The following is a 72089-nucleotide window of genomic DNA, read 5'->3' on the forward strand; positions in this document are numbered from 1 at the left end:
TTGGACCTCCTTGGAGGTGTTGTTTGAATGTTTAGGTTACTTATGTTACTCTCCAATTTCTTTCTAAGAAAAGTAGATTTACTAGCAGAGCAGTTTTTAAATAACTTTCTTTCTTTCTTTTTTTCTGTTATGTCTCAAAAATAGAAGATGTATTATTTTCTGAAACATGGATGACAACTAAATTAACACTTATGCAGGAAGCAAATAGGATTATTATGGTGAGAAATCTAGGTCAGGAAAAGTCATCCTGTTGGAAGGGCATCCTAACCGAGAGGACCACTTTCAGGCTAAAGATATCAGTTAGTCACACTCATAAATTCCTTACCTTCAGATGTCTGACATTTTATCTTGGTCTGCTTGAGGCCTATGTTAGACTTTTATTTGAAGTGCAAAGAAATCACTCTCTTCAAAATTGCAGGCTTCTTGATAAATTCACCACTGGTCTTCCTACCCTAGGAGAATTTAATAATAAATCTGAGTCTCTTGATGGCAGTATCAAAGCACAGATGCTGTTCCCTCCTGCGTAAGGTCTGTATACTGACACAAGATATTGTGTCACGTCCTAATCCGGTAGGCTGAGTGTTGTCTTGGTTTGTACAGCAGGCTGAATGCATCACTTTATCAGCCTTTACAGTCATGGATATGAGCATATTTGCTTATGGGAGTTTCAGCGTTCAGTCATTCTGTACAAAATGATTTAAACTGGAGTCAGAGGGCAGAATTTCAGGACTGGTATGAGCAATGTTGAAGCATCCTCTACATTCCTCAAGTTGTCTTTTTCTACTTTTGCTCAGGGAACTTGCTAGAACCTGGTAGGCCAGGTATGAGGATAAAGACATAAGTTGATGAGCCATTTGACTCCTTGGGAGCTCCATTTCCTCAGTAAAATTAAGATGTTGGGTGGGATTGTCAGTTCCTGGTTCAGGCAATGGGTTGGTTGCTTGAGTGTGTTGTGTTGTGTTGTGTTTTGTGTTGGTTGCAAGATGTGTCATAGATTGTTTGTTACAGATTATAATGAAAATAGTGAGGTTTGGGAAATACTTTTTTAAAGATGTGAATTCAAGGCTATTCCTATAAGATTGTCCTCTCATTTGCTTGCATTAAGGTGTGCTTTCATGAGTAAAAAACTACAGAGGTGGATTGATTTCGCAGGGCTGCTGTAACAAAATATCACACACTGGGTGACTTAAAACAACAGAAATTTATTGTCTCACAGTTCTAGAGGCCAATAGTCCAAAATCAAGGTGTTGGCAGGGTCATGGTCCCTCCAGAGCCTCTAAGCTATAGTCTGGTGAATCATGAATCTTAAATAACATCAGAAACAGCAACAGCCAGTGGGGAATTGTCCAGGCACTTGAGAAAAATCAGCCAATGTGAGTGTTTACTTTTATGGAGACACAGATTATCTCTTGGAAAATCAGTAAAATATTCAAGGTAGTTGAGGATATTATTTCCTCTGGCTTCTGGATTGTTTTTTGGGAGTCTTTCATTTGGATTTTTGGTCCCATCTCTCATATAGCTGTTTAGATGACCTTATGGAAATGATCCCAGGGAACTGGTATCTAACCCATCCTAAAATTTCCCAGAGAGGGCTTTTTTTTTTTTTTTCAAGATGCATGCCAGTGTTGAGTGCTCCCATTCTCAATAATTTTTATTCTGAACTTAATGTCTAATATGGGAGGCTAAATAAGTTTGCTTCCATTTGTGCTTAGAAGAGATGGTAAACTATATTCCAAACTTCTTAAGAAATTTGGAAGAATTACCTAATTTTATTTACAATGCTCAATAAAATTCAGTGTGGACTTCTTGGCAAAGGTAGCTGTGGGGCCTGTCAAAATTGTGCACTGATAACCAGGTGAGCCCGGGCCCAAGCAGTGCTGCGCCAGGGAGCAGAGCCTGCAGTCTGGTAGAAGAGCAGACAGGGTCCATCAGCCAGTGGAAACCAAAGGATTGCCCAGCCAGTGGGAATTGTGGCTCCAAAGTCATGACCAGTCTTCTCTTTCTTGGACACTTTCCTAAGACTTCTTGGTGTGACTACTTCTTAAAGGAGCCCACCTGCCAAAGGTTGAGTTTTCAATGGACTTGACTCAGAAGAAAAATGCAGCTTTAGATCCTTGCCGGCCACTGCCCCTCTGCTTTGATGACCGCACCCCTGCTGTCCTCCTGGTTTGTTTCCTGCTGTCCTCTGCTGCTTGTAGATCACCAGCAGCCTATACATCAGCAACGGTGTGACTGCTAGCAATAAGCTCTTGCTGTCCAGCAACCAGATCACAGTGGTCATCAACATTGTGGTGTAGGCAGAGAACACCTTATACTAGGACATCCAGTAGGTGCAGGTGCTTGTGGCCTATGCATCCATCTCGAGCCTCTGTGACTTTCTGGGCCCCATCTCTGAGCACACCCATGATCCAGAGATGAAGCAGGGCTGCCCCCTGCTGCTCTGAGTCACTGTTTCTACTCCAATGCTCTGCGGCCTCTGAAAGTACCAGCTCCTGCCCCATTGGATTCCCTGTCTGGGAGTAAGCCATGCCAGCTGTCATCCTGCCCAACAATAGTTTTTGGGAGTAGTTTGTCCACTACGAATTCCAGCTGTTTGGTAAGAGCGCTGTGGACAGGGTCAACTCCCAACTGGACATGATCACAGGTGTCTATGAGAAGTAGGTCGGTTTTATGACAGGCAAACAGTGAGCCATCCTGGCGAGCCCCTACCCCAGGGATCAGAGGTGTGGATCTGCTGTTGATCCTATACCAAGATCTGAACTTGAACATTCTACTTTAGTTGATACAGAAAACCAGATGATAGCTTTTATAAGGCCAAGGCAAAAGGGAGGGTGACAGCAGTTTTTAACCTTATAATTTGTATATTTGAAGAATAAAAGTACTAACTAAATGGCAGGTAGTAAAAATAAGTTTTCTATCTTTTGAGTGCCAGGGCATGACCACTGGGTCCAGGTCGGAGAGGAGGAGAGGCAGGTGGTGCCCATTCAGATGGACCTGCCAGCAGTGCTCAGAGCAAGTGGCAGGCCTGGAATCCCACAGCTCTCCCTGAGGCCCACTTCTCAGGAGCAAGTCAGCCAGAATCCCACTTCATTCATTGGAACACAAAGCCAGGGCCTTGGGAATCATGGCTTCTGCATCTCTCATAGTGTCAGTTTAGTAGATAAGTCGTCATCAAGTGATGCTCTGGGAGCCCTGGGAGACTCAGGCCACCCTTGCCCCCACCTTCAACCACAGAGCTCAACTCTGGCTTTATAGATTGGACTTGAGTGTAAGACAGTTTTTGAAGAAATCATTTCTTTATATTAAATTTAAAAATAATTTTTGAGTTCTGTTGCAGAACACAAGGTCTCAAGGTGCCTTTGGTGACTTCTCAACAGCTTTGATGGAAGCTAGGCATTTGTCCCTTTCTCTAGGACACATGATGAGAGAGCAAGCCTTAATAACAGTTCTCCAGGTTTCCTCTCAACTTGGAAGGTTGGAGATGTGGGCCTGGCTCTGTCATCATGTGACCTGGAGCTTCTCAGAGATTCAGTTTCCTTACCAGTCTCCTTTTCTCCAAGGGGTTGCTGTGAAGATTGAAGGATGGCTAGCAGTGTAACTGGCACAAGGTACTTGCTTAAGAGTAAAGGGGAGCTCTTATGATTAATGCTACTCTCAGGCTCTGCTGGTTCTTGGTCAGTGCCTTCATCCTCATAGCAGCATTTCCCCTGTCTGTTGCAGCCCTTTATTGTTTAGTGAGTGCTTTTCCCCAAAATCATCCATCTTGTGTGGGGACAGGTAAGCTTAAGATCCTTTCAGACTATATGTCAGGGGAAGCCTAGACTTATCAGCCTTTTCAGAATCTCATTGTATATCCAAATGTTGTGAAGCAAGGAGCATGATTCGAGCTCTTCTCAAACATCTTGTTTAGAATCACTGATAAGTTAAACAGGTGCCACAGTCTGGCTTATCACTGAGATCCATGTGGGCAATTTTTCAAGGGATAATTGAGTTGCTCCCACCACTAAGCCCCAGAATCTTAGATTGTTCAAACTCCACAGTTCAGTTCAGTTCAGTTCAGTTCAGTTCAGTAACTCAGTCGTGTCCGACTCTTTGTGACCCCATGAATCGCAGCAAGCCAGGCCTCCCTGTCCATCACCAACTCCCGGAGTTCACTCAGATTCATGACCATCGAGTCAGTGATGCCATCCAGCCATCTCACCCTCTGTCATCACCTTCTCCTCCTGCCCCCAATCCCTCCCAGCATCAGAGTCTTTTCTCATGAGTCAACTCTTTGCATGAGGTGGCCAAAGTACTGGAGTTTCAGCTTTAGCATCATTCCTTCCAAAGAAATCCCGGGGCTGATCTCCTTCAAACTCCTCGGGTACCTAATAATGTGGTTTTAGACCAACTATTTTAAGTGAAAGTTCTGCAGATAAATAATATAAGAAATAAATGAAAGTACAACTGTTTTGATTGCTGCAGAGCTGGGGGTCTGGAGCCTGGTGGAGTCTAAATAGTATTTCTCTCTGAATGTGCCCCTGCCCTGCTTCTGCAAAGAATTGCCCACAGATGAAACTAGAAAGAAAAATGAATGAAAAATCATTTCTCTGGGCTGGTCTTGTTTTACAAATGGAAAAACAATCCCATAGAATACCAGGGCTGATGTAGCAGAGCCCCCCAAGCAGGCTTTCTGGCAGAAACTCAGATGGAAAATTTACTTTAAAGTACTTTTTAAGATAAATTTATTTGGATATATATAGCCAATTTGTTTTTTTATTTAAAAATTTTCCTGAGTTCACATGCCATAAAATAAACTTGCTTTTGAATGTACAGTTCTAAGGGTTTGACATATGTATGGTTTTATGTTACCATCACCATAATCGGAAACACAGAGCGGTTGCCTTACTCCTTAATATTCTTTTATGCTTCTCCTTTGTAGTCAAGCCCTTGTCCCACTCCAGCCTCTGACAAACAGTGATCTGTTCTCCAACACTGTGGATTTGCCTTTTTTAAGGTATCATATGTGACCTGTGGAGGCTGACTTCTTTCACTGATCATAATGTCTTGACAATTCATCAGTGTTGTTGCTTTTTGGTGGTATTCCTTTGTATGGATATACCAGTTTGTTTTACTTTCAAATGAAAGATGTGATATTTTGACCTGGGCCCTACAAATTATATAGTCAGAGTAATAATCACAATCAATGGTAAAAGTTTAAATCTACTGTTGTTTTCAAGGTCTTTTGGATGTTTACATATCACAGTTATTTTTCCTTTACCTTTTTCTTTCCCAGTTAATAGAACTAGAGTATTCTGTAAAACAGAAGCAAGCTCTCTGGAGGTAAAAAAAGAAAGCTATGGCTGAGAAATTTAAGAACATTTGTTTTCCCCAGATAGATAGTAAATAACTTTGGCTATTAGTATTTCTGAGGCTGAGTCTGGGTCACCAAGGAGTCTAGCCATGCCTGACATAAAAGGGGTATTTAGATATGAGATGATATTTTATGACAGAGAATGCCAGTAATAAGCTGTCTTTCCCTTTAAACTTTGCCTCTTCTAGATTCTACATGATCACAGTGTTGCATAATGTCCCAAGTTATTAATTTATTGCTTTTTAAATCTGAAAAACCTATTTGTTTGAATCCAGTTTGACCAAGAATAATTGTCATGGGGTAGTATATATGTTTCTTAAGTGTGTCATAGTAAGTTACCATAAACTTGGTGGCTTAAACAAACAGAAATTAATTTTCTCACAGTTCTGAGGCCAGCCATCCAAAATCAAGATGTCAGCAGGGTTGGTCCCTTCTAGAGTCTAAGAAGGAGAGTTGTTCCATGTCTTTCTCTTAGCTTCATGTGGCTGCTGGCAGTGTTTGGCATTCCTTGGCTTGTAGATGGATCACTCCAATTTTTGCTTCCTTATTTAAAAAACAGTATTTAACCTCCAATTAAAATAAATAAATTTATATTAAAAAGTATTTATTTATTTATTTGGCTGTGTCAGGTATTATTTGCAGCATGTGGAATATTTCATTGTGACTTGTGGGTTTCTCTCTAGTTGTGGTATGCAGGCCTAGTTGCCCTGCAGCATGTGGGATTTTAGTTCCCTTGACTGGGAACCAAACCTGTGTCCCCTGAATTGGAAGGCAGACTCCCAATCACTGGACACTGGACTACTTCCTTTGCTTTCTTATTTATTTGGTCTTCCTCCCTCTGTCTCTGTGTGTTCTCTTCTTCTGTCTGTCTGCTCTCATTAGGACATTGGGTTTCAGTTCAGTTCAGTTCAGTCACTCAGTTGTGTCTGACTCTTTGCAGCCCCATGAATAGCAGCACACCAGGCCTCCCTGTCCATCACCATCTCCCGGAGTTCACTCAGATTCACATCCATCGAGTCAGTGATGCCATCCAGCCATCTCATCCTCTGTCGTCCCCTTCTCCACCTGCCCCCAATCCCTCCCAGCATCAAAGTCTTTTCCAATGAGTCAACTCTTCGCATGAGGTGGCCAAAGTACTGGAGTTTCAGCTTTAGCATCATTCCTTCCAAAGAACACCTAGGGCTGATCTCCTTCAGAATGGACTGGTTGGATCTCCTTGCAGTCCAAGGGACTCTCAAGAGTCTTCTCCAACACCACAGTTCAAAAGCATCAATTCTTCGGTGCTCAGCTTTCTTCACAGTCCAACTCTCGCATCCATACATGACCACTGGAAACACCATAGCCTTGACTAGATGGACATTTGTTGGCAAAGTAATGTCTCTGCTTTTCAATATGCTATCTAGGTTGGTCAAAACTTTTCTTCCAAGGAGCAAGTGTCTTTTAATTTCATGGCTGCAAATCACCATCTGCAATGATTTTGGAGCCCCCCAAATAAAGTCTGACACTGCTTCCACTGTTTCGCCATCTATTTCCCATGAAGTGATGGGACAAGATGCCATGATCTTTGTTTTCTGAATGTTGAGTTTTAAGCCAACTTTTTCACTCTCCACTTTCATCAAGAGGCTTTTTATTTCATCTTCACTTTCTGCCATAAGGGTGGGGTCATCTGCATATCAGAGGTTATTGATATTTCTCCCAGCAATTTTGATTCCATTGAGTTTAGGGCCAACCCAGATTATGCAGGATGATCTCATCCTGTGTTACTTAATTCCATCAGCAGGGGGCGGTCCTAAGATGGCAAAGGAATAGGACAGGGAGACCAATTTCTCCCCCACAAATTCATCAAAAGAACATTTGAATGCTGAGTAAATTCCACAAAACAACTTCTGAATGCCTGCAGAGGACATCAGGCACCCAGAAAAGCAGCCATTGTCTTCAAAAGGAGATAGGAAAAATATAAAAGATAAAAAGAGAGACAAAAGAGGTAGGGATGGAGGTTCATCCCAGGAAGGGAGTCTTAAAAAAGAGAGAAGTTTCCAAACACCAGGAAACACTCTCACTGCTGAGTTTGTGGTGAACCTCAGATGGCAACATAAATGGGAGGAAAAATAAGTAAATAATTAAAACCCACAGATTATGTGCCCAATGGTAACTCCCAGTGGAGAAACAGCTCAGACGCCTGCATCTGCCACTAGTGAGCAGGGGCTGGGCACAGAATTGAGGGCTACATTGCTTAGAGTAAGGGCCTGAATGCCCTGAGGGCAATCTGAGGGAACTAACTTGAAATAGCAAACCAGACTGTGGGATAGCTACCCCGTGAAAAACCCAAGATGCTGCCAGGTCCGCTTACAGAACAAAGGACTGACTAGAGCTAGCTGGCTGTAGACAGGCCCATCCCCTGCCAGAGACAGGCTGGCGAGAGCAGCCAGAGCCAGAAGGGGGCAGTCACGGCCCCAGAGAGGCATCATCTACCAAACTGCAAGCAGGCTTCATTGCTAACGAAGACTTCTTGGGATTCTGGAAGGTTGACATCTGCCTGAGAAAGTGTGCCAGTGTACACCCAGAAAACCGAGAGGAAGGGATAGGAGAAGCGATAAGTCACAGTGACCACACTTGCCAAACAGCTGGTCACCTGACCTGCTCAGACCTGGGAAGTGCACAAACGCAGGCCCAACTAAGTCTGCGCCTTTGTGGAGTGCCCGAGTACCTGAACCTGAGCGGCTTAGACCTGGGAAGTGCATACAATCCAGGGCCAGCCTCAGACAGTTCCCGGCAGAGCAACCTAGAGCCTAAGCAGTGTAGACAGGGAAAGCACACATGCCGTGAGTGGGGGCAAACCCAGTATGGCTGAGACACTGGGAGCACACGGCAGTGTTATTTGTTTGCAGTGTTCCTCCCTCCCCACAGCAAGACTGAAAAAGTGAGCCTAAAAAAGTGGCCACCACCGCACCCTTGTGTCAGGGCAGAAATTCGACGCTGAAGAGATCAGCAAACAGAAGACGCTAAAACAGAAGGAACCGCCTTGCAAGTGACAGGTGCAATATGTTAAAACCCTGTAGTTAGAATGACTATATAGGAAGGGGCCTATAGATCTTGAGAAGTATAAGCCGGATCAAGGAACTATCTGAAAATGAATTGACCCCACACTGTCCACAACAACACCAGAGAAAGTCCTAGATATATTTTTACTATTATCATTCTTTAGGTTTTTTTTTTCTAAATTTATTGTTTCTAAGTCCTCTATTACTCCTTTAATTTTCATTTTTATAACCTAATATTACTTTGCAAAAAAAGACCATATTTTTTTTAAGTAAACTTCATATATATATATTCTATAATTTTTGTGACTTTTTTCCCTTTAATATTGTATTTTTGAGAATCCAACCTCTACTATAGATTTTAAATCTTTGTTTTTTGATATTTGTTATCAATTTTGTACCTTTAAGAACCCAATCTTCAGTACCCATTTTTACTTGGGAGTGAGATTACTGGCTTGACTGCTCTCTCCATCTTTGGACTCTCGTTTGCTCCACCAGGTCGCCTCTGTCTCCTCCCTCCCCCTCTCTTCTCTACCCAACTCTGTGAATCTCTTTGTGTGTTCTGGACTGTGGAGAACACTTAGGGAACTTATTACTGGCTGAATCTGTCTCTCTCCTTTTGATTCCCCCATTTATCCTTCTGGCAATCCACTCCAGTACTATTGCCCGGAAAATCCCATGGACAGAGGAGCCTGGTAGGCTATAGTCCATGGGGTCGCAAAGAGTCAGACACAACTGTGCAGATTCACGTTCACGTTCATGTTTATCCTCCTGGCCACCTCTGTCTCCTTCCTCCCTCTTCTCTTCTCTGTATAACTCTGTGAAAATCTCTGAGAAGTCCAGACTGCAGAGAGCACATCAGTTCAGTTCAGTTCAGTCGCTCAGTCATGACCGACATTTTGTGACCCCATGAATCACAGCACGCCAGGCCTTCCTGTCCATCACCATCTCCTGGAGTTCACTCAGACTCATATTCATTGAGTCCGTGATGCCATCCAGCCATCTCATCCTATGTCGTCCCCTTCTCCTCCTGCCCCCAATCCCTCCCAGCATCAGAGTCTTTTCTAATGAATCAACTCTTTGCATGAGGTGGCCAAGTACTGGAGTTTCATCTTTAGCATCATTCCTTCCAAAGAAATCCCAGGGCTGATCTCCTTCAGAATGGACTGGTAGGATCTCCTTGCACTCCACGGGACTCTCAAGAGTCTCCTCCAACACCACAGTTCAAAAGCATCAACTCTTCAGCACTCAGCTTTCTTCACAGTCCAAATCTCACATCCATACATGACTACTGGAAAAACCATAGCCTTGACTAGACGAAACTTAGTAGGCAAAGTAATGTCTCTACTTTGGCATATAGTATCTAGGGTCGTCATAACTTTTCCTCCAAGGAGTAAGCGTCTTTTAATTTCATGGCTGCAGTCACCATGTGCAGTGATTCTGGAGCCCAAAAATATAAAGTCTGACACTCTTTCCACTGTTTCTCCATGTATTTCCCAGGAAGTGATGGGACTGGAGGCCATGATCTTTGTTTTCTGAATGTTGAGCTTTAACACAACTTTTTCGCTTTCCTCTTTAACTTTCATCAAGAGGCTTTTTAGTTCGTCTTCACTTTCTGCCATAAGGATGGTGTCATCTGCATATCTGAGGTTACTGATATTTCTCCTGGCAATCTTGATTCCAGTTTGTGTTTCTTCCAGTCCAGCGTTTCTCATGATGTTCTCTGCATAGAAGTTAAATAAGCAGGGTGGCAATGTACAGCCTTGACATACTCCTTTTCCTATTTGGAACCAGTCTGATGTTCCATGTCCAGTTCTAACTGCTGCTTCCTGACCTGCATACAGATTTCTCAAGTGGCAGGTTGGTGGTCTGGTATTCCCATCTCTTTCAGAATTTTCCACAGTTTATTGTGATCCACACAGTCAAAGGCTTTGGCATAGTCAATAAAGCAGACATAGATGTTTTTCTGGAACTCTCTTGCTTTGTCCATGATCCACCAGATGTTGGCAATTTGATCTCTGGTTTCTCTGCCTTTTCTAAAACCAGCTTGAACATCAGGGAGTTCACGGTTCACATATTGCTGAAGCCTGGCTTGGAGAATTTTGAGCATTACTTTACTAGCATGTGAGATGAGTGCAATTGTGTGGTAGTTTGAGCATTCTTTTGCATTGCCTTTCTTTGGAATTGGAATGAAAACTGACATTTTCCAGTCCTGTGGCCACTGCTCAGTTTTCCAAATTTGCTGGCATATTGAGTGCAACACTTTCACAGCATCATCTTTCAGGATTTGAAACAGCTCAGCTGAAATTCCATCACCTCCACTAGCTTTGTTCGAAGAGATTCTTTCCAAGGCCCACTTGACTTCACATTCCAGGATGTCTGGCTCTAGATGAGTGATCACACCATCGAGATTATGTGTGTCGTGAAGATCTTTTGGGTACAGTTCTGTGTATTCTTGACACCTCTTCTTAATATCTTCTGCCTCTGTTAGGTCCATACCATTGCTGTCCTTTATCAACCCATCTTTGCATGAAATGTTCCCTTGGTATTTCTAATTTTCTTGAAGAGATCTCTAGTCTTTCCCAGTATGTTGTTTCCCTCTATTTCTTTGCACTGATCGCTGAAGAAGGCTTTCTTATCTCTTCTTGCTATTCTTTGGAACTCTGCATTCAGATGCTTATATCTTTCCTTTTCTCCTTTGCTTTTTGCCTCTCTTCTCTTCACAGCTATTTGTAAAGCCTCACCAGACAGCCATTTTTCTTTTTTGTATTTCTTTTCCATGAGGATGGTCTTGATCCCTGTCTCCTGTACAATCTCACGACCTCATTCCACAGTTCATCAGGCACTCTATCTATCAGATCTAGGCCCTGAAATCTATTTCTCACTTCCACTGTATAATCATAAGGTATTTGATTTAGGTCATACCTGAATCATCTAGCGGTTTTCCCTACTTTCTTCAAGTTGAGTCTGAATTTGGTAATAAGGAATTCATGATCTGAGCCACATTCAGCTCCTAGTCTCATTTTTTGTTGACTGTATAGAGCTTCTCCATCTTTGGCTGCAAAGAATATAATCAATCTGATTTTGGTGTTGATCATCTGGTGATGTCCAAGTATAAAGTCCTCTTTTGTGTTGTTGGAAGAGGTTGTGTGCTATGACCAGTACATTTTCTTTGCAAAACTCTATTAGTCTTTGCTCTGCTTCATTTCACATTGTGAGGCCAAATTTGCCTGTTACTGCAGGTGTTTCTTGACTTCCTACTTTATCATGACTGCAGCCATGAAATTAAAAGACGTTTACTCCTTGGAAGAAAAGTTATGACCAACCTAGATAGTATATTCAAAAGCAGAGACATTACTTTGCCAACTAATGTCCGTCTAGTCAAGGCTATGTTTTTTCCTGTGGTCATGTATGGATGTGAGAGTTGGACTGTGAAGAAGGCTGAGCACCGAAGAATTGATGCTTTTGAACTGTGGTGTTGGAGAAGACTCTTGAGAGTCCCTTGGACTGCAGGGAGATCCAACCAGTCCATTCTGAAGGAGATCAACCCTGAGATTTCTTTGGAAGGAATGATGCTAAAGCTGAAACTCCAGTACTTTGGCCACCTCATGCGAAGAGTTGACTCATTGGAAAAGACCCTGATGCTGGGAGGGATTGGAGGCAGGAGGAGAAGGGGACGACTGAGGATGAGATGGCTGGATGGCATCACGGACTCGATGGACGTGAGTCTGAGTGAACTCCGGGTGATGAACAGGGAGGCCTGGTGTGCTGTGATTCATGGAGTCGCAAAGAGTCAGACACGACTGAGCGACTGAACTGAACTGATGCTACTGGTGATCAGTGGAGAAATAACTCCAGAAGGAATGAAGGGATAGAGCCGAAGGGACGGAGCCAAAGCAAAAACAATACCCAGTTGTGGATGTGACTGGTGATGGAAGCAAGATACGATGCTGTTAAGAGCAATATTGCATAGGAAAGTGGAATGTCAGATCCATGAATCAAGGTCAATTGAAAGTGGTCAAACAAGAGATGGCAAGGGTGAACGTCGACATTCTAGGAATCAGCAAACTAAAATGGACTGGAATGGGTGAATTTAACTCAGATGACCATTACATCTACTACTGCGGGTAGGAATCCCTCAGAAGAAATGGAGTAGCCATCATGGTCAACAAAAGAGTCCCAAATGCAGTACTTGGATGCAGTCTCATAAATGACAGCATGATCTCTGTTCGTCTCCAAGGGAAATCATTCAATATCACAGTTATCTAAGTCTATGCCCCAACCAGTAATGCTGAAGAAGCTGAAGTTGAACGGTTTTATGAAGACCTACAAGACCTTTTAGAGCTAACACCCAAAAAAGATGTCCTTTTCATTATAGGGAGAGCAGATACGGAAGTGATTACTTGCCAGCTTGCTCTCTCTCCTTTTGATTCCCCCTCTTTTCCTCCTGGTCACCTCTATCTGCCTCCTCCCTCTTCTCTTCTCCATGTAACTCTCTGAACCTCTCTGGGTGTCCCTCTCTGTTGAGAAACTTTCTATCTTTAACCTAGATGTTTTACCAATGGTGCTATATAGATAGAGGAGTCTTGAGGCTACTGTAAAAATAAGACTGAAAACCAGAGTCAGGAGGCTTAAGTCCAAATCCTGAGAACACCAGAGAACTACTGACTCCAGGGAACATTAAGCCACAAGAGCTCATCCAAAAGTCTCCATACCTACATTGAAACCAAGCACCACCCAAGGGCCAACAAGCCCCAGTGCAAGACATACCATGCAAATTCTCCAGCAATGCAAGAACACAGCCCTGAGCTTCAATATACAGGCTGCTCAAAGTCACTCCAAAGCCACTGACATCTCATAACTCATTATGGGAAACTTCACTGAACTCCAGAGAGAAGATATCCAGCTCCACCCACCAGAACACAGACCCAAGCTTCTCTAAGCAGGAAACCTTGACAAGCCACCTGTACAACCCAACCCATACAACCCCACGCACAATGAGGAAACTCCACAATAAAGAGAACTCCACAAACTGCCAGAATACAGAAAGGTCACTCCAAACACAGCAATATAAACAAGATCAAGAGACAGAGGAAGACCAAGCAGGTAAAGGAACAGGATAAAAGCCCACCAAACCAAACAAAAGAGGAAGAGATAGGGAATCTACCTGATAAATAATTCCAAGTAATGATAGTGAAAATGATCCAAATCTTGAAAACAAAATGGAGTTACAGATAAATAGCCTGGATACAAGGATTGAGAAGATGCAAGAAAGGTTTAACAAGAAATAGAAGAAATAAAAAACAGTCTATATATGATGGATAATGCAATAAATGAGATCAAAAACACTCTGGAGGGAACCAACAGTAGAATAACGGAGGCAGAAGATAGGATAAGTGAGGTAGAAGATAGGATGTTAGAAATAAATGAACCAGAGGAAAAAAGAAAAACGATTTAAAAGAAATAAGGACAATCTCAGAGACCTCTGGGACAATGTTAAATGCCCCAACATTCGAACCATAGGAGTCCCAGAAGAAGACAAAAAGAAAGACCATGAGAAAATACTTAACGAGATAATAGTTGAAAACTTCCCTAAAATGTGGAAGGAAATAATCACCCAAGTCCAAGAAACCCAGGGAGTCCCAAACAGGATAAACCCAAGGCATAAAAACCCAAGACACATATTAGTCAAATTAACAAAGATAAAACACAAAGAACAAATATTAGAAGCAGCAAGGGAAAAACAACAAATAACACACAAGGGTATTCCCGTAAGGATAAGAGCTGATCTTTCAATAGAAAGTCTTCAGGCCAGAGGGAATGGCAGGACGAACTTAAAGTGATGAAAGAAAATAACCTACAGCCCAGATTACTGTACCCAGTAAGAATCTCATTCAAATATAAAGGAGAAATCAAAAGCTTTACAGACAAGCAAAAGCTGAGAGAATTCAGCACCTCCAAACCAGCTCTCCATCTTTGGCTGCAAAGAATATAATCAATCCGATTTTGGTGTTGACCATCAGGTAATGTCCAAGTGTAGAGTCTTCTTTGTGTTGTTGGAAGAGGGTGTTTGCTATGATCAGTTCATTCCTTTGGCAAAACTTTATTGGCCTGTGCCCTGCTTCATTCTGTATTCCAAGGCCAAATTTGCCTGTTACTCCAGGTATTTCTTAACTTCTCACCTTTGCATTCCAGTCCCCTAGAATGAAAAGGATACGTTTTTTGGGTGTTAGTTCTAAAAGGTCTTGTATGTCTTCATAGAACCATTCAACTTCAGCTTCTTAAATCAGATTGATTATGTTCTTTGCAGTCAAAGATGGAGAAGCTCTATACAGTCAGCAAAAACAAGACCAAGAGCTTACTGTGGCTCAGATCATGAACTCCTTATTGCAAAATTCAAACTCAAATTGAAGAAAGTAGGGAAAACCACTAGACCATACAGGTATGACCTAAATCAAATACCTTACGATTATACAGTGGAAGTGAGAAATAGATTTCAGGGCCTAGATCTGATAGATAGAGTGCCTGATGAACTATGGACAGAGGTTCATGATATTGTACAGGAGCCAGGGATCAAGACCATCCCCATGGAAAAGAAATGCAAAAAAGCAAAATGGCTGTCTGGGGAGGCCTTACAAATAGCTGTGAAAGAAAAGAAGCAAAAAGCAAAGGAGAAAATGAAAGATATAAGCACCTGAATGCAGAGTTCCAAAGAATAGCAAGAAGAGATAAGAAAGCCTTTCTCAGCAATCAGTGCAAAGAAATAGAGGAAAAGAACAGAATGGGAAAGACTAGAGATCTCTTCAAGAAAATTAGAGATACCAAGGGAACATTTCATGCAAAGATGGGCTCGATAAAGGACAGTAATGGTATGGACCTAACAGAAGCAGAAGATATTAAGAACAGGTGGCAAGAATACACAGGAGAACTGTACAAAAAAGATCTTCACGACCCAGATAATGATGATGGTGTGATCACTCATCTAGAGCCAGATATCCTGTAATGTGAAATCAAGTGGCCTTAGAAAGCATCACTATGAACAAAGCTAGTGGAGGTGATGAAGTTACAGTTGAGCTCTTTCAAATCCTGGAAGATGATGCTGTGAAAGTGCTGCACTCAATGTGCCAGCAAATTTGGAAAACTCAGCAGTGGCCACAGGACTGGAAAAGGTCAGTTTTTATTCCAATTCCAAAGAAAGGCAATGCCAAAGAATGCTCAAACTACCGCACAATTGCACTCATCTCACATGCTAGTAAAATAATGCTCAAAATTCTCCAAGCCATGCTTCAGCAATATGTGAACCGTGAACTTCCAGATGTTCAAACTGGTTTTAGAAAAGGCAGAAGAACCAGAGATCAAATTGCCAACATCCACTGGATCATGGAAAAAGCAAGAGAGTTCCAGAAAAACATCTGTTTTATTGACTATGTCAAAGCCTTTGACTTATTGTGTGGATCACAGTAAGCTGTTGAAAATTCTGAAAGAGATGGGAATACCAGACCACCTGACTTGTCTCTTGAGAAATCTGTATGCAGGTCAGGAAGCAACAGTTAGAACTGGACATGGAACAAAAGACTGGTTCCCAATAGGAAAAGGAGCACATCAAGGCTGTATATTGTCACCCTGCTTATTCAACTTCTATGCAGAGTATAGCATGAGAAACGCTGGACTGGAAGAAACACAAGCTGGAATCAAGATTGCCGGGAGAAATATCAATAACCTCAGATACGCAGATGACACCATCCTTATGGCAGAAAGTGAAGACGAACTAAAAAGCCTCTTGATGAAAATGAAATTGGAGAGTGAAAAAGTTGGCTTAAGGCTCAACATTCAGAAAACTAAGGTCATGGCATCTGGTCCCATCACTTCATGGGAAATAGATGGGGAAACAGTGGAAACAGTCTCAGACTTTATTTTTTTGGGCTCCAAAATCACTGCAGATGGTGATTGCAGCCATGAAATTAAAAGATGCTTACTTCTTGGAAGGAAAGTTATAACCAACCTAGATAGCATATTCAAAGGCAGTGACATTACTTTGTCAACAAAGGCCTGTCTTTTCAAGGCTATAGTTTTTCCAGTAGTCATGTATGAATGTGAGAGTTGGAGTAGAAAGAAAGCTGAGTACCAAAGCATCGATGCTTTTGAACTGTGGTGTTGGAGAAGACTCTTGAGAGTCCCTTGGACTGCAAGGAGATCCAACCAATCTCTTCTAAAGGAGATCAGTCATGGGTGTTCTCTGGAAGGACTGATGCTAAAGCTGAAACTCCAATACTTTGGAAGAGTCCACCTGATATGAAGAGGGATTCTGGGAGGGATTGGGGGCAGGAGGAAAGGGGGACACCAAGGGTGAGATGGCTGGATGGCTTCACCGACTCAATGGATGTGAAGTGAGTTTGAGTGAACTCGGGGAGTTGGTGATGGACAGGGAGGCCTGGCAATCTACAATTCATGGGGTCACAAAGAGTCAGACATGACTGAGTGACTGAACTGAACGGAACTGAGACCAGCTCTCCAACACATGCTAAATGATCTTCTCTAGACAGGAAACACAGAAAGAGTATATAAACTCGAACCCCAAACAATAAAGTAAATGGCAACGGGATCATACTTAGCAATAACTAGCTTAAATATAAATGAATTGAATGCCCCAACCAAAAGACAAAGACTGGGTGAATGGATACAGAAACAACACCCCTATATATGTTGTCTACAAGAGACCCATATCAAAACAAGAGACACATAGAGACTGAAAGTGAAGGGCTGGAAAAAAGATATTCCATGCAAATAGAGTCCAAAAGAAAGGAGAAGTAGCAATACACATATCAGATAAAATAGACTTTAAAACAAAAGCTGTGAAAAGAGAGAAAGAAGGACACTACATAATCATCAAAGGGTCAATCCAAGAAGAAGATATAACAATTATAAATATATATGCACCCAACATCGGAGCACCGCAGTATGTAAGATAAATGCTAACAAGTATGAAAGGGGAAATTAACAATAACACAACAATAGCGGGAGACTTTAATTCCCCACTCACACCTATGGATAGAACAAATAAACAGAAAATTAACAAGGAAACAGAAACGTTGAATGATACAATAGACCAGTTAGACCTAACTGATATCTATAGAACATTTCACCCCAAAACAATGAATTTCACCTTTTTCTCAAGTTCACATGGAACTTTCTCTAGGATAGATCACATCCTGGGCCATAAATCTAGGCTTGGTAAGTTAAAAAAAAAAAATGAAATCATTCCAAGCATCTTTTCTGACCACAATGCAGTAAGATTAGATCTCAATTACAGGAGAAAAGCTATTAAAAACTCCAACATATTGAGGCTGAACAACACGCTGCTGAATAACCAACAAATCACAGAAGAAATAAAAAAAAGTAATCAAAATATGCATAGAAACGAATGAAAATGAAAACACACCAAACTAAAACCTGTGGAACACTGTAAAAGCAGTACTAAGGCTTACTCCTTCGAAGAAAAGTTATGACGAACCTAGACAGTATATTCAAAAGCAGAGACATTACTTTGCCAACAAAGGTCTGTCTAGTCAAGGCTATGGTTTTTCCTGTTGTCATGTATGGATGTGAGAGTTGGACTGTGAAGAAGGCAGAGCACCGAAGAATTGCTGCTTTTGAACTGTGGTGTTGGAGAAGACTCTTGAGAGTCCCTTGGACTGCAAGGAGATCCAACCAGTTCATTCTGAGGGAGATCAGCCCTGGGATTTCTTTGGAAGGAATGATGCTAAAGCTGAAACTCCAGTACTTTGGCCACCTCATGCAAAGAGTTGACTCATTGGAAAATACTCTGATGCTGAGAGGGATTGTGGGCAGGAGGAGAAGGGGACGACACAGGATGAGATGGCTGGATGGCAACACTAACTTGATAGACGTGAATCTGAGTGAACTCTGGGAGTTGGTGATGGACAGGGAGGACTGGTGTGCTGCAATTCATGGGGTTGCAAAGAGTCGGACACGACTGAGCGACTGAACTGAACTGAAGGGGAAGGTTCATAGCAATACAGGCTTACCTCAAGAAACAAGAAAAAAAGTCAAATAAATAACCTAACTCTACACCCAATGCAACTAGGAAAGGAAGAGATGAAGAACCCCAGGATTAGTAGAAGGAAAGAAATCTTAAAAATTAGGGCAGAAATAAATGCAAAATAAATAAACAAATAAATAAAAGAGACCATAGCAAAAATCAGCAAAGCCAAAAGCTGGTACTTTGAGAGAATGGGAGAAAAATCAAATCAATAAAATTAGAAATGAAAATGGAGAGATCACAACAGACAGCACAGAAATGCAAAGGATCATAAGAGACTGCTATCAGCAATTATATGCCAATAAAATGGAAAACTTGGGAAAAATGGACAAATCTTAGAAAAGTATAACTTTTCAAAACTGAGCCAGGAAGAAATAGAAAATCTTAACAGACCCATCACAAGCACGGAAATTGAAACTGTAATCAGAAATCTTCCAGCAAACAAAAGCCCAGGTCCAGACGGCTTCACAGCTGAATTCTATCAAAAATTTAGAGAAAAGCTAACAGTATTGTACTCAAACTCTTCCAGAAAATTGCAGAGGAAGGTAAGCTTCCAAACTCATTCTATGAGGCCACCATCACCCTAATACCAAAACCTGACAAAGATGCCACAAAAAGAAAACTATAGGCCAGTATCACTGATGAACATAGACGCAAAAATCCTTAACAAAATTCTAGCAATCAGAATCCAACACATTAAAAAGATAATACATCATGACCAAGTGGGCTTTATCCCAGGGATGCAATGATTCCTAAATATCTGCAAATCAATCAATGTAATACACCATATTAACAAATTGAAAAATAAAAGCCATATGATTATCTCAATAGGTGCAGAGAAAGCCTTTGACAAAATTCAACATCCATTTATGATAAAAAACCCTCCAGAAAGCACGAATAGAAGGAACATATCTCAATATAATAAAAGCTATATATGACAAACCCACAGCCAGCATTATCCTCAATGGTGAAAAATTAAAAGCATTTCCCCTAAAGTCAGGAACAAGACAAATGTGCCCACTCTCACCACTACTATTCAACATAGTTTTGAAGTTTTGGCCACAACAATCAGAGCAGAAAAAGAAATAAAAGAAATCTACATTGGAAAAGAAGAAGGAAAACTCTGTTTGCAGATGACATGACCCTCTACATGGAAAACCCTAAAGACTCCACTAAGAAATTACTAGAGCTAATCAATGAATATAGTAAAGTTGCAGGATATAAAATCAACACAGAGAAATCCCTTGCATTCCTATACACTAACAATGAGAAAACAGAAAGAGAAATTAAGGAAACAATTCCATTCACCATTGCAACGAAAAGAATAAAATACTTAGGAATATATCTACCTAAAGAAACTAAAGACCTATATATAGAAAACTATAAAACACTGGTGAAAGAAATCAAAGAGGACACTAATAGATGAGAAATATACCGTATTCATGGATCAGAAGAATCAATATAGTGAAAATGAGTATACTACCCAAAGCAATCTTTAGATTCAATGCAATCCCTATCAATGTACCAATAATATTTTTCACAGAACTAGAACAAATACTTTCACAATTTGTATGAAAATACAAAAAAACCTTGAATAATCAAAGCAATGTTGAGAAAGAAGAATGGAACTGGAGGAATCAACATGCCTGACTTCAGCCTCTACTACAAAGCCACAGTCATTAAGACAGTATGGTACTGACACAAAGACAGAAATATAGATCAATGGAACAAAATAAAAAGCCCAGAGATAAATCTATACCCCTATGAACACCTTATTGTTGGGAGCCAGCGTGAGGAACTCCACCCATGGCAAAGGTCATGAGGAAGGAAGCTTGGCATACGCAAAGATGTGATCAAGCCTCAGGAAACCCCCTGTTCCCGAGCATCTACCCCCAAAACCAGAGTACTTTACGGGGAGCTCTCCCCCATAACCATTTCTCTTGGAGAAGGAGTTAACTTGCAGCTCCAAGTTAATAAAAATTCCTGGGCGTGATAAGAGTGTTTCAACTTATGAACTCTGAAGGTTCTCTGGCCTGCCTGATCAGGCTCGTCCAGCCGCATGTGATTGTTTACAGCCTCCCATCTGTAAGAGGCACGGGATGTTTTAAAACTTTCTAAATACAGACTCTTTTGAGAAGTTAGAATATCATTAGTATAGTATTAGTGGGTTGATTAGGAATTATATTGGTGAAGGGTTTTTTCATTTGTCGTGCCAATAATTACTGCTAATTCCCTGCCCTGGGTGTGACAAGGATGTCTCAGGTCAAACCTCTCTACTGACAGACTAGCTCGTGTGACAACCTCTCAACCATAAACAGCACAGAGAGTTTGGAGTATTAGCGTAGGGCTTTTTTCATTGATGAGTCAAGATTGCCATCAGGCCTCCATATCCTTGGTCACCTGGGAATATATTAATCAATGTATTTGGAATATAGAAAAGGAAATATAGTAGTCTTTTGATGTTAGCAATACTAGACTTTTGAGTTAATGAATCTTCTCTTTTGTTATAGATCACTGTACTTTGTTATAAATCACTATAAATCACTATGCTATGTAAAAATGTAACTTTATCACTATCTTAAGACAAAATAGATCTTAAGGGAAACATTGGTGAAGGTTTTACATTTGTTAAGCCAATATTTACTGCTAAATCTCCATATTCCTGCCCTTATAATGAACATAACTAGCATATAGGAGAAATAAGTAATAACCTTTAAGATTAATCATGTTAAACCTTAGGTTAAGTAAATTCCTTTCTTGATTGTAACTCACTACACCCTCACCCTATAGGAATGCAACTTTATTTGGAGGGTGGCCCTTGATTTAAGAAAAAATCACCCTTGGAAAAATAAGTTTTCTGGTTAACTGACCGGTGTCAGAAAGGGCCATAAAATGTCAGCAGACTTCATGGCTAGAAAATTGTGTAAAAACTCATAAGACCTTTGTATAATTTTATGAAGCACCTGATTGTGACAAGGGTCAGATCTGCTGACTCCTGTGTGACTCTGTATTCATCCCTATGTATAACAAAAGTTATATAAACAAACCTGAAAAATAAAGAAATCCGATCAGTGTCTGGAAAGACTGATTCCCCTGTGTCATTTCTTTCTGAGCCCCGTTTTCCTGGCTGAATTCCCATCTGAAATGTGGGTACTCACCAAGCCTGCTAATTCTGCCTGGGCTTCTGAGATCGGACCGGGGAGGCCTCAGTGCCTCCTCTCCTTCGGGAGAATGGAAAGACGCCTGTGGCCTACCTAGATGGTGATTGGTATTCCATGTAAACCAGTTATTCAGCCTCTTTTCTCCACTAATTCTCCTACTACACTATCTGTTTCTAATCTCCCTCTATGTCTGTAATTAAATAAGTTTTTTTCAGGACGCCGATTCTGTCCCCACCTCCGAATTACCCTGGATCCACCAGGGCTGAACCCTGGCACCTTATCTTCAACAAAGGAGGTAAGAATATACAATGGGGAAAAGACAATCTCTTTAACAAATGGTGCTGGGAAAACTGGTCAACCATTTGTAAAAAAATGAAACTAGAACACTTTCTAACAGCATACACAAAAATAAACTCAAAATGGATTAAAGATCTAAATGTAAGGCCAGAAACCATAAAACTCCTAGAAGAGAACATAGGCAAAACACTCTCCGACATAAATCAGAGCAGGATCCTCTATGACTCACCTCCCAGAATATTGGAAATAAAAGCAAAAATAAACAAATGGGACCTAATTAAACTTAAACGCTTCTGCACAACAAAGGAAACTATAAACAAGGTGAAAAGACAGCCTTCAGAATGGGAGAAAATAATTGCAAATGAAGCAACTGACAAAGAATTAATCTCAAAAATATACAAGCAACTCCTGCAGCTCAATTGCAGAAAAATAAAAGACTCAATCAAAAACTGGGCCAAAGAACCAAACAGGCATTTCTCCAAAGAAGATATATAGATGGATAACAAACACATGAAAACATACTCAACATCACTCATTATCAGAGAAATGCAAATCAAAACCACAATGAGATACCATTTCATGCCAGTCAGAATGGCTGCTATCCAAAAGTCTTCAAGCAAAAAAAAAAAAAAAACAAAAAAAAACCACAAAAGTCTTCAAGCAATAAATGCTGGAGAGGGTGTGGAGAAAAGGGAACCCTCTTACACTGTTGGTGGTAATGCAAACTAGTACAGCCACTATGGAGAATGCTGTGGAGATTCTTTAAAAATCTGGAAATAGAACTGTCATACAACCCAGCAATCCCACTGCTGGGCATATACACCGAGGAAACCAGAATTGAAAGAGCCACATGTACCCCAATGTTCATCGCAGCATTGTTTGTAATAGCCAGGACATGAAAGCAACCTAGATGTCCATCAGCAGATGAATGGATACGAAAGCTGTGGTACATATACTCAATGGAGTATTACTGAGCCATAAAAATACTACATTTTAGTCAGTTCTAATGAAGTGGATGAAACTGGAGCCTATTATACAGAGTGAAGTAAGTCAGAAAGAAAAACACCAATACATTGTACTAATGCATATATATGGAATTTAGAAAGATGGTAACAATAATCCTGTATGCGAGACAGCAAAAGAGACACAGATGTATAGAATAGTCTTTTGGATTCTGTGGGAGAGGGCCAGGCTGGGATGATTTGGGAGAATGCCATTGTAACAGGTATATTATCATATATGAAATGAATCGCCAATCCAGGATGCATGATACAGGATGCTCGGGGTTAATGCTCTGGGATGACCCAGAGGGATGGTATGGTGAAGGAAGTGGGGGGGAGACTTCAGGTTGGGGAAGACATGTACACCCATGGTGGATTCATGTCAATGTATGGCAAAACCAATACAATATTTTAATGTAAAAAAAATTAGAAAAAAAAGGAATATTCATACAACAGAGTGTATATGGCAATGGGGAAAAAGAAACCACAGTTATACACAACAACATAGATCAATCTCAGAAACATGCTTATTGAGCAGAAGTAGGACACAAAAGAAAATATGCTTTATGTTTATATTTATATAATCTTCAAACATAGGTCTCAGTATTTAGTGATGTTAGAGATTATCTTTGGGGGGAGGGCTGGAGGGAGGAGGGTCATGTTTCGTTTCTTGATCTGGATGCTGGTTATATGCCTGAGTTTATTGTGTAAAAATTAATTGAGCTGTATCTTTTTGTGTGCTTTTCTGTACACACCTTGTGCCTCAATGAAAAGTTAAAAAAAAAAAAAAATCCGTCCCAAAGACCCTTTTTCCAAGTAAGCCTACACTCACAGGTTCCAGTTGGACATATCTTTTGGGAGCCATCATTCAACCGAGCGCTGGTAGTATATGCTTTTTGACCAGTAAAATCCCTTAAGCTTCTGTGAGCTAAAGCATTTCTGTCTTAAATAATGTCACCTAAGTGTTGTTGCCAAAGTGAAGGATGGATCCTGTATTCACTAGCGGGTACTGGTACTAGCTTGTGCCAGTATAGAGAAGCTGAATTTTAAATTTCTAGGTATTTTGCCAGCCTGTTGTTTCACATAGCTATTATTAAAAATTAAATTATATAAACTTACAGTTAAATAAGTCATATTAAAACCCCAAATTATAGGTACTCAAAACTCATCATTTCCTAGTCATCTTACTTCATTTTATTATTATGTACTCTTGAGGTTATTTAATTCTACTGTATCTGTATGGTGTGTTGCTGAGCATCTCTTTCTCAACTCCAAGTGCAGTCACACTGATAGCTTGAAATGAACCATGGTGGGAATGTTTACACCATGGGGCTTCCCAGGTGATGCTAGTGGTAAAGAACCCACCTGTCAATGCAAGAGACATAAGAGACATGTTTGATCCCTGGGTTTGGAAGATCCCGTGGAGGACGACATAGCAACCCACTCCAGTATTCTTGTCTGGAGAATCCCTCGGACTGAGGAGCCTGGTGGGCTATGGCCTACAGTGGGCTATAGGATTGCACAGAGTCGGACACTACTGAAGTGACTTAGCACCTATGGACATTGACAAGGGCTACCCATCAGGGTCTACTTTTTCCTTGAAGGCAAGTTTTTAAACATTTCTCAGCATACTCCTGATCCTGATAACCATGATAGTGTATACCAGAAACTTCTGAGCAAGAAACCAGCAAAGCATCCTATGACTATGTACATAGTACGTACTCTGGATGTTTAAAATTAGTTATGAAAAAAAAGAAAAAAATATAAAATTAGTTATGATTTTGGTGAGTAATTCATTGTATGCATGCATGTTAAGTTGCTTCAGTCATGTCTGACTCTGTGATCCTGTGACTGTAGCCTTCCAGGGTCCTCCGTTCATGAGATTCTCCAGGCAAGAATACTGGAACGGGTTGCTGTGCCCTCCTCCAGGGGATCTTCCCAACTCAGGGATTGAACTCGAGTCTCTTATGCCTCCTGCATTGGCAGGCAGGTTCTTGACCACTAGCACCACCTGGGAAGACCAACAGTTTATTAAATATGCATAATTAAATGTGATCTACAATGGTTAACTTATGACTTTGTTGTTGTTCAGTCACCCAGTTGTTTTGACTCTTTGTGACCCCTTGGATTGCAGCATGCCAGGCCTCCCTTAAATGCACTAGTCAAAAATAATATATCTAGTCTACTTATCCTTACTTTTGTTTTTGAGAAGAATGCCATTAAACATCTTATGATAACATAAATATTTTCAAGGTGCAAAGTCAATAGTTTATAAACACTGGCAAACTTTTTATTTGAGTCCATTCAGGGATAATATGACAAAGATGTTCTGTGAGATTTGGAGTTGGCCAGGCTTTTAACTTGCTGTGATCTAATGAAATATTTTAGCTTGGTCTACTTTATCTTTTTTCTTTGTTATGCTTTGGCACCTCAGGCATTAGCTGGAAGTGAATTAAATGGTCTCAGAAGCTGTAATTCTGCAGCAAGCAAGATATTATAATAGAATTTATTATCTTGAGGTGTTTGCATATGGAAGCGGCCCTCCTACCTATTTATTTCCATTTTAACCTGAGAAGTATGTGGGAAGCTTGTTAATACCCTCAGAGGTTTGATCTCTCTGCCTATGTGGCTTCTGAACCAGGCATGAACACTTAAAATCCATAAAAGGGAACTGATAAATAAAAGCAAACATGGCAGAGGAGAAAAATACTTCAAAAAATATTAGAAACTCTATCTTTAGGCAGTGTCAAATAAACAAATGCAGACTTAAGTAAGGAAGCGTTTTATTTAAAAAGAAGATTGTAGTTAGAAAAGGGGGAACTATTACATTAGGAGGAAAGGAACTATTGCAACAGAAGACTCAAACCATAATGTCTACAGAGGTTTCAAAGACCAGGCAGAAAAGGTTTTCTTTTAAATGAAGAAGTAAACAAGGCTTAAAAGATCTGAGTATGGGGAGTAGGGTAAACAGGGGATTGACTGGTCAGCTGAGCAGAAAATGTCTGATTTTTTTGTGGTTGGTTGATTCTCAGGAGAGGCTGTTAAGGGTTTTTTTTTTTTTTTTTTTTTTTTCCATCTCTTCCTTAAGCTCCCATTGCTTGCTTAAGCTCAAAGGTGGGTCACACTTCAGGGTCCTGGTGGAAGGAGAGATACCTGATAAAAGTTTGGTCAAGACAGGTTAGTGTCCAGATTGGTCAGTAGGGCAAACAGTTTAACGAGTCTTTATTTATTTATTTAGTTTTGGCTGCTCTGGGTGTTTGTTGTTACACATGGGCTGTCTCTAGTTGCAGTTGAGTGGGGGCTATTCTCTACTTATAGTCCGTGGGTTTCTCATTGTGGTGGTTTCTCTTGTTGCAGAACAAGGGCTCTAGAGCACAGTTTCAGTAGTTGTGGTGCATGGGCTTAGTTGCCTGCAGCATGTGAGATCTTCTGGAACCAGGGATTGAGCCTGTGTCCTCTGCCTTGGCAGGTAGATTCTTAACCATGGGACCACCAAGGAAGGAAATCCTCAACCAATATTGTGTGTGACAAAGAATTGAAAACTTCGAGGGTCTGTGTCTGGCCTTGTCATGGACAAGCAGTGGGGTCATCCATAGGTTTTACATAAAAGTCATATGTGAAAGGATGATCCTTTGCAATAAGCTGTTTTCTGAAATACAAAAGGATGTATTGATCCTACCTTCACCTGAGTACAGCGCTCAGGTAAAGTTCTACATTTTCAGCAGCTACTGCAGTTCACTCTATATTTTATGTTAGACTTAAGCCATAATCCTGTGCTCTATTTGAGAGGCTGGATTAGATACCTTTGTTTTGTTTTATATTACCCTTCTACTTTATAGACTGTGAGTAAAGCAAATTACTGTTAATAATGGAGATGGGCTTCATTCAATCAGCTGAAGATCTTAGAGAAAAGACTGAGATTCTCCAGGGAAAAAGGAAGGAATTCTCCCTCTAGATTGACTGCCTTCAGATTCGAGACTGCAAAATCAACTCTTTCTTTGTTCTCTAGGCTGGCTTAGACTGCCTGCAAGGGTTTGAATTTTCTGGCCCCTTACACTTATGTGAGCCAGTTTTAAAAATTAACGAATCTCTCTCTGTAGGTCTGCTTCTGGGTTATCTGTTTTGTTCCATTAATCTATGTGTCTAGCCCTCTGCCAACGCCACACCCTCTTGATAACTGTAGCTGTGACATTCTAGCCTAAACAGTGATTCTTTCAACTTTATTCTAATTTTCCAAAATTCTTTTTTTTTTTAAACCAACTTTAAGTTATTTGCCTTTTATATAAAATTTAAAATAAGCTGGTCTATGTCTACTCAAAAGTCCTCATTATAAAAAATCTTTATTTAATTCTATTACAAAAGCCACATATGTTTATCATTGAAAAATTAGAGACTATAGATAACTGTTAAGAAGAAGTTCTGTAATGGGCTCTCCATCAAAGTAACACGAGGCCTGGAGAACTGCCCTTTGCATTAGATTAGGTGATATGGGAGTTGGTGATGGACAAGGAGGCCTGGCGTGCTGCAATTCATGGGGTCGTAAAGAGTTGGACACGACTGAGTGACTGAACTGAACTGAACTGAACTGATGCTGAGAATTTAACCTAACATTGTCTCATTAAACCCTCATTAGAATACTGGAAGAAAATATCTGTATTTGACTCTTGAGGAAACTGAGACTCACAAAGGTTAAGCAAGGTGTCTAAAATCACCCATTTAACAAGCATTAGAGCCACAGTTTTAACTCAAGTCATAGAAAGCCCTTTATGATTGAGCTGCTGCCTCATCTATCACTCACTCCTACTTGATATGCTCCCCATACTGATTACCTGTGATTTCGTATATGAGGTTCCCTCTGCCAGGAATGCTCGTTTTCCTTTTGATTGCTGCAGAATTTATTTTTCAAAATGTAGTTCAAGTATTATCTCCTCTAAGGAAGCTTTACAAGCAGCTTCTACTCACTCCTCCACCCCTACCTTTGCTTGTTCAGTCTCTTCTAGCTCTTGAAGCTGTCTTGTATATAATTCTAATTGTACTGACTAGTGTTATAATTTATTTACTTATGTCTGTCTCTAATAGGCTTTGAACTCCAACAAAAGCAGGGACTGTGTTTTATTTGCCTTGTTCCAGCCAATAGCACGCTGTCTGACCATTAGTGACTTTATAGATTTATCCATTAAAAAATGAAGGCTAATCATTGCCTGTAGGCAGAAGTCATAACTCTAATGTATACAGAGATCAGGAAGTTAAGAGACATGTGGTCTTGCGCTGAAAATAAGACTTTAGAGAATAGTGGGGTTTATTGTGAATGGAGGAGTTTCACACATTTGCTTAGAGATATTCAACTTAAATCTTTGAAAAAGCATCATGCCAGGTAAACCTAAAATACTTGCAGTCAGGATAGGTATGTGGGTTGCAGTTTTCAACCCCATCCTTGACAGTTTATAATTTCATTAGGAGAAAAACAATCTCATTAGGGGAAAACATTCCTAAGAGAAATGTAAAAGAACTAGACTTAAAAAAAAAAAATTGGTCTGTAGATCTCCAGCACTGAGGAGCACTAGTGCACAGAGCAGATTATCAGGTCACAAGTCACAGTGTTTACACAGTTTTCCTATCACAATATTTGCATCTACTTTATTTAGTTAAATATAATTGTATTATATTTATTTTTATTATATACTATATATATAATTTATAGGTCTTTCCAGGTGGTAAAGAACCTGCCTGCCAATGCAGGAGACATAAGAGAGGCAGGTTCGATCCCTGGGTCAGCAAGATCCCCTGGAGGAGGACATGGCAACCCACTCCAGTATTCTTGCCTGGATACTCCCATGGACAGAGGAGCCTGGAGGGCTACAGTCCATGGAGTAGCACAAAGTCAGACACGACTGAAGCGACTTAGCACATATATAATTTATATATAATGTATGTACTTTTAAGTTGTATTCATTAGATTATGAAAATTTATTTATATTCTTTATTCAAGGTGTGCTACGTTATCATTTTATAGATTTCTATTTAAACTAGATACTAATCTTTTATTGGTTATGTGAGTTTTTCCAACTGTCTTCTCCAAAATGAGTTTGATTTTTCACTCTGTTTATAGTGTCTTTTGTTGTAGCAACGTTTTAAAATTTTAATGCACTCAGATTTATCAATTTTCTTATGGTTTGAGTTTTGTTATCTTTTATTTAAGAACTCCTCTATGCCATGGGAGAAGGCAATGGCACCCCACTCCAGTACTCTTGCCTGGAAAATCCCATGGACAGAGGAGCCTGGTAGGATACAGTCCATGGGGTCGAAGAGTCAGACACGACTGAGCGACTTCACTTTCACTTTTCACTTTCATGCATTGGAGAAGGAAATGGCAACCCACTCCAGTGTTCTTGCCTGGGGAATCCCAGGGATGGGGGAGCCTGGTCGGCTGCCGTCTATGGGGTCACACAGAGTTGGACACGACTGAAGTGATTTAGCAGCAGCAGCAGCAGCAGCAGCAGCTATGCCATAAGGTCATAAGTGTATCATTTTATATTTTCTTGTAGTTTGTTAAAGTTTTTCTTTAGGTCTAAATTCAATTAAAATCCACTTGTGGCCTAAGATAGAGATCTAGTGCTTACTTTTTTTCCTATGTCAACTGAAAATAACTGCACAATGAGAGAACTGTGAGTTTAGTTTTATTTGAAGACTTACTGAGTACTGTAGCCTGGGAGATAGTCTCTTAGATAGCTCCAAGGAACTGCTCCAAAGAGGCAGTGGTGAAAGTTAGCATATAGAATATTTTGGTAAAAGGAGTACATGCAATCCAGCATACATCTTAGTAGATGGTTGCTTTTACTCATAAGGAACAGATGTCTCTGTTAAAGATTTTAGTGCTTTCTTGGGTGTGAGAAGATGTAAGAAATTGTGTTTGTAAACTTTTCTCCTGAAAATATTTAACTATCTAAAGCCTTGTTCTGCCAGTTTTTCCCAGAGCATTTTTTGGCGTGTACAATAACTGCACTAACAGGATAAGTTATGCCATAGTAACAAACTTAGCCAGGAGAAATACCAACAGATTCAGATATGCAGATGACACCACCCTAATAGCAGAAAGTGAAGAGGAACTAAAGAGCCTCTTGATGAAGGTGAAAGAGGAGAGTGAAAAAGTTGATTTAAAGCTCAACACTCAAAAAATGAAGATCATGGCATCCTGGCCCATCACTTCATGGCAAATAGATGGGGAAGCGAAGGAAACAGTGGCAGATTTTATTTTCTTGGGTTCCAAAATCACTGCAGATGGTGACTGCAGCCACAAAATTAAAAGACACTGCTCCTTAGAAGAAAAGCTATGACAAACCTAGATAGCATATTAAAAAGTAGAGACATCACTATTTCAACAAGGGTCCAAATAGTCAAAGCTATGGTTTTTCCAGTAGTCATGTATGGATGTGAGAGTTGGACCATAAAGAAGGATGAATGCCAAAGAATTGATGCTTTTGAATTGTGGTTTTGGAGAAGACTCTTGAGGGTCCCTTGGACTGCAAGGAGATCCAACCAGTCCATTCTGAAAGAGATCAACCCTGGGATTTCTTTGGAAGGAATGATGCTAAAGCTGAAGCTCCAGTACTTTGGACACCTCATGTGAAGAGTTGACTCATTGGAAAAGACCCTGATACTGGGAGGGATTGGAGGCAGGAGGAGAAGAGGACAACCAAGGATGAGATGGCTGGATGGTATCACGGACTCGATGGACATGAGTCTGAGTGAACTCCGGGAGATGGTGATGGACAGGGAGGCCTGGAGTGCTGTGATTCATGGGGTCACAAAGAGTCGGACACGACTGAGCGACTGAACTGAACTGAACTGAACTGAACTGATTCTGACGAGAGTGAGGTGATATTTCATTGTAGTTTTGATTTGCATTTTTCTAATAATGAGAGAAATAATGACAAATGAGAAATTGTTGTTCACTAAGCATGACCGGTGCACTAAGTGCGGCTGAGAGGAGCTACCCCACGTCTGAGGTCAGGGGCAGAAGCCGGGAGTGCCAGGCAGCGATGGCACAGGAACAGCTGAGAGGAGCGACCTCGCGTTCGAGGCCAGAGGCAGTGGCCAAGAAGAGCAACCCCATGTCCAAGGAGCAGTGGCTGCATGGGTGCAGGAGGGCCTAGAGTAGCTATCCCGCGTTGAAGGTCAGGAAGGGCAGCGGTGAGGAGTTACCCTTCATCCAAGGTAAGGAGCATCAGCTACAGTTTGCTGAAGCAGCTGTGAAGAGATACCCCATGCCCAAAGTAAGAGAAACCCAAGTAAGATGGTAGGTGTTGCAAGAGGGCATCAGAGGGCAGACACACTGACACCATACTCACAGAAAACTAGTCAATCTAATCACACTAGGAACACAGCCATATCTAACTCAATGAAATCAAGCCATGACCACGGGGCAACCCAAGATGGGTGGGTCATGGTGGAGAGGACTGACAGAATGTGGTCCACTGGAGAAGAGAATGGCAAACCACTTCAGTATTCTTGCCTTGAGAACCACGGAACAGTAGGAAAAGGCAAAATGATAGGATACTGAAAGAGGAACTCCCCAGGTCAGTAGGTGCCCAATATGCTACTGGAGATCAGTGGAGAAATAACTCTAGAAAGAATGAAGGGATGGAGCCAAAGCAAAAACAATACCCAGCTGTGGATGTGACTGGTGATAGAAACAAAATCCGATGCTGTCAAGCACATTATTGCATAGGAACCTGGAATGTCAGGTCCATGAACCAAGGCAAATTGGAAGGGGTCAAACAAGAGATGGCAAAAGTGAACATCGACATTCTAGCAATCAGTGAACTAAAATGGACTTGAATGGGTGAATTTAACTCAGATGACCATTGTATCTACTACTGCGGGCAGGAATCCCTCAGAAGAAATGGAGTAGCCATCATGGTCAACAAAAGAGTCCAAAATGCAGTACTTGGATGCAATCTCAAAAATGACAGAATGATCTCTGTTCATTTCCAAAGCAAACCATTCAATATCACAGTAATCCAAGTTTATGCCCCAACCAGTAATGCTGAAGAAGCTGAAGTTGAATGGTTTTATGAAGACCTACAAGACCTTTTAGAACTAACACCCAAAAAAGATGTCCTTTTCATTATAGGGGACTGAAATGCAAAAGTAGGAAGTCAAGAAACACCTGGAGTAACAGGCAAATTTGGCCTTGGAATGCAGAATGAAGCAGGGCAAAGACTAATAGAATTTTGCCAAGAAAATGCACCTGTCATAGCACACAACTTCTTCCAACAACACAAGAGAAAACTCTACCACATGGACATCACCAGATGGTCAACACCAAAATCAGATTGATTATATTCTTTGCAGCCAAAGATGGAGAAGCTCTATACATTAAACAAAAACAAGACCAGGAGCTGACAGTTGCTCAGATCACGAACTCCTTATTACCAAATTCAGACATAAACTGAAGAAAGTAGAGATGATTCTACTAGATGATTCAGGTATGACCTAAATCAAATACCTCATGATTATACAGTGGAAGTGAGAAATAGATTTCAGGGCCTAGATCTGATAGATAGAGTGCCTGGTGAACTATGGAATGAGGTGCATGACATTGTACAGGAGACAGGGATCAAGACCATCCCCATGGAAAAGAAATGCAAAAAAGAAAAATGGCTGTCTGGGGAGGCCTTATGAATAGCTGTGAAAAAAAGAGAAGTGAAAAGGAAAGGAGAAAAGCAAAGATATAAGCATCTGAATACAGAGTTCCAAAGAATAGCAAGAAGATATAAGAAAGCCTTCTTCAGCGATCAATTCAAAGAAATAGAGGAAAACAACAGAATGGGAAAGAATAGAGATCTCTTCAAGAAAATTAGAGATACCAAGGGAGCATTTCATGCAAAGATGGGCTCGATAAAGGACAGAAGTGGTATGGACCTAACAGAAGCAGCAATTAAGAAGAGGTGGCAAGAGTACACGGAAGAACTGTAGAAAAAGGATCTTCATGACCCACATAACCATGATGGTGTGATCACTCACCTAGAGCCAGACATCTGGAATGTGAAGTCAAGTGGGCCTTAGAAAGCATCACTATGAACAAAGCTGGTGGAGGTGATGAAATTCTAGTGGAGGTATTTCAAATCCTGAAAGATGATGCTGTGAAAGTGCTGTACTCAATATGCCAGAACATTTGGAAAACTGAGCAGTGGCCTCAGGACTGGAAAAGGTCAGTTTTCATTCCAATCCCAAAGAAAGGCAATGCCAAAGAATGCTCAAACTACCGCACAATTGCACTCATCTCAAATGCTAGTAAAATAATGCTCAAAATTCTCCAAGCCAGGCTTCAGCAATATGTGAACCGTGAACTTTCTGATGTTCAAGCTGGTTTTAGGAAAGGCAGAGGAACCAGAGATCAAATTGCCAACATCCGCTGGATCATGGAAAAAGCAAGAGAGTTCGAGAAAAACATCTATTTCTGCTTTATTGACTATGCCAAAGCCTTTGACTGTGTGGATCACAATAAACTGTGGAAAATTCTGAGAGAGATGGGAATACAGACCACCTGACCTGCCTCTTGAGAAATCTGTATGCAGGTCAGGAAGCAACAGTTAGAACTGGACATGGAACAACAGACTGGTTTCAAATAGGAAAAGGAGTACCTGAAGGCTATATATTGTCACCCTGCTTATTTAACTTCTATGCAGAGTACATCATGAGAAATGCTGGACTGGAAGTAACACAAGCTGGAATCAAGATTGCCGGGAGAAATATCAATAACCTCAGATATGCAGATGACACCACCCATATGGCAGAAAGTGAAGAGGAACTAAAAAGCCTCTTGATGAAAGCGAAACTGGAGAGTGAAAAAGTTGGCTTAATACTCAACATTCAGAAAACGAAGATCATGGCATCCGGTCCCATAACTTCATGGGAAATAGATGGACAAACAGTGGAAACAGTGTCAGACTTTATTTTGGGGGCTCCAAAATCACTGCAGATGGTGATTGCAGCCATGAAATTAAAAGATGCTTACTCCTTGGAAGAAAAGTTATGACCAACCTAGATAGCGTATTCAAAAGCAGAGACAACTGTAAACAGTGAGAGTTTTACTTCTTCTTTTCCAATTTGGATTCCTTTTATTTATTTTTCTGCTCTGATAGCTGTGGCCGAAACTTCCATAACTATGTTGAATAGTAGTGGTGAAAGTGGGCACCCTTGTCTTGTTCCTGACTTTAGGGGAGAGGGGGGTTCATGTTTGGGATCGCATGTACACCCGTGGTGGATTCATGTCAATGTATGGCAAAACCAATACAGTATTGTAAAAGTAAAATAAAGTAAAAATAAAAATTAAAAAAAAAAAAAAAGCAGAGACATTACGTTGGCGACTAAGGTCCGTCTAGTCAAGGCTATGGTTTTTCCTGTGGTCATGTATGGATGTGAGAGTTGGACTGTGAAGAAAGCTGAGCACTGAAGAATTGATTCTTTTGAACTGTGGTGTTGGAGAAGACTCTTGAGAGTCCCTTGGACTGTAAGGAGATCCAACCAATCCATTCTGAAGGAGATCAGTCCTGGGATTTCTTTGGAAGGAATGATGCTAAAGCTGAAACTCCAGTACTTTGGCCACCTCATGCTAAGAGTTGACTCTTTGGAAAAGACTCTGATGCTGGGAGAGATTGGGGGCAGGAGGAGAAGGGGACGACAGAGGATGAGATGGCTGGATGGCATCACTGACTTGATGGACGTGAGTGTGAGTGAACTCTGGAAGCTGGTGATGGACAGGGAGGCCTGGCATGCTGCGATTCTTGGGAAGCAAAGAGTAGGACATGACTGAGCGACTGAACTGAACTTATAATGAGAGATGTTGAGCATCTTTTCATGTATTTGTTAGCCATCTCTATAAGCTCTAAATCTTAATGGCTTAATACAAGAAAGATTTGTGTCTTTTTTGTTTTTTAACATTAAAAAATTTTTATATTTATTTGTCATTAAAAATTTTTTTTGGCTGTTATGGGTGTTTTCTGTTGCTATATGATTTTTTTTTCCCTAGTTGTAGCAAGCAGGAGCTGCTCTGTATTTGTGGTGGCTTCTTTTGTTGTGGAGCACAGGCACCATGTGCAAGTGCTTCAGTAGTTGCAGCATATGAACTCAGTAATTGTAGCTCCCAGCTTCTAGATCACAGGCATAATAGTTGTGCTGCATGGGCTTAGTTGCTCCATGGCATGTAGTATCTATCCAGACCAGGGACTGAAGCCACGTCTCCTGCACTGGCAGGTGGATTCTTTACCACTGAACTATCAAGGAAGTCCAGATTTCTTTCTTTCTTATGTGTCCAACACTGGTGGCTATTCTGAGGTTGGGTGAGCACAGCTGGTTTTCTGTTCCACAAGTCTCTCAATGACCCAGTTGGAAGTAGCTCTCATTTTTTTCAGAGTGCACAGCCTCCTCTGTTAGCACTATATGAGGGGAGTGCAGGGAGCTTCCACTCCTGTTCATATCATTTCTGCACACATCTTATTGCCATGGCCTATCACATTCCCTGACCAGCTGATAGGCAGTGTTAACTTCACTCTGTCTAGCAGGAAAGGAAAATTTGACATTGTCAAGCACTTGGTGTCCACCAGGTGAACTCACTGTTCCTGTATCATTTATTGACTAGCCCATCCACCTCTTCTTGATTTGTGACTTCATCTCTGTTACATTAGATATTTAAATTTAGGTCCATTTAAGCAAGAATTAGTTTCTGGGCTATTTTGTTCTACTCTTCGAATTGTCTGTTCTTGGGAAATACTATAATTTTCAAAATTACTGCCCATGAATAATGTCTTTATATATGCAATAGTGTCACCTACTTTGTCCTTTTCTCTTACAATTGTCTTTTTGCTTGTAACTGTCTGGGTGACTCCATGTAAGTTTTAGAAGCACCTTGTCAAGCTTCACAGAAAAGTCTGTTAGATTTTGCCTGAAATTATATTTAATTATAGACTAATCTGATAGTATGTGACATATTTTCCTATTTGGAACCAATGTCCAGTTGTTCCATGTCCAGTTCTAACTGTTGCTTCCTGGCCTACATACAGATTTCTCAGGAGGCAGGTCAGGTGATCTGGTATTCCCATCTCTTTCAGAAATTTCCACATTTTATTGTGATCCACACAGTCAAAGGCTTTGGCATAGTCAATAAAGCAGAAATAGATGTTTTTCTGGAACTCTCTTGCTTTTTCCATGATCCAGTGGATGTTGGTAATTTGCTCTCTGGTTCCTCTGCCTTTTCTAAAACCAGCTTGAACATCAGGAAGTTCACAGTTCACATATTGCTGAAGCCTGGCTTGGAGAATTTTGAGCTTTATTTTACTAGTATGTGAAATGAGTGCAATTGTGCGGTAGTTTGAGCATTCTTTTGCATTGCCTTTATTTTGGATTGGAATGAAAACTGACCTTTTCCAGTCCTGTGGCCACGGCTGAGTTTTCCAAACTTGCTGGCATATTGAGTACAACACTTTCACAGCATCATCTTTCAGGATTGGAAATAGCTCTACTGGGATTCCATCACCTCCACTAGCTTTGTTCATAGTGATGCTTTCTAAGGCCCACTTGACTTCACATTCCAGATGTCTGGCTCTAGATGGGTGGTCACACCATCATGATTATCTTGGTCGAGAAGATGTTTTTTGTACAGTTCTTCTGTGTATTCTTGCCACCTCTTCTTAACATCTTCTGTTTTTGTTAGGTCCATACCATTTCTGTCCTGTATCAAGCCCATCTTTGCATGAAATGTTCCCTTGGTATCTCTAATTTTCTTGAAGAGATCTCTATTCTTTCCCATTCTGTTATTTTCCTCTATTTCTTTGCACTGATCACTGAAGAAGGCTTTCTTATATCTTCTTGCTATTCTTTGGAACTCTGTATTCAGATGCTTATATCTTTCCTTTTCTCCTTTGCTTTTTGCTTCTCTTCTTTTCACAGCTATTTGTAAGGCCTCCCCAGACAGCCATTTTGCTTTTTTACATTTCTTTTCCATGGGGATGGTCTTGATCCCTGTCTCCTGTACAATGTCATGAACCTTAAAAGGAGTATGTCAAGGCTGCATATTGTCACCCTGCTTATTTAACTTATATGCAGAGTACATCATGAGAAACGTTGGACTGGAAGAAACACAAGCTGGAACCAAGATTGCCAGGAGAGATATCAATAAACTCAGATATTCAGATGACACCACCCTTGTGGCAGAAAGTGAAGACGAACTAAAAAGCCTCTTGATGAAAGTGAAAGAGGAGAGTGAAAAAGTTGGCTTAAAGCTCAATATTCAAAAAACGAAGATCATGTCATCTGGTCCCTTCACTTCATGGGAAATAAATGGGGAAACAGTGGAAACAGTGTCAGACTTTATTTTGGGGGGCTCCAAAATCACTGCAGATCATGATTGCAGCCATGAAATTAATAGACGCTTACTCCTTGGAAGAAAAGTTATGACCAACCTAGATAAGATGTTCAAAAGCAGAGTGATTACTTTGCCGACTAAGGTCCGTCTAGTCAAGGCTATGGTTTTTCCAGTGGTCATGTATGGATGTGAGAATTGGACTGTGAAGAAGGCTGAGCGCCAAAGAATTGATGCTTTTGAACTGTGGTGTTGGAGAAGACTCTTGAGAGTCCCTTGGACTGCAAGGATATCCAACCAGCCCATTCTGAAGGAGATCAATCCTGGGATTGCTTTGGAAGGAATGATGCTAAAGCTGAAGTTCCAGTACTTTGGCCACCTCATGAGAAGAGTTGACTCATTGGAAAAGACTCTGATGCTGGGAGGGATTGGGAGCAGGAGGAGAAGGGAACGACAGAACATGAGATGGCTGTATGGCATCACTGACTCAAGGAACGTGAATCTGAGTGAACTCTGGGAGTTGGTGATGGACAGGGAGGCCTGGCGTGCTGCGATTCATGGGGTTGCAAAAAGTCAGACACAACTGAACGACTGAACTGAACTGAGCTGATGTGACATCTTTAAGATATTGAGTTTTACTATCCATAAATATACTTAAAATTAAATTCTTTCCATAGTTTTGAACTTAATACAATTCTGACATCTTTTACTAGATTTATTTCCAAGTATCTTATAGATTACTTTGTCATTTAAATACTATCTTAAAAAATTACATTTTCTAATTGTGATTTGTGTGCAGGACTGTAACTGACTTGTTTTGTGTTGTTTTTTTATTGGCTTCATATTCAGCACAATTTTGAACTTGATCTTTGTCTTGATTTTTGGTCTGTGGAGTGTCCTGAATTTTATGCATAGAAAATTACACACTATTTGCAAAATATAGCGCTGTTATTTTCCTCCAATCCTTGTATTCTTTCTTTCCTACTTACTATCCTTGAGTTTTCTCTCTCTCTTGCTGTCTACTCTTTTCCACTCTTCTCTTCCTCTTTCCCCATCCTTTCTTCTTTGTGCAATACCTGGGACCTTTCATTCGAGTTTGTTAAGCATGATAGTAGGCTTATCTTCTTACTGACTAAGAAAGGATTCCTCTATTATATTACTATTTGGTTTGCAGTAGGTGTTTAGGTGATACCTTTTCTATGTCAAGGAATTCCCTGTGTCTTCATACTTTGCTAAGAGTTTTTATTATTAAAGGCTGATGCTGAGCTTGTTCCACCAAGATTTCACTTGAAAAAGAAAAATCTCTTTTATGTTTCTTCCAAAACTTTTGCTATCTATCATTTGCTTTTGTACCTGGTCTTTCCATTATCCCAGGGTTGACCTCCAGAGAATGTTTCCAGCTGTGAATGATATTTTTACTAATTAAGAAGATGCCTCAGTGGTTTGATGATCACAGATTATTCTTTAAGGACTGATTCTTTTCTGATCTATATTTAAAAGTCTATTTATATGTGTGCATAAAATTCAAGTATTCCCATCATGTTTTTGCCTGATAAGAATGCGAGGGACTGACTCAGAAAACAGAACAGTAAGTTTGGGCTGAACCTATTTATTTCAAACTTATGACAATTCAATAATTGATATTTTCATAACAGTATCAGAAAGTTTTAACTCATCCCCATGAGATAAATCCTCTCAATATTCAGAATACCATTTTTGCTTAGGTAGTGAAAATTTTACAGAGCGAGCCCTAGGGAGAATAAGGGGACAGCCAATTATTTTCTCTTTCTTTTGCAATAGTTGCAAATACCTCTCAGTTCCTCTACCCTGGAGGCTTGCAAATTAATTGTAACCACTCAAAGGCAAGGGCACTCTCTCTCAGATTTTGTTTGTCAGCAAAGATTATGGCCATTAAGTGGTATCAGTTTCTTCATGGTTACTCTCACATTGGTTGTTCCATAACTGTCAGTAAGATTTCTTAGTTAGCAAGATAGCTATTGAAGTTCTTTGGGAAGAAATGATAGATTTTCTTTTATAAAAAGAATTAGGGTTAAATTGAACCAGAGCTCTAAATTTAAGGTACTGTCTCCTCAGAGTTGATGTTCACATATTTTGGTCTGAAAGGCAGAAGATTCTCAGACTCCTAGTTCACTGATCCGGCAGGATTATGTGGGTGATAAGCGGCCGCTGTCGCTTTATGACTGAGAAAAGATTCTATCTATGTATATAAATTGGTGACTACACAGCACTTAATCCTAAAGATTTCCTGGGTAATAGAAGTTTTCTATCAGAAAATGTAGTCAAATCTCCACTTGTGCACTTCTGAGGTTTTGTGTCAAATTGCTATAGCCTGGAGTGCGTTGAAAGCTTCCAAACACGTCTTAAGAATATTAGTCCTTAATAATTTTCCTGAGAGAAAGGGAAAATGACTCTATTTTAACCACTCCTCTTTCTGTGGCAAGTTTAGAAATGAACTCCTAGAAGTGGACTTCACATGGAACCAGGTGAGAGTTAGATACCTTCCTACTAACAGACTAAGGAACATTTCATGTATGTATTGATGGTATTTTATTATTAATAAGCTCAGCAGAGATATTCAGTTTGTCTTACCACCTTTATTCTTTTGTATTATTTTGAACTATTATTTGAAGATTTGGAAGATTATCAAAGGAGCACCCCTGTTCCTCAACAAATGGCAGGATGCATCTCATCTAGAACATGCTTGTTCCAGGGCAGCAAGACTGTGAATCACCAAGTCTGAGAACTCTGTCATGAACACCATTTAAGATACAGTCTTTTCAAATTTAGAAACCTCAATGATTGCTATACTAATAATTGCTCGAGCATGTGATGGGTACTCAGCAATCTTTCAACTGTTTAGGATAAAACTTATTCTGGCAATCCATATCCTTTAGTTTCAAGGAATATCTATAATATTCTTGATCCTTAAACTGGGAGAAAGTAGAGTTTATGTCCACATATCCATGAATAATGTTTTTATTTTTCATTTAGGTTTTCAGTCTTCTGGAAAGTCCATTTCTCCAAAAATACGTTTTACATTGATATTTTGGTTGATTTTACAATTCCTAATAGGCTCTGAACTTCCAGAGGGCAAACTCTTTCTCATATTCCTCTTTGTGTCTCCAATTCTTGGGCATATGGATGACATTTAACAAATCTGGGGTGGGAAAATATTATAAGTAATAATGGATGCCTCACCTCTTTCCCCCACCAGTTATTAAGTTATTACCTGTGACTGCTACTCTACCTTCCTTTGGATGGCTGAGCAGTCTATCTTGATTTGTTTTTTGAAGGAATGATGAAGTAGGCTGTGAAGACAAAGGAAAAAGCCTTGTGTTTTGAGATTTAATATCATAAGCCCAGATGCAGAAGACAGAGATCTGGAAGAATATAAAGTAAGCATGAGCACCCCAGGCATGATGAATATTCTCTTGGTTGTGATAGGAGTTGCTGGCACATTAAAGCCAGTGAGATCCAGAGGAGACTTGTGCCCTGTCTGTCCTCCCCTTGCCCAGGACCAGATAATCTTGACATATCAGAGAGGGGAGGAAACATAGTTCAGAGACTGAGAGAAAGGACATGAAGAAGCTTTGCAGGTAGGAATGAAGAGAAATTGCAGTGACTTCTGGGGCCCAAACGCCAGTCAATAATGAATGAGTGAAAGCATCAAGGACTAGATGTCTCTATACCATTAGTGCTATGGCACCTCACCCCAGCACCCATAGATACTTCAAAATTCTGTATTAGAGGAGCTTGAGTTGACTCCAGTAATGTACCCAGCATCCAATGGAATTAAGAAAAATTTAAAAGTAATAATTCTTTCACTCTATAATCTGTGGACTAAGGTATATTTACAAGCTATAAATATCTGTCATGGTGTGAATATTTTTATATATATATATATATATATTTTGTTTTTGTTGTTGTTTAATTTTTACTTTTACTTTATTTTACTTTACAATACTGTATTGGTTTTGCCATACATTGACATGAATCCACCACGGGTGTACATGCCTTCCCAAACATGAACCCCCCTCCCACCTCCCTCCCCATAATATGTCTCTGGGTCATCCCCGTGCACCAGCCCCAAGCATATATTTTTTTAAAAGGTTTTATTTCTGAAGTCAGAGAGTGGATCTTTCATTTCTTGTTGAAATAAAGACGTACTTAGTCCTGATTTCTCAGTCTGTCAGCTGTGGGTAAGGCGGGTCTCTAGCAAAGGAGTTGATGTGAGAGATGAAGCATGGGCGGGTCAGAATTAAGACTCCTTCAAGAAGCCTCCTCTTGACCACTTTTCAAGGGGTTCAACCTTATTTACTTGTGATAGCCTGTTTACACTCCATCTATGCTCTCATTAAAGTATAAGGCAATGAGGCAATGATCTTTTTATATGTAGGATAAACTTGGTACTGTTACAGTTTGAACTTCTTGTCTTCATGTAATTATGAATAACATCTGTTTTATTTTTAAAATTGTTGCAGTTTAGAGAATAAAGCATGGCACATCCTATTTATGCACCTATCTGTGTCATTAGATCAGGTTCCTTCAGGATGAAATCATTGTCCTTGTTATCTTTCTATCTTTAGCATTTTGAATATTGAAGCCTATTGTGGGAGTTCAATAAAGGTTTACTGAACTGCTTGGACTGAAAACACTTCAGGAAATATAAAAAATAATTCTCTGCATAGGAAAAAGCCAGAATGAAGGAGATATTCAAAGCAGCTGTATAAAAGTCAGAGTACTTGCAGGAAACAGATAGCATATTCAAAGTGGGTAATTTGAGGGAAATTTACTAAAGAACTAGTTACATATCTCTGTAGAGATAGTACAGTATCTGGGGGCTCTGTGTTGTTACCAGAACATAGGGTGGGATTAGGAGAAAAGGGGGCCAGTTAGGGAAAGAGAGCTGCGTAGAGAAGGTTGTCTGACAGAAGCTGTGGTCTCTGGCTGAGGATTTTTGCCACCCCACAATGATGCTTATGGGGAGAGTTGGTGAAAAATACCCAAATCTCACTTTCTCTTTCCTTCTTTTTAAAAATCTGTTTAGTGGGTTAATGCTCCCTTTTAGCTAAACCCAACAGGAAGCCAAGAGCAAGAGAACTTTCTGGTGTACTCCTTATACTTCCTAAGATGCATGGCATTGTGGAGAAAGGAGGAGAATGGGTCTTGCAAGTGGAAGATTTGTAGTTGTTCTAGAGAAAGAAAATGTAAGACATGGGGGAGGAAAGAGGAACTTGAAATAATCTCTAAAGTCAAGAAAAGTGACAGTGACAGTGATGAGAGGATTTTCTAGGACTGCTGGAATTACTGAAAACAGTGGCCCCATTTTATATTTCTTCATATCGTTTAACGTCTTTGTCATCCAATATATTACATGTTCCTCAAGGGCAGAGACACTGCTCTCACCAGCATAGGTCCTGGCAGGTTCTTAGTAATTACTGACTGAGTGAGTGAATGAACATCTCCATATGGCTACATCAGAGAGGATGCAATACAATTGAGAAGGCCATTGTCAGTCCAATAAAGGCCTTCAAAGAACAGATTTTTCCAAAGATACAGAAGATGATAGTATTTAATTCAGTGTCCAGGGGAGAGAGACTGAATTCTCTGGATCTAATTTTCTCTTTACATGAAAGGAGTAATCTTTAGTTAGGAAGCAACGATTCTCCAGGACTCATTACAATGGTCCCATTATAGACTGGCTTAATGGATTACTGTGTATTATAATTTTCTGCTAGTTAAATTTTGTCCCAATGCTGCTGCAATAATCTTAAAACAAATCAGAAGGCTGGACAGACACTTTGGACCCTGAGCTTATATACTCTCAGGAATTCCTGGCAGGTTGGTGGAGGCCAGGGATGGGGATGTGATGGTGTCTCAGCATATTTTAGTAAAAGCAAAATTGCATGAACTAACAACAGAGGAAATTCATGGAAGGATGCTCTGACACAGATGTTCTATTGTGTAGTTCTGCACAGCTCTCAGACTACTCAATGATTAGGGCCAGACTTTCATGCAAAATTAACCAGAAATAATGGTAAACAACCAGCACCTGGCAGAATGGATGGGCTTAATAAATAGTCTGAGACTTATTACCAGGAACAGTCAATGGTATCGTCATACCCTTTAACTGATTTTTCAGTGTTATGTAGGCACTGCTGCTGCTACTGCTGCTAAGTTGCTTCAGTCATGTCTGACTCTGTGCTACCCCATAGACCGCAGCCCACCAGGCTCCTCTGTCCCTGGAATTCTCCAGGCAAGGATACTGGAGTGGGTCACCGTTTCCTTCTCCAATGCATGCATGCATGCTAAGTTGCTTCAGCCGTGTCTGACTCTGTGTGACCCCATAGACCGCCGCCCACCAGGCTTCTCTGTCCATGGGGTTCTCCAGGCAAGAATACTGGAGTGGGTTGCCATTTCTATCTCCATATATAGGCATAGGTTAGATTAATCATTTTCAAGGTTTTTTTTTTTTTTTTTTTCTTTCAGAGTAATCTTTCAGAGTAAGTACGATATACTAGAGGACAATGTTCAAATCCCAGCTGCGTGAACTTAGGTGAGTTGCTTTACCTGTGTTTTTAAAATAATTAATTAATTAAATTTTGTTGCTCTGGGTCTTTATTGCTGCATTCAGGCTTTCCCCAGTTGTGGCAAGCAGGGGCTCCTCTTCCTTGCAGCACACAGGCTTGTCATGGTAGTGTCTGCTCTTCTTGTGGAGCACAGGCTCTAGGCATGCAGGTTTCAGTAGCTGCAGTGCTCTGGCTCAGTAGCTGTAGTGCACGGGTTTAGTTGCTCTGTAGCATGTGAAATTTTCTTGGAATTGAACCCATGTCCCCTGCATTGGTTGGGGAATCCTTATCTTCCGTACCACCAGGGAAGTCCCTTAGCCTGTCTTTGCTTCAAATGCAAGTAAACATAGCACATAAGTATTGTTCATTGTTAATATTGTCAGTTAAGAAGGGTGAATTCAGCATACTCAATTAATCTCCAATCTTTTTTTTTTTTAAAAATTATTTTTGGCTGTGCTAGGTCTTTGTTGCTGCTTGGGGTTTTTCCTACTTGTGGCAAGTGGGGGCAACTCTCTAATTGTGGTGTGCAGGTTTCTCATTGTGGTGGCTTCTCTTGTTTCAGAGCGACAGCTCAGTAGTTGCAGCACGAGGACTCAATAGTTGTGGGTCCCCGAGTCTACAGCACAGGCTCAAAATTTGTGGCTCATGGCCTTAGTTGCTCTGAAGCATGTGCAATCTTCCTGGACCAGGGATGGAAACTGTGTCTTCTGCTTTGGCAAGTCACTTCATCAGCACTGAGCCACCATCAGAGAAGCTCACATATCCAGTCTTGCCATAGCTGAAAGGCAGTCATTTTTAAGGGGCCATCTTGAGCCTGCAAAAACACTTATGAAAATACTTGTCTTTACTATACTACAAAGCTATAGTCCTCAAGACAGTCTGGTACGGGCATAAAGACAGAAATATAGATCAATGGAACAAAATAGAAAGACCAGAGATTTATCCACACACCTATGGACACCTTATCTTTGACAAAGGAGGCAAAAATATCCAATGGAGAAAAGACAATATCTTTAACAATTGGTGCTGGGAAAACTGGTCAACCACCTGTTAAAGAATGAAACTAGAATACTTTCTAACACCACACACAAAAATAAACTCAAAATGGATTAAAGATCTAAATGTAAGACCAGAAACTATAAAACTCCTAGAGGAAAATATAGACAGAAAACTCTTTGGCATAAATCACAGCAAGATCCTCTCTGACCCACCTCAGAGAGTAATGGAAATAAAAGCAAAAATAAATGAGTGGGACCTAATTAAGCTTAAAAGCTTTGGAACAACGAAGGAAACTATAAGCAAGGTGAAAAGAAAGCCTTCAGAATGGGAGAAAATAATAGCAAATAAAGCAACTGACAAAGAATTAATCTCAAAAATATACAAGCAGCTCTTGCAGCTCAATACCAGAAAAATAAATGACCCAATCAATAAAATGGGCCAAAGAACTAAACAGACAGTTCTCCAAAGAAGACATACAGATAGCTAACAAACATATGAAAAGATGCTCAATATCATTTTGTCAGAGAAATGCAAATCAAAACCACAATGAGGTACCATATCATGCCAGTCAGAATGGCTGTGATCAAAATGTCTATGAACAATAAATGCTGGAGAGGGTGTGGAGAAAAGGGGACACTTTTGCCCTGTTGGTGGGAATGTAAGTTGATACAGCCACTCTGGAGATTCATAGTGTGGAGTAGATAGATTCTACTCCACGTAGATTCATACAGTGGGGAGATTCCTTAAAAAACTGGAAATAGAACTGCCATATGACCCAGCAGTCCTACTGCTGGGCATACACACTGAGGAAATCAGAATTTAAAGAGACACATGTACCCCAATATTCATTGCAGCACTGTTTATAATAGTCAGGACATGGAAATGACCTACATGTCCATTGGCAGATGAATGGATAAGAGAGTTGTGGTACATATACACAATGGAATATTACTCAGCTATTATGAACACATTTGAGTCAGTTCTAATGAGGTGGATGAAACTGGAGCCTATTATACAGAGTGAAGTAAGTCAGAAAGAAAAACACCAATATAGTATATTAATGCATATATATGGAATTTAGAAACATGGCAATGATGATCTGATATGCAAAACAGCAAAAGAGACACAGATATAAAGAACAGACTTTTGGGCTCTGTGGGAGAAGGCAAAGTTAAGATGATTTGAGAGAATATCATTGAAATATGTATATTACTGTTTGTGAAATAGATGACCAGTCCAGGTTCAATGCATGAGACAGGGCTCTCAAAGCTAGTACATTGGGACAACCCATAGACATGGGATGGGGAGGGAGGTAGAAGAGGGGTTTGGGACAGGGGTACTCATGTGCATCTATGGTTGATTCGTGTCAATGTATGGCAAAACCCACCACAATGCTGTAAAGTAATTAGCTTCCAATTAAAATAAATAAATTAGGTAAAGAAAGAATAATAAAAAAAGAAAATACTTGTCTTTAGTATTTAATGTAAAATGAATATGGCATATGCCATATATATGTGTGTGTGTATATATACATATATATATGTATATATATATATATATATATATATGCCAAGAAAATAGACAGCCTTAGAAAAACATTAAAGTCTATCAGTACAAACATACATTTAAGTCTTTGCTGCATTTGTCAGTTAAATAGACTCAGTGGCAAATGCTGGATGGAACTAGTGGAATACTGATCGATAGGTGATCCAAGAAATGGATTGGCATTTTTTGTTTTGGCTGTGGCATATTCATAGACGAATGTTGGTAACATCAGCATCCCTGATTTCATGTTCTGTGAGGAGTCTATGATGCTGAGACTTCCCAAGAGAGTGGCAGCAACAGAAGTCCTGCCTCAGAGGTTTGAGAGGTGCTGTACTTACACTTTTAATGAAAATAATTTAAAAACAATAGAAAAATGAGTGTTCCGAAATATGAGAGAAGACAGAGCTGCAACAGTAAATAAAACCAATAAAATAATAGTTATTTATCAATGTAAGTGTTATAGCATTTTGATTATCTATATACATAATGTCATTTAACCCTTACAACAAGCCTGGGGGGAGCAAGTATCTTCATCTTAACAGCTGAGGACATAGAAGATAAGAGAGGATAAGTAACTAGATACTAAAGAAGTGCTGCTACCTAAATAACTGGTTAAATATTAATAACAGGCATACATAAAACAAATCAGTTATGCTGAACTAAGTTGAGAGTTACTAGTAAGTTGAGATTTACTACGTGGTAGAATCAAGATTGAATAAAACTCTGTTTGATTCTGCAGCCCAGAATCCTTCCATAGCACTTTGCTTCCTTGCTCCCTTTCCTGCCCTGCCAGTGAGGTATGGGACTCCTCTGTCATTCACTAAGAAGTATTTCTGAGTACTTATTACAGGAGTAATTTGCTAAGTGCAGAAGATAGAAATGTGGGTATTAAGATGGTCCAGGTTGTGGTCGTTGATTTATTATAGCAGGATCCACAGACCTTGGCTTTGTTTCATCTCAGCCAAACAGAACCTATTTGTGGATTGAAGTGGGTTATATTTCTGAGCACAGAGCAGAGTCATTGGTGGGGAGTTAATGCCTATCAAGATACAACAAATAAGTCAAAGTGGTGGATGGGTGCTCTAGAACATCAGCATCTTCACTGGTGGCTTCCAGTCACAGGTACCCAAAATATGTGGAGGGAGGCAGCCCTTGACCATTCTCCCTTTCTCTGGCTCAACAACATTTAGACCACTGCTGTTAACCTTAATTTATTAAGTGCCTAGTACATAATAGGCATTTATAAGGCAACTTCCATCATTATTTAAAATCTTCACCATAATTTTGTGAAGTAGCTAATTTCACTCCCATTTTATAGATTAAGAAACTGATGATGAGAGGAGTTACATGGAAAGACTTGAGATTAAACAAAGAAATGCTTGATTACAAGACATCAGCAACTCATGTTGTTTTTTCTCATTTAATTGGGCATTCCCAAGACCCCACAATGCAGTGAGATAAGCATCCCTAGGGTCTTCGGGAGTACAGACTTGAGATTGAAAGCTGGGTTTTTAAAGTACACGGGTCAGATTGGGGTAAATTTAGAGACTGTGGCACTGTCACTAATCAAGTTGGGTTCCAGGGTTGACTTAATGGTCAAGAGACCCTGTGTAAATAGCAGATGGACAAAAGTTATTTGAATGAATAACCATGGCCTGGAACATATCAGAAACATACCTGACATCTCTTCCTTAGGGAGAGAAAATGGAAAAACCCCAAACGTGATTTAAGAAATTGAATTGCTGAGTTTATTGTGTTGCACTTTTCACTTTCTGGTCCACTAAAAATTCCAAGTGCTAAGTGATGGGCAGTAATTCTAGTTTAAATGAAGTGCCAGCAGTGAATGGGACAGCAGGTGCAGTTGGTAAATTTAGCCCAGTGGTGAGAATGCAAGTGGAAAATTATGCTAGAAACTTCCTATTTGGTAAACATTTAGTTGAGTTATAATGCTAAGGACTTGGTAGTAGAGTTCTTTAACCCTAGCTTTCATGTAATAGATTTATTTTGTGGAAATTGACCAAGATATTTCAAATGACTTGCTAAATGTTATGTTTCTTTCTGATTAACTGCGACTTGGGTGAGGTGCAATTACTTGCGTAATTTTGGTTGTACTTATATAGGAATCTTTGGTTTGAAAATACATAGAACCATATTCAGGACAAATCACAACTGTCTAGAACCTCACTTTTCTTAATGCTAAATGAGGCAATGTCATAATGAAAGTGAAAGTGAAGTTGCTCAGTCACGGCTGACTCTTTTCAATCCCATGGACTATAGCCCACCAGGTTTCTCCATCCATGGGATTTTCCAGGCAATAATACTGGATTGGGTTGCCATTTCTTTCTCCAGATGTCATAATAGATAATGCCTAAACTTCCATTTTGACATTTCATAAATTGTTGGTATAGGAAATAGTAGGTTCTAATACTTTCTTTCAGTGGAGTTGGGGTGGGGATGATGTTTTCTATCAGTTTAGGACGTTTTTAGAAGTTTATTTTTCATTTAGTTTGAGTAGGCAAAAATTTATAGAGGAAAACAGAAGTGTCTATGATTCTTCTTTGGGGAATGAATGTCCTTTAGTGTGTGTGTTTTCAGTTGCTCAGTCCTGTCTGACTCTTTGTGACCCCCATGGACTGTGGCCCACCAGGCCCCTCTGTCCTTGTGAAAGGTTGTTGCTGAGCTGTGAAAGACACTAGGATTCTTGTCCTCTTTAGGAGAGGAATGCAATCCGGGGCCAGTGACAAGGCTTGATTGTTCAGAGCTTTTATGTAATAAAGTTTTATTACAGTATAAAAGAGATCAAGACAGCTTCTGACAGAAACATCAGAAGGGGGTGGAAAGAGTGCCCCCTGCTAGCCTTTAGCAATATGTTATATACCTATCAGCAAGCTGTAAATTAGAGAAAGGAAATGTCTCAAAACTCAGAATGGCCCCAGGCCCCTCACCCACAACATGCATATTGAGATGACACTGGCACAAGGTGAGTCATCCCAGGCCATTAAACAATTGACATGAATCTTGAAGAAAGACAGGTTTCCAAGTAAATATATAGTGTCATTAACACAGATTAGGAAAACAATGTTTGAGTAAAACATACTGGTTTGTTGAGCCCTTATCGGTTCTGTCAGCCTGCTTATTTTGAGAAATACTGGACTGTATGAAGCACAAGCTGGAATCAAGATTGCTGGGAGAAATATCAATAACCTCAGATATGCAGATGACACCACCCTTATGTCAGAAAGTGAAGAAGCTAAAGAGCCTCTTGATGAAAGTGAAAGAGGAGAGTGAAGCTGGATTAAAACTCAACATTTAGAAAACTAAGATCACTTCATGGCAAATAGATGGTAAAACAGTGGAAACAGTGACAAACTTTATTGTTTGGGCTCCAAAATCAATGCAGATGTTGACTGCAGCAATGAAATTAAAAGATGCTTGCTCCTCAGAAGAAAAGCTATGACCAACCTAGACAGCATATTAAAAAGCAGAGATATTACTTTGCTGGCAGAGGTTTGTCTAGCCAAAGCTATTGTCAGGATAGTGTGTAATTTCCTTGGTTCTGTCTCATCAGAAGAAAAATTTGAAGTAATGGACGTTAAAACCCTCGGCACATCACAGCTCTCAGACAGTATTACAGCTCTGAGTTACAGCTCAGTTTTATTTAGAAAATGAAGGAAAATACATCCTTGAGGCATGAGGGCATGCCAACCCAAAAGACATGAAGAGAAGAGACAGAGAGAGAGAGCACATGTGTGGGAGAGAAACCCCTCCCACCCCCGCCCTGGCCCTTTGGCTCTTCTTTTTATATGTTTTGTCCTCCCCTATTCCAAATCCTGAAAGATGATGCTGTGAAAGTGCTGCACTCAATATGCCAACATATTTGGAAAACTCAGCAGTGGCCACAGGACTGGAAAAGGTCAGTTTTCATTCCAATCCCAAAGAAAGGCAATGCCAAAGAATGCTCAAACTACCACACAATTGCATTCATCTCACATGATAGTAAAGTAATGCTCAAAATTCTTCAAGCCAGGTTTCAGCAATACGTGAACCATGAATTTCCTGATGTTCAAGCTGGTTTTAGAAAAGGCAGAGGAACCAGAGATCAAATTGCCAACATCCGCTGGATCATGGAAAAAGTAAGAGAGTTCCAGAAAAACATCCATTTCTGCTTTATTGACTATGCCAAAGCCTTTGACTGTGTGGATCACAATAAACTGTGGAAAATTCTGAGGGAGATGGGACTACCAGACCACCTGACCTGCCTCCTGAGAAATCTGTATGCAGGCCAGGAAGCAACAGTTAGAACTGGACATGGAACAACAGACTGGTTCCAAATAGGAAAAGGAGTACCTCAAGGCTGTATATTGTCATCCTGCTTATTTAACTTCTATGCAGAGTACATCATGAGAAACACTGGACTGGAAGAAACACAAGCTGGAATCAAGATTGCCAGGAGAAATCTCAATAACCTCAGATATGCAGATGACACCACCCTAATGGCAAAGCGAAGAGGAACTAAAAAGCCTCTTGATGAAAGTGGAAGAGGAGAGTGAAAAAGTTGGCTTAAAGCTCAATATTCAGAAAACGAAGATCATGGCATCCGGTCCCATCACTTCATGGGAAATAGATGGGGAAACAGTGGAAACAGTGTCAGACTTTATTTTTTGGGCTCCAAAATCACTGCAGATCGTGATTGCAGCCATGAAATTAAAAGACGCTCACTCCTTGGAGGAAAAGTTATGAGCAACCTAGATAACATATTCAAAAGCAGAGACATTACTTTGCCGACTAAGGTCCATCTAGTCAAGGCTATGGTTTTTCCAGCGGTCATGTATGGATGCGAGAGTTGGACTGTGAAGAAGGCTGAGCACCGAAGAATTGATGCTTTTGAAATGTGGTGCTGGAGAAGACTCTTGAGAGTCCCTTGGACTGCAAGGAGATCCAACCAGCCCATTCTGAAGGAGATCAATCCTGGGATTTCTTTGGAAGGAATGATGCTAAAGCTGAAACTCCAGTACTTTGGCCACCTCATGTGAAGAGTTGACACATTGGAAAAGACTTTGATGCTGGGAGAGATTGGGGCAGGAGAAGAAGGGGACGACTGAGGATGAGATGGCTGGATAGCATCACTGACTCAATGGACACGAGTCTGAGTGAACTCTGGGAGTTGGTGATGCACAGGGAGGCCTGGCGTGCTGCAATTCATTGGGTCTCAAAGAGTCGGACATGACTGAGCGACTGAACTGACCTGAACTGGGCCTGCCCTATGTAAATTGGGCTAGCCAGAAGTGTTGTTTGTTCTATCTGAGGTCCTCACGCTGGTCCTTGGACCTTCCTTTGTTTCTTTTCCGCAGGCTTTTCACTTTCTTTTCTTTTAGCCACTACCATTCTGGACTCATTTTTCCTATTCTAACTACCTAATACCCTCATACAGACAGTGATGGTGTAACTGGTAGTTTTATTCCCAAGAGTTGTAGATTGTAGCTTTCGGGAATGAATGTCAAATAAACAAGGCCCTGCACTCCACCAACCCCACCCAGCTCCACTTTTTGAAATAGATGATATGATAAATCTTTGAACAAATATATTTTAGGAGATTAATTACATGACATGTTTTTGTTCAGTTGTTCAGTTGTGTCTGATGCTCTGAGACCCCATGGACTGCAGCACACCAGGCATCCCTGTCCTTCACTATCTCTAGGAGTTTGCTCAGACTATTGCCCATTGATTCATTGATGCTATCCAACCGTCTCATCCTCTGTCATCACCTTCTCCTTCTGCACTCAATATTTCCCAGCATCAGGGTCTTTTCCAATGAGTCAGCTCTTCCCATCAGGTGGCCAAAATATTGGAGCTTCAGCTTCAGCATCAGTTCTTCCAATGAATATTTAGGTTGATTTCCTTTAGGATTGATTGGTTGGATCTCCTTGCTATCCAAGGGTCTCTCAGGAGTCTTCTCCAACACCACAGTTCAAAAGCATCAGTTCTTTGACATTCAGTCTTTTTTATGGTCCAACTCTTACATCCATACATGACTACTAGTCCATAGCTTTGACTATATGGACCATTGTCTGCAAAGTCATGTTTCTGCTTTTTAATAAGCTGTCTAGGTTGGTCATAACTTTTCATCCAAGAAGCAAGTGTCTTTTAATTTCATAGCTGCTGTCACCATCAGCAGTGATTTTGGAGCCCAAGAAAATAAAGTCTGTCACTGTTTCCATTTGTTTCCTAATCTATTTGCTATGGAGAGGTGGGATCTGATGTCATGATCTTCCATTTTGAATGATGAGTTTCAAGCCAGCTTCTCACTCTCCTCTTTCGCCTTCATAAGAGGCTTCACTTTCTGCCATTAGGGTGGTATCATCTGTATTTCTGAGGTTATTGATATTTCTCCTGGGAATATTGATTCCAGCTTGATCTTCATCCAGCCCAGCATTTCACATGATACATTCTGCACAGAAGTTGAATAATCAGGGTAATGATGTTCAGCCTTGATGTACTCCTTTACCAATTTTGAATTAGTCTGTTGTTTCATGACTGTTTCTAACTGTTGCTTCTTGACCTGAAAAAAGGTTTCTCAGGAGCCAGGTAAGGTGGCCTGGTATTCCCATCTCTTGAAGAATTTCTCACAGTTTGTTGTAATCCACACAGTCAAAGACTTTAGTGTAGTCAATGAAGCAGAAGTAGATGTTTTTCTGGAATTCCTTTGCTTTTTCTATGATCCAACAGATGTTCACAATTTGATCTCTGTTTCCTTTGCCTTTTCTAAATCCAGTTTGTACATCTGGAAGTACTCTTGAAGTCTAGCATGGAGAATTTTGAGCATTACCTTGCTAGCATGTGAAATGAGTGTAATTATGTATCAGTTTGAATATTTTTTGGCATTACTCTTCTTTTGGATTAGAGTGAAAACTGACCATTTCCAGGCCTATGGCCAGTGCTGAATTTTCCAAATTTGCTGGCATATTGAGTGCAGCACTTTCACAACATCATCTTTTAGGATTTGAAATAGTTCAGCTGGAATTCCATCACCTTCACTAGCTTTGTTCATATTAATGTTTTCTGAGGCCAGGGGAGGTGATCAAGAGGAGCTACCCTGTGTCCGAGGCCAGGGGCGGTGGCCTGGAGGAGCCACCCCAGGCTGGAGGCCAGGGGCGGTGCCTGAGGCCAGGGGTGGCAGCTGGGAGGAGCAACCCGAGGAGCGGTGGCTGCACCGGCATAGGAGGGCCTAGAGGAGCTATCCCACGTTGAACGTCAGGAAGGGCAGCAGTAAGGACATACCCCTCGTTGAAGGTAAGGAGCAGTGGCTGTGCTTTGCTGGAGCAGCCGTGAAGAGATACCCCACACCCAAGGTAAGAGAAACCCAAATAAGATGGTAGGTGTTGCAAGAGGGCATCAGATGGCAGACACACTGAAACCATACTCACAGAAAACTAGTCAATCTAATCACACTAGGAACATTGTGGTCCACTGGAGAAGGGAATGACAAACCACTTCAGTATTCTTGCCTTGAGAACCACATAAACAGTATGAAAAGGCAAAATGACAGGATACTGAAAGAAGAACTCCCCAGGTCAGTAGGTGCCCAATATGCTGCTGGAGATCAGTGGAGAAATAACTCCAGAAAGAATGAAGTGATGAAACCAAAGCAAAAACAATACCAGCTGTGGATGTGACTGGTGATAGAAGCAAAGTCCGATGCTATAAAGAGCAATATTGCATAGGAACCTGGATGTCAGGTCCATGAACCAAGGCAAATTGGAAGTGGTCAAACAAGAGATGGCAAGAGTGAACATTGACATTCTAGGAATTAGTGAACTAAAATGGACTGGAATGGGTCAATTTAACTCAGATGACCATTATATCTACTAGTGCGGGCAGGAATCCCTCAGAAGAAATGGAGTAGCCATCATGGTCAACAAAAGAATCCAAAATGCAGTACTTGGATGCAATCTCAAAAACGACAGAATGATCTTTGTTCGTCTCCAAGGCAAACCATTCAATATCACAGTTATCCAAGTCTATGCCCCAATCAATAATGCTGAAGAAGCTGAAGTTGAATGGTTTTATGAAGACCTACAAGACCTTTTAGAACTAACAGCTAAAAAAGATATCCTTTTCAAATAGGGGACTGGAATGCAAAAGTAGGAAGTCAAGAAACACCTGGAGTAACAGGAAAATTTAGCCTTGGAATGCAGAATGAAGCAGCGCAAAGACTAATAGAGATTTGCCAAGAAAATGCACTGGTCATAGCAAACACCCTCTTCCAACAACCAAGAGAAGACTCTACACATGGACATCACCAGATGGTCAACACCGAAATCAGATTGATTATATTCTCTGCAGCAAAAATGGAGAAGCTCTATACATTAAACAAAAACAAGACCAGGAGCTGACTGTGGCTCAGATCATGAACTCCTTTTTACCAAATTCAGACTCAAATTGAAGAAAGTAGGAAAACCGCTAGACCATTCAGGTATGACCTAAATAAAATCCCATATGATTATACAGTGGAAGTGAGAAATAGATTTAAGGGCATAGATCTGATAGATAAGAGTGCCTGATGAACTATGGAATGAGGTTCCTGGCATTGTACAGGAGACAGGGATCAAGACCATCCCCATGGAAAACAAATGCAAAAAAGCAAAATGGCTGTCTGGGGAGGCCTTACAAATAGCTGTGAAAAGAAGAGAGGTGAAAAGCAAAGGAGAAAAGGAAAGATATAAGCATCTGAATGCAGAGTTCCAAAGAACAGCAAGGAGAGACAAGAAAGCCTTCTTCAGAGATCAATGCAAAGAAACAGAGGAAAAGAACAGAATGGGAGAGACTAGAGATCTCTTCAAGAAAATTAGAGATACGAAGGGAACATTTCATGCAAAGATGGGCTCGATAAAGGACAGAAATGATATGGACCTAACAGAAGCAGAAGATATTAAGAATAGGTGGCACGGATACACAGAAGAACTGTACAAAAAAGATCTTCACGACCCAGATAATCATGATGGTGTGATCACTCATCTAGAGCCAGACATCCTGGAATGTGAAGTCAAGTGGGCCTTGGAAAAAGAATCTCTTCGAAAAAAGCTAGTGGAGGTGATGGAATTTCAGTTGAAATTCCAAAGAAAGGCAATGCCAAAGAATGCTCAAACTACTGCACAATTGCACTCATCTCACATGCTAGTAAAGTAATGCTCAAAATTCTCCAAGCCAGGCTTCAGCATTACGTGAACCGTGAATTTCCTGATGTTCAAGCTGGTTTTAGAAAAGGCAGAGGAACCAGAGATCAAATTGCCAACATCCGCTGGATCATGGAAAAGCAAGAGAGTTCCAGAAAAACATCCATTTCTGCTTTATTGACTGTGCCAAAGCCTTCGACTGTGTGGATCACAATAAACTGTGGAAAATTCTGAAAGAGATGGGAATACCAGACCACCTGACCTGCCTCTTGAGAAATCTGTATGCAGGCCAGGAAGCAACAGTTAGAACTGGACATGGAACAACAGACTGGTTCCAAATAGGAAAAGGAGTACCTCAAGGCTGTATATTGTCATCCTGCTTATTGAACTTCTATGCAGAGTACATCGTGAGAAATGCTGGACTGGAAGAAACACAAGCTGGAATCAAGATTGCCGGGAGAAATATCAATAACCTCAGATATGCAGATGACACCACCCTGATGGCAGGAAGTGAAGAGGAACTAAAGAGCCTCTTGATGAAAGTGAAAGTGGAGAGTGAAAAAGTTGGCCTAAAGCTCAACATTCAGAAAACAAAGATCATGGCATCCAGTCCCATCACTTCATGGGAAATAGATGGAGAAACAGTGGAAACAGTGTCAGACTTTATTTTTGGGGCTCCAAAATCACTGCAGATGGTGATGCAGCCATGAAAGTAAAAGATGCTTACTCATTGGAAGAAAAGTTATGACTAAGTTAGATAGTATATTCAGAAGCAGAGACATTATTTTGCCGACTACTGTCCATCTAGTCAAGGTTATTTTTTCCTGTGGTCATGTATGGATGAGAGAGTTGGACTGTGAAGAGGGCGGAGCATCGAAGTATTGCTGCTTTTGAACTGTGGTGTTGGAGAAGACTCTTGAGAGTCCCTTAGACTGCAAGGAGATCCAACCAATCCATTCTGAAGGAGATCAATCCTGGGATTTCTTTGGAAGGAATTATGCTAAAGCTGAAACTCCAGTACTCTGGCCACCTCATGTGAAGAGTTGACTCATTGGAAAAGACTCTGATGTTGGGAGGGATTGGGGGCAGGAGGAGAAGGGAACAACAGAGGATGAGATGGCTTGATGGCATCACTAACTCGATAGACGTGAGTCTAATTGAACTCTAGGAGTTGGTGATGGACAGGGAGGCCTGGCGTGCTGCATTTCATGGGGTTGCAAAGAGTCGGACACGACTGAGCAAATGAACTGAACTGAACTGAAGGCCCTCTTGATGTTATACTCCAGGATTTATGGCGTTCGGTAAGTGATCACACCATTATGGGATCTGGGTCATAAAGACCTTTTTTGTATAGTTCTTTTGTGTATTTTTGCCTCCTCTTCTTAGTATCTTCTGCCTCTGTTAGGTCCATACCATTTCTGTACTTTACTGGGCTCATCTTTTCATGAACTGTTCCCTTCACTTCAGTTCAGTAGCTCAGTCATGTCACACTCTTTGTGTCCCCATGTAGTACAGCATGACAGGCTTCTCTATCCTTCACCAACTCCTGGACCTTGCTGAAACTCATGTGCATTGAGTCAGTGATGCTATCCAACCATCTGATCCTCTGTCATCCCCTTCTCCTCCTGACTCCAATCCTTCCCAGCATCAGGATCTTTCCTGATTAGTCAGTTCTTCGCACCAGGTGGCCAAAGTACTGAAGTTTCAGCTTCAGCATTAGTCCTTGCAATAGATACTCAGGACTGATTTCCTTTAGGATTGACTGATTTCATCTTCTTGCTGTCCAAGGGACTCTCAAGAATCTTCTCCAATACCACAGTTCAAAACCATCGGTTCTTCAATGCTCAACTTTCTTTATGTTCCAACACTCACATCCATACATGACTACTGGAAAAACCATAGCTTTGACTAAACAGAACTTTGTTGGCAAAGTAATGTCTGGTTTTTAATATGCTGTCTAGGTTTTCTAGGTCATAGCTTTTCTTCCAAGGAGCGTCTGTTATTTTCATAGCTGCAGTCACCATCTGCCATTATTTTGCCCACCCACCAACGCCCCCCACCCACACACACACACAAATAGTCTCTCGCTATTTCCATTGTTTCCCCATCTATTTGCCATGAGTAGAAGGGATCAGATGCCATGATCTTCATTTTTTGAATGTTGAGTTTTAAGCCAACTTTTTCACTCTTCTCTTTCACTTTCATCAAGAAACCCTTTAGTTCTTCTTTTCTTTCTGCCATAAGGGTGGTGTTATCTGCGTATCTGATATTATTGATATTTCTCCTGACAGTTTTGATTCCAGCTTCTGCTTCATCCAGCCTGGCATTTCCCATGATGTACTCTGCATATAAGTTAAATAAGCAAGGTGATAATGTACAGCTTTGATGTACTCCTTTCCCAATTTAGAACCAGTCTGTTGTTCCATATCTGGTTCTAACTGTTGCTTCCTGATCTGCATATAGATTTCTCAGGAGGCAGGTAAGGTGATCTGGTATTCCTATCTCTTTTAGAATTTTCCATAGTTTGTGGTGATCCACACAGTCAAAGGCTTTGGCATAGTCAATAAAGCAGAAGTAGATGTTTTTCTGTAACTCTCTTGCTTTTTCAATGATTCAATAGAGGTTGGCAATTTGATCTCTGGTTCCTCTGCCCTAAATCCAGCTTGAATATCTGGAAGTTCACAGTTCATGTACTGTTGAAGCCTGGCTTAGAGAAATTTGAGCATTACTTTGCTAGTGTGTGAGATGAGTGCAATTGTGCAGTAGTTTGAACATTCTTTGGCATTTCCCTTCTTCAGGATTAGAAGGACTGACTTTTTCCAGTCCTATGGCCATTGTTGAATTTTCTGAATTTGCTGACATATTGAATGCAACACATTAACAACATCATCTTTTAGGATTTGAAATAGCTCAACTGGAATTCCATCACCTCCACTAGCTTTGTTTGTAGTGAGGCTTCCTAAGGCCCACTTCACTTTGCATTCCAGAATGTCTAGCTCTAGATGATTGATCATAACATATTGGTTATCTGGGTCATGAAGATCTTTTCTGTATAGTTCTTCTGTGTATTCTTTCCACCTTTTCTTAATATCTTCTGCTTCTGTTAGGTCCATGCCATTTCTGTCCTTTATTGTGCCCATCTTTTCATGAAATGTTCCCTTCATATCTCAAATTTTCTGAAGAGATCTTTAGTATTTCCCATTCTGTTGTTTTCTTATGTTTCTTTGCATTGTTCACTTAAGAAGTCTTTCTTATCCTTGTTAGTCTTTGGAACTCTGCATTCAGATGGGTATATCTTTCCTTTTCTCCTTTGCCTTTCACTTCTCTTCTTTTCTCAGCTATTTGTAAGGCCTCCTCAGACAAACATTTTGCCTTCTTACATTTTATTTTTCCCTTGGGATGGTTTTGGCCATCACCTCCTATCATTGTTATAAACCTCTATCCATAGTTCTTGTGGCACTCTGTTTATCAGATCTAATCCCTTGAATCTGTTTGTCACTTTCACTGTATAATCATAAGGAATTTGATTTAGGTCATACCTGAATGGCCTAGTGGTTTTCCCTACTTTCTTCAATGTAAGTCTTAATTTTCAATAAGGACATCATGTCTGAGCCACTGTAATCTCCCTGTTCTTGTATGTATGTATGTATGTATGTATGTATGTGTATATGTATATGTATACATGTGCTTTATCAACAGGCATGTGAACTTCATATACTTCTTTCCGACATGTAGATAATTCAAAGAAACCTAGATATTAGAAAATTATAGGGCAAAAGTACTGTTGATACAAATATACTTTACTGTGTACCATAGGGTTAACCAGACAATTCACTATAACTAAACTGATCATGATACAAACCTAATTAATATTATTTTATAATTTAGTAAATAAAAAGTTTTCCAGCTTTACTGAATGTGGTTGAAAAATAATGTTGTTTAAAGTTAGGTACACAGGGATTTCTGTGTGTTGATTTTATATCCTGCAACTTTACTATATTCATTAATTAGCTCTAGTAATTTTCTGGTGGAGTCTTTAGGGTTTTCTGTGTAGAGGATCATGTCATCTGCAAACAATGAGAGTTTTACTTCTTCTTTTCCAATTTGGATTCCTTTTATTTCTTTTTCTACTCTGATTGCTGTGGCCCAAACTTCCAGAACTATGTTGAATAGTAGCAGTGAAAGTGGGCACCCTTGTCTTGTTCCTGACTTTAGGGGAAATGCTTTCAATTTTTCCCCATTGAGGATAATGTTTGCTGTGGGTTTGTCATAGATAGCTTTTATTATGTTGAGGTATGTTCCTTCTATTCCTGCTTTCTGGAGAGTTTTTATCATAAATGGATATTGAATTTTGTCAAAGGCCTTCTCTGCATCTTTTGAGATAATCATATGGCTTTTATTTTTCAATTTGTTAATGTGGTGAATTACATTGATTGATTTGCAGATATTGAAGAATCCTTGCATCCCTGGGATAAAGCCCACTTGGTTATGGTGTATGATCTTTTTAATGTGTTGTTGGATTCTGATTGCTAGAATTTTATTGAGGATTTTTGCATCTATGTTCAACAGTATTGTAAGGTAAAATAAAGTAAATATAAATATTTAAAAAAAATTAAAAAAAATAAAGTTAGGTATACAATGCAATGATTTCACACACACACACACATATATATATATTGAAATGATTATCACAATAAGATTAATTAACACCTTCCATAGTTATTTACCTTCTTTTTTTGGTGGTGAAAACATTTAAGCTCTTAGGAAATTTTGAGTATATAATACAGTATTGTTAACTAATTTATAATTAAAAATGAATGTGGCAATGACTGAAAACAATGAAAAACAACACAATGGTTGTTATGTTTGGTAAGAAACTTGGGAGTTCAAGCTACATTCAGGTGCCTAGTGAGAGCCTTGTTATACAGAGTTACAGTTTTCAGAAAATTTTTGTGATATGTGGCATACATTCTAATACCAGACTCTGTAATAGCAGCAGACCTGGAGGCACTCTGCCAGCTCTGCCCAGAACCTGTTGTGTCCTCTTTTCTTCACATATCCATTCCCTGGCTTCTGGGCTTCCCAGGTAGCTCAGTGGGTAAAGAATTTGCACGCAGTGCAGTAGACACAGGAGACATGGGTTTGATCCCTGGATTGGGAAGATCTGCTGGAAGAGGGCATGGCAACCCACTCCATATTCTTGCCTGGAGAATCCCATGGGCAGAGGAGTCCAGTGGGCTTCAGGGAAGAGTGGGACACAACTGAAGCGACTGAGCTTGCACATCCCTGGCTTTTGGTTACATTAGCTTCTGTTACCCACACCTGTGATTCTCTTTGAAGGCCTGCCCTTGGGTCCTGGAGCTTGCTGGGCCTGTGCTTGCAGAAATGCCTGGGAATTTGCATGTACACGTGGTAACCTTTAGCCAACGACTGACCCATACCCTGTCAGTACCAAAGTGCTGTGAATTAGAACATTTTCTGGGGCAAAGCTTATAGTTCTGAGTTCCCCGCAGCATGAAGCTGAAGTTAGCTTCTGGGTAACTTTGCCTGAAATCCCTTCCTTGCTTGGCTTCTTCTGCTTTTCTGTCCTGCTTGCCTCATTCCCTTATTGGTCACTGTTGGAAGCACTCTCTAAACAACCTTCTACACAGGAGTTCTCAATGCAGAGTCTTCTTTGAGGCAACTTGATTGAAGACCATTTCATAACGACCTAGCTGGTTGCAAAAAGTGGCCTGTGATTTCCCATAAAAATAAAAACTTGTACTTTGCTGTAGAAGTTCTCAGATATCGAACCAAAACATAGCTGTCTCGATTTAAAAAGCAAAATGCATAGTAATTGGATCAGGATTTTTTCCCTTGAGGCTTCCCAGAGAAAACTCTGAGGCTTTCCTAGTGGCACAGTGGTAAAGAACTTGCCTGCCAATGCAGGAGATGCAGGTTTGTTCCCTGGGTCGGGATGATCCCTGGAGAAGAAAATGGCAACCCACTCTAGTATTCTTGCCTGGGAAACCCCACAGAGTTGCTGGTGTGCTATAGTCCGTGGGGTCACAAAATAGTCAGACACGACTTAGCGACTAAACAACAACATATGATCTGTAGTGTGCACCTCAGGCTATATGATGCTGAGGATAAATCCTAGGCTTTCACTGTTGGATCCATCCCTAGCTGGATGTTATAGAGTACTTTGCCCCTTTAGGGTTATGCACACATTTGCGGCATTTGCTTTGCCTTGTATGTCTATTTATGATGTTGATTAAATGTGGCTGTGAAATTGGATAGTTCTCTAAAGACAAATTAAAAATCTTTCAAAGTTTTATTTTCTAGAAAGTGAGTTTTGATAGAACAACATCTCAACAAATGAAGTTCAGCTCCAGATTTAGGCCACTGTTCTTCCAAACTTTCCTCACATTTCTTTGAAGAGCAATGGATCTAGAATAATGAAGATCCACGAGGCTCCTAAAGTAACTTTTCCCCTGAGCCTTATACATCTAGGCATCCAAGTAGCAATGTTTTCACACTGTGGAGAGTCCTCCACACTATGAGCAATGTTGTGCTTTGCTGGGGTGTTCAGCAGTACAGTTCTTCCACCCAGTTGCACCCAATTTCACTGATCAGTAGCTCTGGCGTAGCTTCACCCTCACGTGCTCAATTCAGTTGGCAGGTGCAGAGCCAACACACCTCAGAAGGAATTGCAACATCTTGGAAGAATGAGAAAATTAGTATTGTTTACTCTTTCTTGGATTCTTACATTTTATTTGCATCCGAGGAGGATCAATAGTTTTAGCATATTCTGGCACCAGAAATATTTATTATTTTTAAAAGATGAATTAGATATGTATTCCTTCTCCTTCAAAGTGGTTTCAATCTGTAGATTTCTCTAAAATACCAGCACTATCTGTAGTTGTTCAAATGTGGCCAGCCACTGGGCCATAGAGTTGGGCTGATCAAGCATGAGGAAGACCAGAATGACAAGTGAGCATTTCCCCATTGAAGAAATATCTTTCTGAAGGTGCGCTCATGTACAGCAGCTGATATCCTGCAGAGACTGCTTTTCTAAAATTTATTTTGAGAAAAGTTGTAAAGAAAGTGCAGAGTTCCCCTGCCCCAACTTCTCCTAATGTGAGCATCTTATACGACCATGCTACATCTGTCCAAACTAAGATATTAATATGGATACAATAACTTATAACTAAATATAGACTTTATTTGGATTTCCTCAGTTTCCCATGACTGTTCCTTTTCTGTTCCAAGACCGAGTTCAAGATCCCAAACTACATTTGTTCATCATGTCTCAGTGGACTGAGATACTTAAAAATAGGTTTTCAGCCTATTTGTATATGTAGATCTATACATTTGTGGAGCCTGGGTTCTGGTCATGGTTCTGGTCTTAGGTCTGCTACTAATTAGCTGGGTCATTTTTAATAAGTTATTAGCACTTGTTATGCCTTATCTGGAACTGAGGGATGTTTATAAAACACCATCTGTACTTGAGGACACCAATCCTATTAACCTCATACGGTATTGTGGGGATTGATCAAGTGAGTTCATGCAAAAGAGCTTGAAAAGTGCCCAGGACACATTCATTGTTATTTTATGATTATTATCCTCATTCTATATAAACACCTATGTAAGCAAAATAAACATATTAATTTTTCTCTTGTGTGTTCACAGATTACTTTGTAAACTATTTTCTTGAATAATACATGCACATAGTAAAAGTAATTCCACCAGTACTAAGGAAAGCAACATAAAAGCTCTCTCTCCTTTCTGTCCCTGTTTCCATTGCCTCTCCTAGACTCTTCCTACCTCTGCCCCATCGGATAATAACTGTTACCATGTCTTGTGCACCTTCTAGAGAAGTTCTGTATATAGAAATGTATTTGTTGGTCCAGTGACTAAGAAAGACTCTGAGCCCTCAGTGCAGGGGACACTGGTTTGATCCTTGGTCAGGGAACTAGATCCCATTTGGTGCAACTAGGACTTCACATGCCACAACCAAGACAGAAGATCGTGAGTGCCACAACTAAGATCTAGTGCAGCCAAATAAACCAATAAACATTTTTAAAAAAGATCTCACCTGCCAGATAAAAGAAATACATTTGCTTAAATGCATCTGGAACTTTGAAAAATGTGGTAAATACTGAAAGCTGCATATTATCCAAAAGGAGAAAAATTAAGTCTATCTCATTTGTATTTTGACAAGTTATATTAGCTGCACTTTACTGAGCACTTGCTTAGTGGCAGGCATTCTGCTGTTCATTCTCTATCATATATTACCTCACTTAATGCCATAACAATAAAAATGAACCTATGTAGTAGGTACTATCAGCATCCTCATTTTACAGATAAAAAAACTGAAGGCTAGAGAAGCTAATTAACTTCCTCAAGGTAGCTCAGCTAATAAGTGATAGAGTAGGTAAGAAAGTTTTAGGGAAAATAATCAGAATCCAAATACACCGATTTTTTTCCTTTGAATTTCTTCTTTTATTTTACCTTTCCTTCCTGTCCCTCTTTCATGCCACCATCTTTGTCTGCTGGAAACAGGTCACAATCTGGACCCCTTGCCCAGACTCCACTTTAGTTCATCTTGTACTCTCTTCTGTTTTGCTTGTTCTAAAATTCATTTTCATTAAGCCTCTTGCTTTCTCAGAAAGCCTCATTAGCTTGTCACCTCATAGAGAATCAAGTACGAATCACGTAGCCTAGCTTACCAGACCTTCCCTTGTCTGGCTCCATTTGAGCCATCTGGTTTTATTGCCCACTGTGAGCCTAACACATTATATCACACAATGTGTCCCTCAATAAACTGTTATAGAACTGAGGAATTGATAAGCCTAACTTATCAAAACAGTTCAGTAATTTCTTTAATGACACATCTGGAAATAAAAACAACTTAAAAAACTCTCCATAGAGAATGAAAAATTTAAACAGTTTCAGTTTCCAATTTTGGTGATTTGGATACTGCAGCACTACCTTTTCTGTTACCTACATTGTTTGAAACTACAGATTAATTATTGACTGAAAATTTGGGAAGGTGAACAGGCAGTTATAAATTTAATTTTTTTCTTCTAGGGGACAGAATTTGAGGCACAGCAGTACTCCAGGTCAGACAATGCCAAATTGCTCTGCTTTTGTTTAAACTGGAGCAGACTCCAACAGCTTGACCTTGCCTCAGAAGAAAGGGCCTGGCATGAAGGTACAATTACTTGATAGTCTGGAGAATGGAAACCCACCATTATAAAGCCAATTGTAGGATTCACAAAGAACTCCCTGCTAACAGAGGCGTTTAAATATTGCCCTACTCCAGCGGAATCGCATCACTGCTTGGCTATAGTGTTTCCTGTTGAGATTTTGGCAAAGGATGTTAGAGTAATTTGGCAGAGTTCAGAACAGATTGACTTGGCTTGGTGAATTGTTTCCTGTCCAACAAGTTGGTAGAGCCGTGTTTGATAACATTAAGTCTCACTCATACCTTTTCTACTGGAGGAGGAAACGGCAACCCACTCCAGTGTTCTTGCTGGAGAATCCAACAGACAGAGGAGCCTGGTGGGCTACAGTCCACAGGTTCACAAAGAGCTGGACGTGACTGAGTGACCATGCATGCATGCACTCACATGGAGTTTCTAAGAGAGTGAACTGAGGCCCTAAAAAGCTTCTGTATATCTTGCTTATGCCAACCACACTTCCTGGCACAGAGCAGGCACTGAGGAAATGTTTGTCTGGTGAATAAATGGATGCAGGGCACTATTTGCTCATGAAGGGAGATCTGGATATCAGCTTCTTCCAAGTCCAATGGACTTGGCTCATGGACTGCTGAAAATTTCTTGGCAATAGAAAGGTATAAAATGTACAATGGGAATTTATGGCCCATGTAGCTCCTTAATGACACCCAGAGAACTAGAGGATTAGAAGTAATAACTCAGGATTTGCTGCTGATGTCCATGAAGGTGTGATTGAGCACAACTATTCCATGGCATGTCACAGATCCAATCTTGGACAGTACTTCTGAGCAGAGGGGCCAATAACCCTCATGTTTACTGTAAGCTCCGGCTCATTTTCTCTTTGTTCTCCTGACCTTATTGGGGAAACTGAGGCAGTACAGCCACTTTTAATAAATGTTAGTAATGATTCTTCCTTGTTTTCTTGAGAGGGTTGAATATTCAGGAGCTAGGAGAAACTATAGACAGTTAACACTGGGATGGGACATCACAAATAAAGTAATATGTTATTAGAGTGGGGATGCAGCGGAGAGGAATGGAAGTTTGCGTTCAGCTGTAGTCTGTTCTGTTTTCTTTACCAGCCTCAATCGTTCCTGTAATGAACACTGAGTTGTACCTCCAGAACCCCCTTTATGACAGATGCATTCATGCTCACTACTTGCTGGTGGCTCTTAGTTGAGTCCTTCTCCAGCAGTTCCTCTTGGCTGAAGGAAGCTACCTTGCAAGCCCACAACCCCTAACCCCTAGGGGCAACCTCATCCAGTGACAGATCATAGCTGATTGCAAAGCCTGGCTTCCTAGCCTAACCTGTACAGCTAATGTCTCTGTTGTAACTGTGTTGCAGTTCAGGGCTACCTCTGTCCATACTTGCCTCTTTCAGCCTGGTTCCCCTAAATAATCCTTTGTAAACCTCTTGCAGGCCAGGCTCAGAGCTGAAGAGGCTGTTTTCTGGAGAATCTGGGAAAAGTGCTCTTTTTCTTTCCTTTGTTACTCTGAGATGTGATGCATTTCTGTTTTTCTTGTTCTGTATCAAAACTAGCCCTTGGAAAACAGTCCAATAATTCCTTCATGCTAAAATGTAAATGTATCTACTCCTTTTTAATGGGTGTGAGACCCTTAAGACAAAACAATAAATGATTCTGCATAGAGTTCCAAGCAACTGAGTGGGACAATCTTTCTGGGTGCCTGAAAGGAGGTACACCCACGTGCCTCTGAAATGCATCCCACAGGTGGCCTGCTGGTGGTGAGGTTGCTGCTTCTGTAGGAGTCAGGACTATTGCTCTGAGATGCTGAGAGCCTGCATTTGGCTCCCTGCATCTCAGAGAAATAGTCCTATGCTTGGCACATTAGAAGAGAAAATCTCAATAATTATTTTTTTTTCCCCACCAGCATTCACTTGACCTTCACCTGGGCTCCATCTAAATTTCCTGCCTCCTCTAAATTTGAATGTTTTCAAGGTAACAAAAGGCAAATAGATCAAAGTTAACAAATATATCTTGAGGGCAAACAGTTCTTTTACTGTGTCAGCTCCCTAGCTTCCCAGGCATTATTCATTCCTTTTTTTTTCCCCTTCAGTGGCACTTGGCACATCTCTACAGAGCTCTCTATTCTCATTTTTAAAAGTCATCCTTTAGTGATTAGTCTTACATGATAGGGGCCATTTCATTGTCACATCTCCATCCCTGGTTCCCAGCCATTACCCTGGCACATAGCAGTTGCTCCATATCTCTTTGAATGGATAAGTAAACAAATAAGCACCTCCTTATGCAAGATGCTCTAAAGCACAAAGGGGAACAAAAATGATACAAACAGCTGACAGACCCTGGATACTTACTGAGCTGTACCTTGAACAAGCATGACTCATGGGACGCAATCATAAAGCACCTTGACTTTCACTTCTATTTGTCTAAGTCATTGTTTAGGTAAGACAAGTAATTAAAATGTCCATACCTGGTGCTAAGTCACTTCAGTCCTGTCTGACTCTTTACGACACCGTGCATTGTAGCCTGCCAGACTCCTCTGTCCATGGGATTTTCCAGGCAAGAATACTACAGTGGTTTGCCATGTCCTCCTCCAGGGGATCTTCCCAACCCAGGGATCAAACCTGCATCTCTTACATCTCCTGCATTGGCAGGCAGGTTCTTTACTACTAGCGTCACCTGGAAGACCCTGATACCTGTATTATTATAAAAATGTTGAACTTGATTTAACACTGAGGCTTCTCTTCATCCCCCAGTTCAAGTCTGACACAGAGGGGAAATAGGCAGTTAGGGCCGTTAGGGTTGCTTCCTCTCATTTCTCACCTAATGCTTGTCTTTCTCCTTCTCCTCCACCTTGCTAGCCATAGCTTCTGAACCTTCAGTGTTGGAAGATATTGTTCCAATATCTTCTCAACTGTTCAACCATCTTCCATTTTGTATTGTTAGGTTCGTTTTCCACCCAGAAAGATCCTTTTAATATATAGTTAAAACATTTTATTATTCTATCCTAGGAGAAGGCAATGGCACCCGACTCCAGTACTCTTGCCTGGAAAATCCCATGGACGGAGGAGCCTGGTAGGCTGCAGTCCACGGGGTCGCGAAGAGTCGGACACGACTGAGCGACTTCACTTTCACTTTTCACTTTCACGCATTGGAGAAGGAAATGGCAACCCACTCCAGTGTTCTTGCCTGGAGAATCCTAGGGAAGGGGGAGCCTGGTGGGCTGCCGTCTATGGGGTCGCACAGGGTCGGACACAACTGAAGCGACTTAGCAGCAGCAAGACTCTTAAGAGCCTCTCACTCCCTTTGGTTCACCATGTATATGGATGTTGTGACCAGCTAACTAGACCACTTTGGGAAGGGAATGAACAAGTGTGTCCTGGCATCCTGCTTATTTATTTATTTATTTATTTGCAGTAGGTTTGGAGGCTGTTTAAACTTTTAGACACTAGATGGCACTCTGGGACCATGCAAGGTTTAGCCTCCCTGGTGGTTTTTTGTTTTGTTTTGTTTTTTTTTTTTTCTTTGATGGGGCATAGATTTTGCAGTCATGTCAGGCTGAAACCTTTATGGAGCTAGGACTGAAACTGACCAAGAAGACTGAATTTCAGTAAAAAATTTTAAGGTATATTTTTTAAGGAGATGAAGCTTGGAAAAAATAAACTGAAAAGTTTCTGGATTCTCTAAGAGAAACACTGAAATTTCTGCTGTTTGAGAATGTAGAATCACCCAGGAAGTTGAGAGGTCGGAGTGGGTGGGAGAAGAGAGGCATCTGGGGCCTCAGACTCCATGTACAGGCTTGTATGCATGGCTGAGGCGTGTCTGGGTAGAGGCTTTGGCATTTGGGAAGACTCTGAGAAGTTTTATCTGAATTCATCATATTTACAAAATGTCTTATTCCTTCTTTTGAGGCTGAGGACAAGAGCTCATTAAGAATTCAGATATTGGAGGTAGGTGGTCAGAAGTCTGCAGGTGTGTACATGAATATTAAGGGTGGAGGAAGCCTGCTTGAGGAAACCTCTCTTGAGGCTGTGGGAGTTAAATTGTGTGTGTGTGTGTGTGTTAAAGAGATACATAGAGACAGAGAAAAAGAGAAGGAGGGGTTTCCTCATGACTGGTGGGATAGCAGAAATGAGTGGAGTGCAGGTCCAGCTCTGCAGGAAGTTCTACCTGTCAGATATTATTCGCTTTGAGGGGTTAGCCTATGTACTCCCTGGGTCTGCATGTGACACAGATGGAGGTCAGGGCCTAGAGGGTGGGTGAAATCACAGGTATTCACCATAATCAAAGAGTGTTTAGGGTAATCAGGATGGAAGTAGAATCTGAGCTTTTTGCTTGTGGCACTTCTTGGTTTTCATGCTCTTGTGTAGGATAGAGAGCTCAGAAAGCTCTCCCTGGGCATCCCCTTTTTACCTGAATTGAATAAAGATTGGTTTCAAGCTCCACAGCTAAAGGGATGATATCAGGCAAATTAAGGAAGTTTTATGAGCCCAATCTCTTCCTCTGAACTGTCAAGAAAAGATGCACCAAACAGAGTTTAGCAGGCAAGAAAGACACGATTTGAGGCTTTGGCAATAGGAGAGAACTCAACTCTGCTGAAACTCAACTCATTGGAAAAGACCCTGATGCTGGGAAAGATTGAGGGCAGGAGGAAAAGGGGACGACAGAGGATGAGATGGTTGGATGGCATCACTGACTCAATGGACATGAGTTTGAGCAAATTCCGGGAGACAGTGAAGGACAGGAAAGCCTGGTGTGCTGAGGTCCATGGCGTTGCAAAGAGTTGGACATGCCTTACAACTGAACAACAACTCTGCTGAGACAAATGCAGAAGCTAATGGAAAAGGACTGGAGGTTGTTAAGGGAAGTTGGTCCAGGTGATGAGGCCATCTCATCCATGTTTACTAATTGTTGCTTATAGAAGTTAGGCTTCCACCCTTTCACAGAAACTAGGAGATAAGAGTGCTAGAATTAGATTTCAAAGGGATGGCTCCCAGGTCCTTGAGGGATGACTTACATCTCAAAGGGGAGAGAAAGACTTTACAATGACAAGTTTTCTAAAGTAATGTTCCAAAAAGAGAGGTCAGGTCAAGCCTGTCTCAGGTTTACTCAAGCTAAGGGGTAAGTCTGTCTTGTTCAGCACAATGGTTATAATAATCATACCAATCTCATAGACATTTTGTAGGATTAAATGTGATGAGGCTTGTAACACACAGACAGAGGATCTCCCTGGTAGACAAATGGCAGCCCTTATGCTAATGATTTTGATTGACAGAATTGCTTACTTTAGTTGCACTCTGAAGACCCTTTCCATACATAATTTGCAAAGCAAAGTACCAAACAATCCTTGTTTGCAAAAAGTTGCTATATATAGACAACACATATTTTATATGTCTTTATGTTTATGAAAACAAGCTAAGGTTATTTTGGGAAGCAAATCACTCTTCAGAGCTTAAATTCTAGAACAATGCAGACCAACATTTATATACAATCTGTTACGTAAGAAAGTACCATATGATGACCTATTTATATTTCACTAGCTTGTCTTCTGTCCAGAAGGTCAGAGCACATAAAATAAATGAAGTCAATTTCTTCACTTGTTGCTCTTCATGATTCACTGTCAATTTCAAGGCTGCAGCTGTTGACGGTATATATATATATATATAGTCCATATTTATTTATTTATTTACTTTACAATATTGTACTGGTTTTGCCATACATTAACATGAGTCCGTCACAAATATACACATGTTCCCCATCCTGAACCCCACTCCCACCTCCCTCCCCGTACCATCCCTCTGGGTCGTCCCAGTGCACCAGCCCCAAGCATCCTGTATCCTGCATTGGACCTGGACTGGTGATTCATTTCTTATATGATATTATACATGTTTCAATGCCATTCTCCCAAATCATCCCACCCTCTCCTCCTCCCACAGAGTCCAAAACACTGTTCTATATTTTTTTTTAAGTTAGGAGACATTTCTTGTTGTTTCATCTTGACATCACAAGAGACAGGTTCTTTCTAACCAAGAGCTGCTAACTGTGTAGAAAGCACGCTCCTAAACCTTTTCCCTGCCACCATTAAAAGAAGACCATGATTATTTAATAACTACCTTGATATTTTGGGGGCTTCCTTGGTGGCTCTAGATGGTAAAGAATTGGAATGTTTCCTTGGAGGAGGAAATGGCAACACGCTCCAGTGTTCTTGCCTGGAAAATTCCATGGACAGAGGAGCCTGGTGGGCTATAGTCCATGGGGTTGCAGAGTTGGATGTACCTGAGTGAACTAGCACACTTGATATCTTTTGATGCTTCCCTGGTGGCTCAGACAGTAAAGAATCTGCCTGGAATGCAGGATAGCTGGGTTTGATCCATGGGTTAGGAAGATCACCTGGAGAAGGGAATGGCAACCCACTCCAATATTCTTGCCTGGAGAATTCCATAGATAGAGAAGCCTGGGGGGCTATAGTCCATGGAGTCACAAAGAGTTGGACATGACTGACAGACTAACACGTAACACTTGACACCTTTTAAAGGAAGTCCGTTGGAATTGAGTGTTTCAGAAGCCAAGGAACAGGCACTTTCTAGATTGTTCTGTAACATGGTTTTAAGGTAGGACAATCTTGGGTGGAAGGACCTCTGGGAGATTACGATTGAACTCAGGCATCCAGAGAGAAAGGCTTTGAATCTTCCTGAAAGTGATCTTCTTTTTCATGTAATGTGAAGGTGTTTGACCCTCTTTAATGGGAAAAATATGTCAGATAAAAAAAATGTTTAAGTATAAGTTCTTCCAATTTACTGCTTCCCTCCCTTGAATTAAATCTACCTCACTTTCTACCATAAATACAGGCAACTGATAAAATGTACTTACTTTGATTCCAAATGAATAAACACACATTTCATTGGTGTAAGTAATCTTTTTCGGTTTTTAAAATCTTTTCATAGGAAAGATATCATTTATACCTTGCTGTAACTTTTTATTGTTATTTTACAGATAGTTGTTCAGGTCATGGATTTATTTGTAAATATATTTTAGGACCACATAGGCACTTTAAGTATCTTAGTGCCATTCTAACATTTTCTGAGTGACTCCAAAGCAGAAGAATTTAAGTCTTCTTGGTCCTAATGCAGAGCATCCTGTGTAACAGCATCTTTGTGGGCTCCTTGCCTCCTGGCAAGCAGATGGTTGGATGCCAAATGATGCCTCTTGGCTTCCTTCAGCTTGCTTTTCCAATTACATGGCCCTGTCCTTCCTTAGGGCTTCCCAGGCAGCTCAGTGATAAAGAGTCTGCCTGCCAATGCAGGAGATGTA

The sequence above is a fragment of the Ovis aries genome, chromosome 22 (genome assembly GCF_016772045.2).
Source record: "Ovis aries strain OAR_USU_Benz2616 breed Rambouillet chromosome 22, ARS-UI_Ramb_v3.0, whole genome shotgun sequence".
Classification (NCBI taxonomy): domain Eukaryota; kingdom Metazoa; phylum Chordata; class Mammalia; order Artiodactyla; family Bovidae; genus Ovis; species Ovis aries.